This window comes from Cylas formicarius, unplaced genomic scaffold (genome assembly GCF_029955315.1).
Source record: "Cylas formicarius isolate icCylForm1 unplaced genomic scaffold, icCylForm1.1 PGA_scaffold_12__32_contigs__length_19106922, whole genome shotgun sequence".
In the NCBI taxonomy this organism is placed as follows: domain Eukaryota; kingdom Metazoa; phylum Arthropoda; class Insecta; order Coleoptera; family Brentidae; genus Cylas; species Cylas formicarius.
In genome coordinates, this window is record NW_026844225.1 from 19,053,141 (window position 1) to 19,106,952 (window position 53,812).

At 37.7% G+C, this 53,812-nt stretch overlaps 9 protein-coding genes across 18 annotated transcripts; 5 read left to right on the forward strand and 4 right to left on the reverse strand.

Annotated features, from left to right (window-relative positions):
• Window positions 1-5,494: 5,494 nt before the first annotated feature.
• LOC132708828 (lipoyltransferase 1, mitochondrial-like) lies at window positions 5,495-9,430 on the reverse strand. Of its 2 annotated transcripts, none has more exons than XM_060681442.1 (4): window positions 8,728-8,752; window positions 8,556-8,666; window positions 8,191-8,404; window positions 5,495-6,896 (listed from the first exon to the last, which is right to left on the reverse strand). In XM_060681442.1, exons 3-4 carry the CDS (start codon window positions 8,360-8,362, stop codon window positions 6,532-6,534), a joined length of 537 nt encoding a protein of 178 aa, XP_060537425.1. In that variant the 5' UTR covers window positions 8,363-8,404; window positions 8,556-8,666; window positions 8,728-8,752; the 3' UTR covers window positions 5,495-6,531. The 2 variants fall into 2 exon arrangements, with proteins under 2 accessions (XP_060537425.1, XP_060537424.1); XM_060681441.1 differs by lacking the exon at window positions 8,728-8,752 and adding an exon at window positions 8,927-9,430 and having other exon boundaries at window positions 5,497-6,896.
• Window positions 9,431-9,484: 54 nt separating this feature from the next.
• LOC132708829 (uncharacterized) lies at window positions 9,485-10,054 on the reverse strand. The gene has a single exon (XM_060681443.1). The coding sequence runs from the start codon at window positions 9,647-9,649 to the stop codon at window positions 9,485-9,487; it is 165 nt and encodes a 54-aa protein (XP_060537426.1). The 5' UTR covers window positions 9,650-10,054.
• A 2,492-nt stretch (window positions 10,055-12,546) lies between these two features.
• LOC132708624 (myosin-2 heavy chain) lies at window positions 12,547-22,855 on the reverse strand. 6 transcript variants are annotated; one of them, XM_060681064.1, is made up of 21 exons: window positions 22,688-22,855; window positions 21,473-21,591; window positions 21,319-21,414; window positions 21,049-21,266; window positions 20,618-20,811; window positions 19,649-20,193; window positions 19,131-19,593; window positions 18,982-19,072; window positions 18,630-18,925; window positions 18,459-18,580; window positions 18,075-18,390; window positions 16,232-16,604; window positions 15,933-16,177; window positions 15,714-15,872; window positions 15,321-15,654; window positions 15,135-15,261; window positions 14,685-15,083; window positions 14,378-14,621; window positions 13,065-14,327; window positions 12,898-13,004; window positions 12,547-12,833 (listed from the first exon to the last, which is right to left on the reverse strand). In XM_060681064.1, exons 2-21 carry the CDS (start codon window positions 21,568-21,570, stop codon window positions 12,743-12,745), a joined length of 5,781 nt encoding a protein of 1,926 aa, XP_060537047.1. In that variant the 5' UTR covers window positions 21,571-21,591; window positions 22,688-22,855; the 3' UTR covers window positions 12,547-12,742. The 6 variants fall into 6 exon arrangements, with proteins under 6 accessions (XP_060537047.1, XP_060537048.1, XP_060537046.1 ...); XM_060681065.1 differs by having other exon boundaries at window positions 22,130-22,855; XM_060681063.1 differs by having other exon boundaries at window positions 21,759-22,855.
• Window positions 22,856-23,685: 830 nt separating this feature from the next.
• Window positions 23,686-24,638, forward strand: LOC132695844 (Golgi phosphoprotein 3 homolog sauron). Its single transcript, XM_060660371.1, has one exon. The coding sequence runs from the start codon at window positions 23,762-23,764 to the stop codon at window positions 24,620-24,622; it is 861 nt and encodes a 286-aa protein (XP_060516354.1). The 5' UTR covers window positions 23,686-23,761; the 3' UTR covers window positions 24,623-24,638.
• Window positions 24,639-25,117: 479 nt separating this feature from the next.
• Window positions 25,118-25,556, reverse strand: LOC132695846 (COX assembly mitochondrial protein 2 homolog). The gene is made up of 2 exons (XM_060660373.1): window positions 25,353-25,556; window positions 25,118-25,300 (listed from the first exon to the last, which is right to left on the reverse strand). Exons 1-2 carry the CDS (start codon window positions 25,431-25,433, stop codon window positions 25,133-25,135), a joined length of 249 nt encoding a protein of 82 aa, XP_060516356.1. The 5' UTR covers window positions 25,434-25,556; the 3' UTR covers window positions 25,118-25,132.
• A 22-nt stretch (window positions 25,557-25,578) lies between these two features.
• LOC132695842 (solute carrier organic anion transporter family member 3A1-like) lies at window positions 25,579-29,207 on the forward strand. Of its 2 annotated transcripts, none has more exons than XM_060660366.1 (10): window positions 25,579-25,746; window positions 26,040-26,182; window positions 26,242-26,548; window positions 26,604-27,174; window positions 27,233-27,577; window positions 27,635-27,799; window positions 27,870-28,443; window positions 28,509-28,660; window positions 28,720-28,908; window positions 28,966-29,207. In XM_060660366.1, exons 1-10 carry the CDS (start codon window positions 25,720-25,722, stop codon window positions 29,151-29,153), a joined length of 2,661 nt encoding a protein of 886 aa, XP_060516349.1. In that variant the 5' UTR covers window positions 25,579-25,719; the 3' UTR covers window positions 29,154-29,207. The 2 variants fall into 2 exon arrangements, with proteins under 2 accessions (XP_060516349.1, XP_060516350.1); XM_060660367.1 differs by having other exon boundaries at window positions 25,609-25,804.
• A 971-nt stretch (window positions 29,208-30,178) lies between these two features.
• LOC132695845 (PRL-1 phosphatase) lies at window positions 30,179-32,763 on the forward strand. Its single transcript, XM_060660372.1, has 5 exons — window positions 30,179-30,363; window positions 30,491-31,002; window positions 31,064-31,362; window positions 31,421-31,538; window positions 32,447-32,763. Exons 2-4 carry the CDS (start codon window positions 30,880-30,882, stop codon window positions 31,530-31,532), a joined length of 534 nt encoding a protein of 177 aa, XP_060516355.1. The 5' UTR covers window positions 30,179-30,363; window positions 30,491-30,879; the 3' UTR covers window positions 31,533-31,538; window positions 32,447-32,763.
• A 130-nt stretch (window positions 32,764-32,893) lies between these two features.
• Window positions 32,894-37,075, forward strand: LOC132695843 (prolyl 3-hydroxylase 1-like). 2 transcript variants are annotated; one of them, XM_060660368.1, is made up of 9 exons: window positions 32,894-33,631; window positions 33,681-33,824; window positions 33,875-34,055; window positions 34,117-34,242; window positions 34,295-34,431; window positions 34,550-34,654; window positions 36,066-36,432; window positions 36,486-36,679; window positions 36,738-37,075. In XM_060660368.1, the coding sequence occupies exons 1-9, from the start codon at window positions 33,203-33,205 to the stop codon at window positions 36,954-36,956; spliced, it is 1,902 nt and encodes a 633-aa protein (XP_060516351.1). In that variant the 5' UTR covers window positions 32,894-33,202; the 3' UTR covers window positions 36,957-37,075. The 2 variants fall into 2 exon arrangements, with proteins under 2 accessions (XP_060516351.1, XP_060516352.1); XM_060660369.1 differs by having other exon boundaries at window positions 33,977-34,055.
• Window positions 37,076-37,109: 34 nt separating this feature from the next.
• LOC132695841 (uncharacterized) lies at window positions 37,110-43,505 on the forward strand. Of its 2 annotated transcripts, none has more exons than XM_060660364.1 (15): window positions 37,110-37,314; window positions 38,223-38,360; window positions 38,792-39,015; window positions 39,067-39,580; window positions 39,862-40,083; window positions 40,143-40,379; window positions 40,436-40,660; window positions 40,722-40,958; window positions 41,016-41,162; window positions 41,216-41,434; window positions 41,487-41,843; window positions 41,905-42,272; window positions 42,322-42,585; window positions 42,647-42,908; window positions 42,960-43,505. In XM_060660364.1, exons 1-15 carry the CDS (start codon window positions 37,242-37,244, stop codon window positions 43,103-43,105), a joined length of 3,633 nt encoding a protein of 1,210 aa, XP_060516347.1. In that variant the 5' UTR covers window positions 37,110-37,241; the 3' UTR covers window positions 43,106-43,505. The 2 variants fall into 2 exon arrangements, with proteins under 2 accessions (XP_060516347.1, XP_060516348.1); XM_060660365.1 differs by having other exon boundaries at window positions 41,905-42,269.
• The last annotated feature ends 10,307 nt before the right edge of the window (window positions 43,506-53,812 follow it).

Consider the following 53,812-nt stretch of genomic DNA (forward strand, 5'->3'; position numbering starts at 1 on the left):
TCACGGTTGCACAAAACATTCCGATCTAACCAAAACGAAACTAACCAAAAAGTTTCATTTTTGCTCAGCATTCATGATTCACCCTGTATACTTATTAACCAAAATAAATTTGCCATTAACTGATCCAGCATAGTAATTATTGTTGCAGTATTTATGCAATGTAAGCAATTTACAACGAATTGTCTATAGAAAATTAATGCCGATACGAACCTAATTCGAACTGGTAACCATATACTAAAAATCTACTAAAGCTGTCTGGAACATTTCAATGTCAACGTTATCGTCAATTATTATGAATTATTGTAAAACACGTGCCAAATCTCGTACAATATTTACACGTAATTTATATTTTCTATTTACAAAATACTCACGAATTTCTATCATGGGATCGTATTCTGTCGCTTTTCGCTCTAGATAAATATCGTAAAAGCGCAGAGATTTGCAAATTGCCGATGTTTACTTTCATTTTCGCCATTTTCTTATTTTGTAGCACGTAGTCGAATGTCTCCTTTCGAGATCAAATATTTTTCGTCTATATATTTGACAGTATTTGTGTTCTTACATGAAAACATAAATGCATTTAAACAAAAAAATAATAACAAAAAAAAAACAATGCCGCTTGAATTTCATATTTTATTATACATGCTAGTATTGCAAATTGAAATTTTTTTGCAATTTTTTTTATGTTATCAAGAATAATTCAATATCTTTGATATCTTGAATTTGAAAATATATGTATTGAATAGTTTAACAAAAAACTCTTCAATTGTAAAAATTTCTATTTATAGAAACAATTAATTAATATAATGCTGCAGTATCATTAAAAAAAAATCAAACAAAATGTTTCAGTTAATTTGATTAGTTTAGAAACTTTTGGCACTACTTACTATCTTTTTCGAATTGCAAATATTTTACATAAAATTCCGTTTGTTGCACTTTTAGTTTTTTTTCCAGTTTATTCATAACCCAATAGATATATTGCATTCAAAAATGCAAATTTTTAACACGTGTAATGAATAAATAGCAAATATCTTGAAATCGACACAAACATAGGCAAACTTTTATATCTCTTACCGTTTTTGTAAAGAAAATAAGGAAATAGTGAATAATTAACAGCAACCATTTATAGCATAAAATGAACTACAAAAAAATCAACTCCTATAACAAATGTTTAGGCTATGTTATATGCTATAATAAAAAAACAATAAAGAAGCTACCAATAGTGTCGACTTAAGGCTATATATGTTTGGAGAAACTTGCTGACGTTTCGCCAATCATTCTGTTGGTTTCTTCAGAGCTTATCTGAAACTTAACAGTTCCTTCTTAAAAAACAGTTTCTTTCTAAAAAATTAAATTACTTACATACACATGTACATACTTTATTCAGTTAAATAAGTACAGGAGTTAAGTAATACTTTACTTACTTTATGTTCAAAATGAATAAAAACATGTTGTGTTATGTATGAAACGATTTTTCCAAAAATTAAAAACTTCTAAAAACCCAACAAAAAATCCACGAACTAAAAGTTTCAATAGAATTTTCAAATTATAGATACCCGCGTAAAATAAAAAGAAAAAGAACAGGGTTTCTTGACAAAAAAATCTTCAATTAATACAATACATTCTAAGCAGTTTTATTTTGTAAAAAATCAAATCAAGTCAAACGCAATTAGATTAAAGTTTAATAAAAAAAAAAACATTCCAAAATTTAAAAAAAGACGTTCCAAGTGTAACGCAACTTAAAAAAAAACACTAATATACAGGACGAGTAATAAGTATTGGTAGGTATGTCTGGTGTGCACTCGATCACCTTGCATTGACATTGAATATTAAATCTACTCTGTCTGTCTGCTTCACACTCATTCTCTTTCGCTAATGAAGCTTCACTTTATTGCTTGTTACATTGTATGAGATTCTGAAAAATAATAAACAGCACATACGATGACTTTAAATTTTACGTCAGTATGTTGTAGACGAAGCGTTTAATTCATCTTGTCCATACTAAGACTTACTAATAATTTAAATTCTGTCTTTTCTATGAGCGAATCTTAATATATGAAAGGGAAGAAATATGGCAGACGATTATAGTGAGCGATCTGGGAATTCTTCATTATCCCCACTAAGTCCGGAATAGTCTCGTACCATTAGCTGCACATTACTTGCAGCTGAAAACATCCACCATCTCTAATACAATTTTGAGTTGAATATCCACATTTAGTCAGCTTTCGCTTGCCTTCTCCGAGTTTGGGTCTGAATTTTTTTGGAAAAAGTCTCGCTGCTGAAGTTGTGCTTTACAAAAATTATAGCCCAGAATAAGAATATGTATATCGAAATTTGAATTACTAAGTTTAAATTTTATTTGGTATAATGATTCATAAAACTACAAAGTTCTAAGTAAAATAGTTAATAACGATAAAAATAAAGCTTATTACTATAAACCACAAACTATACATGCCAGAGTAAATACAACAATATGCAGAAGGAATGTTCGGCAATGACAAAAAAAGGTGCTGTTGAAGCCAATTAAACCACGCTTCGGTGTCGCGCTTCAAAAAAGACCATATTTTTTAAGAAATTACGGCAAAAAACAAAGGTTAAATTTAACAATAAATTAGATCGCAGCAAAGATTTTGAATATTTATGCAGGTTGGTTGGTTAGTTAGTTGGTTTTTTTATCGATGTTTTCATTAAGGAGACATAAGGCGAAATTAAAAGTTGCGAGCCGATTTCATATAACTTAAACATAAAAGTCCTGCCAGGGTTTACGAGTACACCGAAAATTTGCATGCGTAATTCTTATTTAAATTTCAAAAAATAACGATGCCTTATGTTATTTGCATTTTCCAAAAAATAATAATAACAGGGTATTAAAGACCGAAAAGCAGCTACCTAAAAAAAATCGAGACGCATTAATTCGGCCTTACGGGTAGAGGTGATTTAACGTTTCTACAGAGCGTTCCAAATTTTATTCGCCCTTAAAATGATGGTGTCTTTTAAATTCTATTTTGTGTTCATTAAATAATAGCAGATTCACTACCATGGAAAATAATATCAATATCAGGGTAATTTCGGGAACCAAAATTAATGCCCCCCACCCCGCACACCCGAATTGGTACCAATATTATATATAGAACCGATCGAAGAACACTCTGTAGTGCAATGGAAATAAAACAAAAAATTCTGCAAACCAAACTGAACGGGTTATAATCGTCTCTAATTTTTACTTAATAAACGTATACGTATTGCATGGTAATAATCAGTACGAGTTTACAGTGGTCTGAAGGTGGTTATTCTGCTTTGCCACCATTCAAGGTCAGCTCAAGATCTAAGAATGTCTTTACTGACCATCCCGAGTATCCCAGTGACCTAGTTTGACCACACACGATATCCAGTAGCTTTTCGAACATCGTAAGGATTTTTCGAAATTGAAAATTGACGAAATTAATTTTCAGTCATTCCTGGAGTTTATATAAGTGGATGTTATCAGTGTCATCGACCCACTTTGACCCGAAGAACATCAGCAGACATGCGCAATCGGGTGAATTGTTGGAAACTGTTTTTTTTTATATACAGAAACGTGAAGTTTCCAGAAAATGGCTAAACACGATGGACATCCTTAAATTTTACAGTCTTCATTGTCTCGCCGATGCTTGAAATTTAAGGAAGCAAATTTCTTAACGTTAATAATAGAAACGTGATAGTTTCTGTATAAAACAACTTCACATCCTACAGACGCAAAATTGAATTCAAACGGCATCCACCAAAAGTAGTCGCCACACATGCGAATAAAATTCAAGCAGCATTTTATTAAATTTGTTATAATGATATTTTTTAAATTACAGCAATTCCAAATATTTAAAAGAATTAGTTTTTAACCATATAACTTCTAGTCCTACTGTCATATCCAAATGATGAATGGTCTGCCAATTATTCACTAGATGTTGATCTGTTTTTAGCGCAATAACGACAAAAACTGTTTAGTTTTATTGCTTTCCAACATTATTTCCACGTTCACATTTTCTTTTAGGGCTGTAAATTCCAGTCTATCTCAATGTCACGGGAAAATCAGTAGGACTGCAAAATTCAAGAGCTTTAAGCAGACTTTTGGCCTCCTTGCAATATAGCCCAATACTTCGCTGGAAAATGAGGTGATATTGGAAATTACTATCGCAGCTATCGTTCAGTGCAACATAAACTAATCTAAAATATGCTGAATATTTTTCAAATTCCCCATTTGAGTGGAGGATTTTATTCTAAATGAAAAACTTCTAAAGGCTGGACGAGGGTTTACGAGCAGTAACTTTTACGAGGTATTCAATCTAAAAAAATGAGAACGATTTGAACGGCGATATCCGTTCGATTTCATTAAACAACTAAGTTGAATCGCTAATGATCTAGTTTTAGAAGTACATTAATTTTTCTTTTTCCGTATGGTCTGGATTCCGGTCCGAAACCTATTTCCACGGTTTTTATTGCTGAAATGTTCTAACGACTTCCAACCTCGACCAATTTGATCCTTAATCTAAGCCAGAAAGTCATTTATCTAAATTTATAACGGGTGAGTTGTCGTGTCGTATGCAGTAGGAATATTGTTTAATAGTTTAAACGGATTCCCTTAGAACTCGAACAAAAGTCCTAGATCATACGTTTAGGATTTCAGTAGTCGTTCTACTGGAAATATGAACCGATGAGAATATCTAGTTTTAGCCTGCGAACGAATGAAATAAGTCAAAACTTCCAAAACAAAGTGAAAGGTATGTCAAATGGTTGATAGCGATGTTAAGTACAGTTGAAGGTAAATTACACCACAAGACATTTAAGGAAAAGATTAACTAAGACACTTCGTTTTCGAATCGATAGTGCATACGAAGTATGAAAAAAATTAGAACAACAACAGCAACAAGCTTACCGTCTCATGTTAAACCAGAAAAATTATAATAGATGGCGAGAGCATCGAAAATTATTTAGGGTGCTGAGGGCGTAACAGTTATGCAACCACAAAATCTTCGTTGTCCCAGAAGGAAAAGATTAAGGATGCAAAAAGTCTGTGCTGGTTCCATCTGTCGGCAGTTTTTAAAACACACTAGAATCAATTTATTTCCAAAAAAGAACCCCTCTAAATAAAGCCAAAATGTTTCACTGTGAGAACAATTTAATTAGTAACGAACTCCAAGCTATAAGTATATGGCTTAAATTCAGATTTCTGGAATAATTACTTAATTGAAATGGCGTTTTTTGAAGCTGGAAACAGCAACCGACAATGGATTCAGACCTATACTGCATTTTTTAGTACTTATTTTGCGCTTAATTGGGGACCTCGCTGGACGTCCATACACAAAAAATCAATATTTTAATAAAAACAAAATAATTTTTAAGCATCTTCACTCGAATAATATGGGATATATGTGTATTTTTTCGGTAAAGTGCACAAAATATTTACGGAAAAAAAGCAATGCCTTGATCTGAATGAGTTTGCCCTAGTTTTTGTATCATAAGGAAATGTTTGACTTGTTGTCTGTGACTTTATATTACAATATAGAAACTTCACCTAAACTTTACCGGTAGAGCCAATAAAAATAAACAACAATAAATAAAACTATTTTATTGCTTATAAAAATTACCCATATACCATATATAGGGTAGCTCAGTACTATGAGATTTTGGAATCTCCCAAAGGCATTTTTTTGTTTAAAAAAAAATAAAACAAAACTCATTCCATGAGAGTTCCCTTTGCTGTAAAATCAGCTATTATTTACAGAGTGCCTCAGATAATAGACTTTTAGGTTCTATAATGGTATTTTAACACATTTACTTCAAATTTATTTCATTAGTTCTTATACCCGGAAATATAAGCGTTTCAAATAATGAACACTTTGTTATTATATAACCTCTAAAAGTTATTTAATAATTGCTTTTTCCATTATAGATGACCCAAGTGTCTTATATTTGCAAAATTATCAGAATTACTCCACTTTTATTTGAAAACTGAAAACCCTGAAAGTGAAATGCCATTAGTGACTTATGAAATATAGTAATTAGGGTACTTTCATTGGGTTTATTAGTTTGATAAGTAATATGCTAATGTGAAAACACAAAAATCCCCCAGTAATGAGCTACCATTTATAAACAAAAATATAAGGCACAACAGCTTCAAAACAAAAATGAAAAATATAAATTCAGCATAAACAAAACACAAGCAAATATTTGTATAAAATAAAAGTAATAAAATATAATACATAAAAATTATATCTTTATAATGATATGATGAATTCTTGAATGTCGTAGGTGCCGAGGCAACATGACAAAGTAAATCAAAGTAACAAAATCTTAATAGAAACCTATTGTTAACACTTATAAAGAAAAAAGTAAATTATATATTTTTTTTATATTTTGCAATTAAGCTAATACCACCCAAAGTTAATTAATTACATTGATAGCTGAATAACTTTTAAAAATTAAGCCTGTATAACATTTTCGCTCGTCTCTATTCAAAAAGAGTCCAAGAGCCACAAACGCAAGAAGTAAAGTGATCTAAGCACTTGTCATAACTTGTCGGACGCATTCGGTAACGAATCTTTCCTTTTCGTCCAATAAAGAATCCAAAGAATTTTCCAGCTCGTTGAAAGCGTTAATTGAGAACCTTTTTCCTTTGAGACCTGTAACGACTTTAGCTTCTCCAGTAAAGCCGAAACTAGAGAATCCTTCAGGAACGAAAAGAGTAATATCGGAGATTTTGCCACTCTCTACCGTCATTGTGACCTTTACATCTGCGCATGTGCCGCTAGTATTATGGATGAGGCCTCCTGGTACTGGAAAGGATTGTGTGATGTGGAACTTTGGTGTGTTTCCGTAGCACCAATCCCAACTGGTGTAATAATCCTGAATTTCCTTCAGACCTTTAATATAAAAGTTTTTATCTAGCGTGGAACTTGAGCGAACAAAAGGACTACTACTGGTAATATCTTAACACTGAAGGCGTGTGTACAAAGCATTAGTAAGAAAGCAAGCAAAACAAAATATATGAAATGTTCCAAAGTTTGAAATAAAATTAAGTTAAATACTTCAACTTGTATGCAGCAATTTTATTAAAAGGAGATAACATACTCGAATTTTTTACGTCAACTGATAACACAGTCTGAAGATAAAGGTCACGCAATCAGACAGTGAACAACAGATGATAAAAGTTATTTAACCTGTTTACAATGAAAACGATGTTGCCACAAATAAGACCATTAAAATCGTGCTTAGTCCGATTCATACCAATCGCTATTCTGTTATTTCAAACTCTAGACTTTGGACTATTGACTATAATTGTGCGAACATTACCCAAAAGTTCTTTAAGGATGTATTATTTTCAAAGATAAACTATTCATACACCCGTTGGTGCTTGGTTATTTTACTGCAGAAAATATGGATAAATAACGGTTAATGGGACTGCTTTTTAATTTATTTGCTGGAAACCCTTCTTCAATTTATTTTTGAAAAAAGCGCCGACGTTTCTTGTTTTGGCGTTTCATACGGAAGCCAGTCTCGACGACAGAAAATAACTTTTACCCGAAAAAACGTTATGGCAACTACCAAATTTCATATCTAAAGCAGTTTCAATAAATATAACGAAAAACCCTTTTTTTAACACAACCTTAAGTAACAGCATGTAATTTATGATACGCTCTGTATAATTGTATAAAACTCTGTCCAAAGGGTAGCCTTAAACAAGATAATTGTGGATATTTTAATTAAAAAATAAAAATATTCACATCTAATGCTTAAAAAATGACTTTGATAAAAAATATTTTAATTATTACCTTGACCTTTCTCACGATATAGATAAAACCCCAAAATTTACATAGAATAACTTCTGTTCCTACCATTATTTTTTGTTTATTGAGAATAATTTCAAAAAAATTTTTTACAAACTTTTCCTCCCATATTGTAAAGTAGTAAATAAACATATTTTTATTTATTTAGTTAATCTGTTTATTTGTAAATCTTTATGCTGTTTACCTTGAATATTTGAAACCTATCTTTTTAACAGTGTATTAACTATTTTATAAACAAAACAACATTACCGCCATTTAAAATGCACGCAATTATAGATAAACCAAAGAGTAGACTCAAATGTTATTTTAATGATGTCATTAACCCGCAGATCAAACACCAATGTAATATTTCCAAAACGCAACAATTTACCTGGAAACCAGTTTTCCGTGGGATTAATCATCTGAAAGCCATTTTGTTTATTGGCAAGTTCCTGGCCGCCATCTTTCATAGTTAGGGCTGTAGTCCGCATGAATTCCCAGCCAATCGCTTTCATAACCAAGGGAATTGTTACTTTGGTATTTTCCTCACATAAGTTCATCATCTTCGCCACCCTGGAGAGTGTCGCTTTGGATTGAATGGAAACCTGTTTCATCATTTCAGTTTAAATTGCAAGCCATTTTGTTTTGCCCACAGTACTGTCCATGATGTCAGGGAATGTGCCAAGATAATATTTACACAACCCTCTCCATATCACAAATTTTTTATTGTCAACCAAATGAAATTTAATCTCTTACCTCATGCTTTTGCAGTGCCAAGGTTGCATTAACTTTATTTGTGGAAACTAATAATGAGCAATGATGGTACGAATTGGTTCTCCCCAGCTTTGCTGCTGTACCAGATACTTCCTAAATAATGTTAAGGAAAAAGTATCTACGTATTAGTTTGCAGCAAAGTTGTCAGTTTTACCTTATCACAACCAAAGCCAAACCAGTATTACAGACATTATTTTGAGATGAGGGACTACTGATAACCCCTGCAAACAAAATTTCATAACCTACTGTCATGAGGTTGCTTAAATACATTCTCCCGTTTCTGAGAAACTCAACATTTTTATTAAGAGAAACAAGATGAAAACTAAGTATACCTAAGTTAAATAAAAGGATACTTTATTGCTCCTCAAAACCAATTCATTTGACGAAACTTCAGTCATTAAACCAAATTCTCTAAACAACCCTCTTGATAGGACCTCAAAATTGTACCTGGCATTAAATCTCTCACTAGGAGTGAAAAAGGTCACATTCAAATTGCCCAAATCCTGATAGAGTGCTCCACCTCCACTACTTCTTCTTACCAGCTGCACACCATTGTCCGTGATGTTGTCCAATTCTGTATAATTGGCTTCCGACCAGGGATTCTGATGGCGGCCGATAACAACACACGGATCATTCTGCCATAGCATTAAAACATGATGTTTTGTAAAATCAAAATTTTTGTAAAGCCACTGTTCAATAGCTAAATTAGTGTAAATATCTTTGCTTTGTGAAATGAATACAGACTTTTTAATGTTCTTTTCTAAAGATAGATCAGTCTTTGAGTAATATCTGGGAGTTAGTTTTGCACTTTGTAAAATGCAGCTAAATTTAGTGCATGAACGTTGGAAAAGCGCCATGATTTCTGTTTTGTTCTATTCTGTTTTGTAGTTGCTGTGCCCAAACTAAGCTCCTCAATGCGTCAGGAAGTTTGTTTTACAGGCGTTTTTTGAAGAGGAGGTTAATGAAATGAGATATTCGTGAAGAGTGATAGTTTGATGCAACCACTTCCAAGTTTGATGCAATGAATTCAAGTAACGAACACGTAGTCCAAGACAGTCTTTAGTGGTTCTCAGCATTCCTCTCCCAGCAGCCAGATTGATAAAAAATTGAAGCACACTTATTTGAATGAAAACAACACTTATGCACAATCGCACAGCATATACTACACTCACAATAACCAGACTGGTTTGACTATGGCATATTTATCGCTTTTATACGAGGCCGTGCCGGTGGGGGTCATGAGTATCCCAGGGGGTCACTGATAACAAAACTTATCACGAGACAAAGGAAGCATGACTATCATTCGCTTTGCTCGCCTAATTACTAAAGCGAATTACGAAAAACTATTCCAACGATCTTTTTTGGCATTGAAGCTTGATAGGGTACATTTTTGTAAATTTGGTGCCACAATTCACGATGTCATATTCTTCGATTCCCTTTACATTGAAAATTTTACCTCATCGCCACTTAAAATGAAATTCCTTGGTCCGTAACTGAATGTCACTGACCACAGAAGAGGTTTACAAAGGAAGCGCAATATATAAAAAACCCTATGTGCAGACACGTATCGAAAAAAAACTGTTTTTGTTTTATTGATAGATAGATTTATTGATAGATATTATTTAATATAAAATGCCAATGAAGCCTATATTCCGTTATTAAATTGTTTGAATCGATACCTTCACGAACTAAATATTTGCCAAAGGTTTACGTTTATTTGCTCAGCGCCGCAAAAAAATAATCTCTCGGTCTGCATACGGTCTGTTACTGCGTTTTAAAATTTAACGAAATGTGGTCGGAGATGTTACCAATTACAAGGTTTTTTCGTGTAAAGTTAATTGAAATTTTAGTTAAACCGACGAAGTGGTATCGTAGCGTTCAAAATATTTTGTCATTTTAAACGATTTTCGTTTGGTCAAAGCTCAATGATGATCAAGTTTAGTATTTTGATGTTTTTACCTTCTGTATTATAAATTTCTTATGAAATGCCTGTTTCTGTTACCTAACAAAGTAACTAATAGCAAATCTTTGCATTGAAGGATACAGTGCATTATACTGTCCTTTGCGGACAACCGAGACTGGTGCACTTAAGGAAAGTAATCCTGCGATGGTGGATGCTCATTTTTTTTCGTATTACTGGCGAATGCGCAAGAATTGTTGAATTAGTTAACAATAAAACACTAGAATCCGTAAATTTTATTAACAAGCAGGTTACAATTGTTCTGAAACTATTAAAAGATATGACAATTATTTTTGTCTTATTACTTTCGATAACCCTTATTTTCGTGTTCCGTTCTAGGTAAGAACAATAAACTGTATAATAAAAGTTGCCCGTGATTGTGTTGCCCTATTAAATGAACATTGACAAATAAAAATAAAAGCAACGTTCATAAAAATAATCTATCCCTACATTATGTTTTCATGTTAATCGTTGAATGAAATGTTAGATTGGTTTTGCTCATCATAAAAGTGCATGAAAGATGAAATCGTTAAAAGAATGTTACGTTTAAAAAGCTAGCAATATAGGGAAATTCACATTTCGCATTTGTTGGTGCGTTGTATTGCGATGGCGGATGCGCACTTCTTTTTTTAATTTATGGCGGATGCGTCAGAATTTTAATTTATAAAATTAGTAACAAAGCGGAGTTGGTCAATTTTATATAAAAGCAAGTTACGTGGTAATTGTTCTTCAGTATAAACAAATAAAAATCGCGAGGATATTAAAGATCTGTCAATTAATTAAGTTGCTGGATGCTCCGGTATGGGAAAAAAAAGATTTCATATGATCTTTCTCCTAGGTCAACAAGGTTCATTTGAACTTCCGATTTTTGCCATCAAGTTCTTAGAGTGCAAATAGTTGACATGAAACATGAAGGGGTTAAAAGTATTGTAAGTTTGAGAAACTTTTAAAATCTTGGTATTTAGTCTCAGCTTCCGTGTGCTTGCTGAATTTGAAGTGAATGCGCCAGAATAGTAATTTACAGCAATTTTTAATTACAAAAGAACTGTGTTGATTAATTTTGTATAGAAGCAAGTTACGTAGAAATTGTTCTTTACTAAATACAAGCAAAAATCTCGAAGATAATAAGGGTTTGATACTTTTTTCGTATTCCTTGTTCGGGTTTTTTTGTTGATCAAATGAACTGTATGGCACAATTTTGAAAAGTGGTCAACTATGGAATTACACTATTAAATGGAAATGTTTAAGAAAAATAATTGCTAAGCCTATATGTAGCTTTCTTATTGCACGTGCTTTACTTTTGAAAACATACTTCTTATGCCTTAAGTTTAGAACAGGCATGGTAACATGATACCAATGCAATTACTGTGCATGGAGTGAAGTGTGATTGGCCCATTTTGAGTAAGCTTAGAATATTAATAAAACATATCGACCTATTGCCGTTAGCCAATTTGCCCGCATTACCAAAAGACGAAGAAAACGAAAAAGAAATTGAACTCCTCGAATTAACTATGCACACAAAACTAACCATATTTGATCTAAGCGCCCTCTAAAGCAATATACAAAAACTAAATCAGTATAATCTGGGTTGCCTAACTGCGCTTATATTCGAAAACTGAAAACATGGGACGATATCTTTAATCTTTATTTAAGATTTAAGAGTTTCTTCAAAAAACGAAATTGTTTGTGGGTTGTTTTGTGATAGCCCTTTTATTTAATTTTGACGGATGCGCCAGAATTGTAATTTACAGCGATTTTAAATGAGTAAAATAGCGGTTAATTTTATATAAATGCAAATTACGTTGTAATTGCTCTCTATTTAGAATAAATTAAAATCGCGAAGAGGTTAAAGATCTGATAATTAATTTCAAATTTTCTGTCGTGTTGTTTTGTTTGACAAGCGACTTCAATTATGTTTTTGGTTATCCAATTATCCACAAGGTGGATTTTCACTTTAACTTGATCGGTAATTATTTTAGGGTTGGGAGTAAAAGTAAATAAAGCTACTTGCCGTTTTCGAATCGTCCAACGAGGTGTTTTATTTCACCAAGTTACATTCCCCGCTATGCAATTATTCTTTATCCCATTCCTAAGGGTTGATATTTTACTTTTTTACTGTCGCTATCGGTGCTCTACTAGGAAACTGTTAACTTTGAAAAATAAATAAATAAAAAGGAAATAAATCACAAGTAAATAGAGAGAAACGTAGTTAACTGGCGCCGGAAGGATGAGATCCACCGGTCGCACTGTTCCTTACCAAAGGTCTTTGGGTGGAGCTGGTTTCATGTTTTCTTTCCACACTGAAAAAAGGACATAATTTACGAATTTGTAAATGACATTTTCAAGTAGCGACACTGTCTCTACCTGTTGCTCCTGGACGAGGATCCGCTTCTTTTAAAAATTCCCGTTATTCTATCTTTCAAGTCCTTTTTACTTCCTCGATCTTCCAGGATGTCGGAACCAGAGTTGTTCTGCAACACGTTAAAATACATGAACGACGATCGCGAAGCACATATCGATTCAATTCGAACCTTAGACGACGATAACGCCCTGGTGGGCGAGAAGCTTCCGGGGTCTTGGTCGTCAATACTCCTCGACTTGGTCAAATTCCTGAGTTTGCCCATCAAACTCTTCTTTTTCTTTTTATCTCCGACGTCGCTTTGAGTGGATCCGCCCGACAACCTGCTGTCCAAACTGAAATCGCGTTTGGCCTCTTCCATCGACCGCAAACTGGACAAACTGTCGTTGACGTTCACCTCGTTGGTCCATATTTTCTGGTCTGCTCCCGTGGTGTGCTCCAAGGACAAACTTTTTCTATACAAACTGCCCTGCGAGGTGACGGACGCTTTTCTGACCATGTTTCGATTATATCGGGATTCCGTTTCCGTCGAAGTCGCTCTGCGCATGCCCATCCTCCTCATCCGTTCCTTCTCGTCGTCGTCTTCCGTCACTCTTTGCAGTTTTCTCAGATCTTCGGTGGTGTGCACCAGTCGTTGCATTACCAATTGGATCTTCTGTTTCTTCTCTTCCGGGTCGACGGACAACGAACGCTCCGTTCTATCCAGAGCAGGCGACGTTTCTCTGGATTTGGATTTGGTGCGACGCGGGGGTGTGGGTGTGTAGGGGGCCTCGTCATCTCTGCAGAAAAACAACTCGGGTGCCAACTGCTTGAGCATGTCGACCTGTTCAATAATCGCGTTTACTTTCCTATCGTCTTCCAGATCCACTTTGCGTCTATCCATCTTGAGCACCCGATACTCTTCTCTATCTCTTTCGTAGCGTTCCTTCTCTCTCCGCAATTTCTCATTGGTCGTCCTGAGCTTAGCGTGAGCGTCCCTCAACTCCAGCAAGTCGCATTGCAGTTCTGTCACTTTTCGCTTGGTCTCTTCCTGTTCCTCCTCGACCGACTTTTTAAACTGCTCCTGCTTCCTCTTGGCCTCTAACCTCTCCTTGTCCCTCTCCCGTTCTACTTCGAACAACGTCTGTCGCAAGTCCCGTGCCAAAGTGGCCGTTTCTTGAAGCAGTCGTTGCTGTTCTTCCCGTTCTTTTTGCCATGCCAATTCCATTCTGGTCCGCAAACCCATGATTTTGGTGCGTCCGCTGCTCAACACTTTCTCCTCCTCTAATTCGTTAATTTTCGAATGCAGTTCTGACAATTTCACTTCCCACGTCGATTTTTCCGACACCATTTCCGTCTTCAACCTGGAACTTTCCAGTCTGGCTTCGGACAGTTCATCTTCCATACAACTCACTTGCTGTTCCAGACACAACACTTTCGTTTTCGCATCTTCCAGCTGGAAGATGATCATTGAAAAACCACGTGGTTTTATTAAAACTAACCTACCTCGTCGTAGTACAGTCTTTCTTTGGGATCTTTGGACTTGTTCAGATGTGGAGACTGCTTTAGTTCGCCGATCGTTTTCTGAGCCGACTCCAGCATATGTTTGTAGCTGTCCTTTTCTCTTTTGAATCGTAACACTTGGTTTTGGAGAGACCGGAGTTCCGCGTTTACGACGTTCAACTGACTTTCGTAACGGATTTTGCATTCGGCCAGTTCGCTTTTCTTCGATTTATCGAAATTACTCAGTCTGGAACGAAGCGGGCGCTATCAAAGTGAAAGTGAAAGTGAAATTTCTGAGAAAGGGACTCACTTCAGTCGCAGCTGTTTCATTTCCTTGTCCATCGCTGACGAATCCGCGCTTATGGTTCTTTGTATTTTGTTCACCTTTTCGTAATCGTCCAATTTCTTTTTCAATTCGTCATTCTCTCTTCTCATATATTCCATTTGACTTTGGATAGCGTCGTGCTCTTTCCTTACGTTGTCGATTTCCGATTGCTTCTCCCCCAAAACCGCCTTCAATCTCTGTTTCTCATAATCGTTCCCATTACTAGCGACCGTCGAGTACTGCCTGTTTGACAACTCTTTGATTCTCTGTTCCAATTCGAGTCTATCTTTGATCCACGCATCTTGTTTCGTATTGTACGTCTCTCGCAGCGTCTTCAGTTCGCCTTCCAGCTGCTCGCACTCCTTTCTCAGACTGTTATATTGACTGAAAAAATACTTAATTAGTGTAGGAAACTGATTGATTAGCCGCGTTTACTGGTTAAGCGTTTCATTTTCCATCACTAATTTCGCTTTGGTCACCACATGCTCCTCCTCCAAAATTTCATATTTCGCGGTCAGATCGTTATACTTTTGCTTTTCTTCTGCGACGCTACGCTCCAATTCTACGAAACAATTAGGTCCGTTTAGAAATAAAGTAATCCAACGTCGTCACCTGCCTTACTGTCAATACTGTCTCGGAAATAGTTGACATCGTCGGCTTCCTTTTTGGTTCCGTACCTGGACGTCATTTCCCGATTTTTATGCTCTTTGTCCGCGTTGCTTTTCAACACTTCAACTTTCTTCTTTTCATTCGTTAAATCTATTTCCAGTTCCTTAACTCGTTTCTCATGCACCACTTTGGCGTTTTTCCTTTCCGCCTCCCCTTTCTTCAATTTATCTTCTAAACTTCTCTGATTCTTCACGGCAGCGTCCAATTTGGATTCGAGTTCCGTTAGACGTTGATTTTTCTTCGCTATTTCTTTTCCGTCCGCTGCCGCTTTTAACGCGCATTCTTCCTATACATAAAATATAACACCTCGTAGATAATTAGTGCATCGCACTTCGACGCACTTACCAGTTGCTTGATAGATCTATCTTTGTCTTCGATAGCGTTTTCGAGGCTTTTAATGTTCGAATTGAATTCTTCAATCTGTAGAATGAATTTCTTCTTCTCTTTTTCCCATTTCACTTGCTCCGACTCCAACGTTTTAATTTTCCGTTTTTCATTTTCAATCTGAAAAGCAATCGTGTTAGTTACACATTATAATTCCTTCGTTAAAATGCACAAATTTACCTTCGCTTCAAAACTTTTGCATTTCTTTTCGCATTCCGAATAATTATTCTCCTTTGTGATCAACTCGGATTGTAATTCCGCAATTTTTTTCGCTTTTGCCGCGTTGTCGGCGGCAAACTTTTTACTCTCCCGTAATTCCATCTTGAGATTTTTAATTTCGTCCGTTTTTGAATCGACATTTGATTTCAAAATGTCAAGTTCACTAGTCAACTTGATGATTTCTTCTTTTTTTGTCTCCAGGCTCTCTAAAAGTGTCGCCAAATGGGTTTCTCGACAGAACAAACCGCTTTGAAACTCACTCCAATCACTTTTCAGTTTGCTAATTTCCGCTTCCAAAGCAGCTTTTTCCACGGAAATTTGATTTTTTTCTTCCTTCAGACTGGCAACCTCCTCTTTTAATTCGTTCTTCTCGCCGTTCACCTTCTCCAGCGATTTATTCAATCTTTCAACCTCCACCTCAATCTGTTTCTCCCTCTCCCCCTCCAGCTCCAGCTTTACCGTTTTCTTCATCTCCCGTTCTAATTTGGTCCGTTCGTTCTCGCTCGTTTTCAGACACGTCAACATTTCCCCGATTTCTTTTTCCAAATCGCCGACCATGTTTTTCAATTGCTCCCTAGTGGTGAGGGCGGATACTTTTTTGGGCGCACGTTGGCTAAACTTTCTATAGTCCCCCTAAAGACGCAAAAGAACATATACAGGGTGTTTGGAAATTGAGTTCGGAAACTTGGAGGAAAGATTCGATGCTAGTAAGTCATGTAACAAAAATTCAAATTCGAATTCGTAATATTTTCCGAGTTATAGCTTTAATTATCAACGGAATTTCCTGGTATTTTACACACTGGCTTGATTTAGTAAAAGCCATCGTTGCAAAATACAAGCGTTTCAGAAATCCGTCACTAGAGGGTACTTTACCTAGAACATTTTTTTTTAGTTTCCCTATATTTTATTTATTTAGATTGATGTTGCAAAATAGAACAGATTGCCTTAAGCAGAATCACAATCCCTCAAAAACTGTTACTCTTGTTTTCAGTTGATGAGGGTTATCATTTAGCCACAAATCGACTTTTTTAATCTAGGCCCGAATATCCAACACCTTTAATTTACAGGAAGGTGATACTGGATATCGCGATATGCATTTCTGTTAGGTAAAAGCGAGTGGAAATGCAGCCCGGCATTATTATCCTGCAGGCGATGTGCCCACGGGTCAATTCAAAACATTTTCTCATACAGATTTCGCAACCGTTTATTGCATTAACCACATGTTTTGTCTCCACTACAAAGGTACCTTTTCAGCAAAGGCGGTAGTTCCTTTTGGAGAAATTGCAATTGCCTTAAGCTATCCGTTAAAGAAATGAGGTCCTATAAGATTATCTCCTATAATCGCTGCCCATACATTTAAAGAAAACCGGCGCCGCTGTTTTCCTTCAATTTTTGCAATTTACAATGTCATCACAACTGAATGCAACCTCATCAGTGAACAAAATTACATTTAAGAATTGCTGGGAATTTTGAATTTTTCCTAAAATGTGAGCAGAAACTTTTAACATACTCGTTGACGAGTCAGCCTCCACATTTTGAAGTATTCTTTCTTCTCTTGCAGCGGTCCTTTAATGCCTTGGTCTCCCTTTATTCATATTATCAGGTTTGAATGATCTTTTTTCACCAAGTCTTCTGTGTATGCTGATGAATGTCTTAGCAGATGGAACGCATATCGCGATATTCAGTAGTTGAATATTCCTGATCGTCCGGTTAGGTAAAATGGCATTTACAGGTAAAATTCCAGCCGAGAATAAAAAATCGATCGATTTAAAATAAGAGTAACAATGTTTGAAGATTTGTGATTTTGCTTAAGGCAATCTGTTCTATTTTGCAATATCAGTCTAAATAAATAAAATACAACGAAAATAAAAAAAAATGTTCTAGGTAAAATGCCCTCGAGTGACAGATTTCTGAAACACTTTTACTTTGTAACGATGACTTTTACTAAATCAGGGCTGTGTGTAAAAAGTAGTAAATTTTAAAAAATGAATTTCGAGTTTTTATTACACGAATAACTACCATAATTTTACCATATTGAATCTTTCCTTCAAGTTTCACAACATTATATTGAAGTATATCGAAGCGCGAAGCGAAGCGAGTAACCTTTCGAGTCTCTGCGAAGAGTGAAGAGGAATCTCCGTTAACCCCCGTCGCCGCCGTCGTCAATTGCTCGATGGTTTTCCGCGCTCCTTCCAATTCCACCTCCAATGTCGCAATTTGGTCGATGTACTTGTCGACATTTTTATCCATTTTTTTGCTTTTGGTACCGGCGAGCAAAGCGAGTCTCTTGTTTTCCCCGTTCAACTTATCGTTCTCGCTTTCCAGCGACTGAACTTTATTGCGTAGAACCGACGTTTCCTGTTCCATCGATTGAAGCTGTCGCTTCAGATCCAAAGTCTGTTGGTCCAAATCCAACGATCTGTAACAGAAGCATAGAAGCGACACTCAGCCTGTTTACGTTTGAACGCCTCTCGTTGGGTGGTTTACTTGCTCTTCTGGACGCCCTTTGATCGTTTAGAATTCAAACTGAGCTCCGCGTGCAACCTTTCGCAGTCCCTTTCCTTCTCGATCAATTTCTTCCTTAATTCGTTAGTTTCATCTTCTAAAACCTAGGTGTCACAATAAGAGTTGCGCATCTTCGCTGCCCGCAAACCTTACCTTAATCTTTTGACCGTCCAAGGCCCCGGATCGATTTCCATCGTCTTTCTCGCTGTTAATTAGGCTTCTTCTCATCTGTTTCGACGTCAGTTTGTCGTGAATGTCTTTGGTTTTTGCTTTCAGCTTACGATTCTCGCCTTCCAGCTCTTCGATTTTCTTCCGAAGCACCGACGATTCTTGCTCGCTCAACTCCAACTGCAGTTTCAATTCGTTCGGGTCCTCTTCTTCCGTGACGTCGTTCTTGCTGGCGGCGCCATCGGGACTCAACCTTTGACTCGTCGGACTGTGCTTTCGACCTGCGCAAGAAATACAACTTGGATTTTCCAAATCGAACATGTCGCTTCCACTTTACCTCGAGCCCTTGACGCCATCTTTTTCACTTGTAAAACCAACGATTCGTTGTCGTCTTCGATTCGAGAGACCTTCTTACGTAAATTTTCCGCCTACCGATAAAAATTATTCTCACGAGGAACGTAATAATGGAGCGTGATTAATAGTTACCTCCTCCTCCGCAAATTTCAATTGTTCCCGTAGATCCGCCTCTCTTTCCAACGAGTCTTGAAGGTCCCTCAATAACTGTGCGGGGTCTTCTTGCGAACCACCCCTGGTCAATGATTCTCGCGACATTTTCTCGAGAAGGGGAGCTTTTTTTTTAACGCCCATCGACGAAATTTGCCTTTCCTCCACTATTCTATTCGACTCTTCCAATTCCTTTTGCAGTCTCAACGACACTTCGTTCGACACTTTTAACTCTTGTTCCAATTGTTTGATCCGCTCCACGTGGCTCAATACGGACGACGCGTCCGAAACTTGATTGAGCTTTTTCTCCAATTCCGCTTTTTCCGTTTCCAGTTGCTCCGCTTTCCTCTCGGTTTTCCGCAGCTTAAACGACAATATCCGACAGTTCTTTGTCGTCTGGTCCAATTCCTTTTTAATCGACGTATATTCGACGGCCTGATCCTCCCTGCACCCAAAACAAACACCTAAACATTTCAAATTTGATTGAGTCAAAAACGTACCGAAAATTGTCTTGCATTTCGTCAATCTGTTCCTCCATATCCCTCAGCTCTTTTTTAATATCTTCATTCTCGTCCATCAATTCTTCGCACAACGTTTCGGCGGCCAACAATTTCGACCTTAACTCGTCCACGGTTTTTTGCGCTTCCTGAGCCGTGGGCCGCAGATCCAAATCAACCTCCAACTCTTTCACCCTCAACGTTAAACTCCTTTTCTCGTCGCGGTAATCCTCCAATTGCTGCTGTAAGTCGTTGCACTTTTGCTGCAGCTTCAACACCTCGCTCGCCGTCGTTTTGCTCGTCGTAGTTTCCATGGCCGCCAATCTTCGAAGAAGGATGTCGCTCTTTTCTCGTTCCAACCGCTCGCATTTCGCCTTGGTGGCGTCCAATTCCTTTTTTAGACTTTCCAATTGTTCCATCATCTCGTTGTCCGCACCCACCAGGGTGGTATCCGTCGTTTCGGTCCCCGCATTACTTATCGTGTCTTCGTTTTCCGATCCGGATCCATCAACGTCGACAGACTTCTGCGCTTTTAAATTTCGTTTTACCTGCAATGATGACAGTAATTAAATAACACTATTCTAGTTTTAGTAGATCAGACACGCGTCCATGCTAACAATAAAAATATTCAGTAGTGTAAGTTAAAAGCACACAAAAGCATTAACAAAGATACCGAACGAGCTTAATGAAATTTTTTCCAAACTAAGCCCTGAATTTTTTTTTCAGTTTGGAAAAATAAAATTAGTATCGGGTTTATATTCAGAATGTTAGTTAAGTATAGTCAAGTGAATATAACGTGAAGCTATTTTATTCGGTGTTGTATAGGTTGTCTTGCAATTACCTTCAATAACTGCTTGAACGCGACAGCTTTAAAATATTTCTGCGGGAATGTAACGGGTTACCGTTTAGTAAAAATAAAATAGATATATAGGGGGCAGGTTGAAGTTAAACACACACGCAACATTGAATTACTTGGATGAGGAATTGTACATCGTGATTATTCGGTTCCTGCGATACGCTCTTTACTTCTTGTACTTGAATCCTCTGACTTCCGCGCGTTTCCTGAATTTCTTGCAATTTTTTAGCCCTCGTTGCTAAACTATCCTCCTTGTCATATAATGACTTCTTATTATTTTTATCTCTTATTATCGAAAAGCTATCTGAAACTATCGCGCCAATTTTGATTTGATAAGTATCTGAACACTACGATAATGATTTCCTTATATCCAACGAGAACCACTAAAATTTTCTTTAATTTTATAGGACCTTGGAAATAAATCGAAAAATGCCGGTTCGCATAATCTACTAACAACTTAATTTCAAATTAAATTAAAATCCTCTTGCGTTTCGTAATTACAGAACAACTGGTAAAATCTATCACTCAAATTAAACATAATATTTACCTGTTCTGTGACCCGTCTCTATAAGTTTTTGTCTCCTTTTGGGTAATTTTATACTAACGGTAGTGACTGCTTGAACATCGTCCTGCAAGTTTGCTAAATCCGGAGTAGATGTCCAAGACGAAGGGTTTGAGTATTCATTGTTGTTAGCACTTTTCTGATTACCATTTTCGCTAGTCAAATTTGTACTCGACATCCAACTCCTTCTGTTGTTACCATCGCTACAACGATACGGTAAATAATTGATATAAAAACCGATGCCATATTACTTACTTAGAATTTAAGGATAAACTTGGTGTAGAAGCTGTCGAATTATCGCGTCTCAGTGCCGGTTCGTCCCTCTTTTTGCCTCCATGTTCCTTATAGTCCCTAAAATCGACATTATCCCGTTGAAATGTTGTTCGTTTTTTAGAGTACTTTATCCTACCTAAAACATCTTTTACACCTAGTAGGCCATCGCACTTGGGGATGGAACCCGAGGGGGCAAAGAGGATCTCCCTTGGCCAACGGATACATATGATGCATCTTAAGAAGATTATTGCAACACTATAAAAAGAAAAACGAACAAATTTTAGATAATTAGCTGTATGCGTCCGGTGCGGGTTAGTTGATGCGGGACGTGGGTATCTATATATAGCTCCAGCAATATGTATATTCGCTATGATTTTTGTGCTACGAACTAATACAAACCTTATTACCAGCTTCACACTTACTGCGTATTTTTAGAAAATAGCTCCCACAAAATTGATTATTATTATTTCCATGTGTAAAATAGCACCTAAATAACAAAATTGGGCTTATCTTTAGTTCTATCCCTTTCGAATTACATAACGGGCTGGTTTTCGTTCGATGTTTTCTTTAAGATTCATCGCAGAAAACACTAAGTAAATATAGGGGTAAACGCATCGCGAGAATGCTGGAAATATTAACTACGTATCAAACCGAATAACTATATGAACTTCGTTCCGATTTTTAATGTTGCTCGCACCTCACAACGCGCTTACTTAAATGTGGGAACATTGCCAAAAGTTGCTTAAATTTCCCAAACAAGACTAATATTTTAATATCGATTAAAATTATTTACCAAAAAATCGATGGATAATCAATATCGCAATTATTTTTAATTCATCCTCCGTGTATTTGATTCTTATTTCGCGCGCTAATATTACGATTACGATACGCGAAATAATGGAACCACCAAGGCTAAAATCAGATTTGTTTAAAATATATGTACTCTAGTGATTCTATTTTTAATTCGCTGTTGAAATTTATCACGAAAACCAGGGTGTTTCCAAAAGGATGTTTGATGACGTTTAAATTTAGTGCGTCGAACTATAACTATTTATTTCTATTTTTATGCTGCCCTTGCGCTAAATATTTTAACATTAGCCGATAACATACCTAAAATGCCCTTTTTTTTAATCTTCAGCGAGAAAAAATTGATTTGTTTTTATTTTTAAATTAACTTATATAACTTTTTTATTAACTTATAAATATTCTTTGAGGAATAAGATTAACTAATAATAATGACACGTTAACTTCAACAATTGGCCCCATTTCTTCTCATAATATTCCAAAAATAAAATACAAAGACACAAACCACGCTACAGGTGATCGAAATTAAAAATAAACCTGGGCTAACCCTATCACAGAAGCCGAGATTTCTTTCTCTCTGGTATTTATTTAATTGGGTTAATCAACTAGTCAAATATCCACCCATTTCCCGATGTCCGCCGAGAAAACATTTATTAACGAAAACTCTTTTCACAACACCCAAGGCAGGGAATCGAACGTGCAACCTAAAGCAAGTCGATTTGGCGAGCGGGGAAAATCTAATTCTACTTCTCCGTTTCAGAAACAGTGCCTGTGAATTATTCGCATAAAAACATAAGTTCCTTCTTCTTTACTTCCATAACATTGATTCGGTCATAGAGGTAGGTTCTTCTTCTTTTATTTACCATTAATTATTTCTTCCTCTTTTTTTACCGCTATAAGACCAGGTCAAAGAATCAGAATCATTTGGCCATTTTTCAGGAGGTGGTGACATTACTTAGCAGTGAGACGTAATTCCACTAGAAAATGCAGATGGCGGATTATCTTACCTACATGTCAAGCCATGCCCGAAATCGCTTTCACGTCTTATTCTTCTTACACTTGATAAGTTAGTATTTGTTCTGCGATTGTAAGAAGATTAACAGTTGCCTTTGACAGGGATTCTGTGGTGGAGCATTGCACGCGGCGGTTTAACCTCTGTTCGCTCCCTACAGAATCTCATGTATTCGTCCCAAAAAGTGTGATATCGGTTTCCACGGTGTGGATTTAGTGTTTTGAGTGTTCAGTGTACGTCTTAAATTGATAATCGTCGTCGGCTCCGTCGTTTTTCCCTGTTCACGCCGGTATTGAGGCCGGATGGGCCCGGATGGTCCGCGGTGGAGGCGGGGGAAGCCGATTTTTTTGGAATCGGTCAGAATCGTTTTTTGCTAGTTGAGCAAATTTTTTTCTTCTTCGTACGTGTTGATCTTTGACCAAAAGCGAAAATCCTCGACGGAAGTCGGCAATGGGCAAATGATCCTAGCAGTCGCGCCCAACAGTCTTTGTGAAACGCATAATTAATTATTAATTAGTTGCTTTTGACGTTTGCTATTTCTTATTCCACAGTAGGCGAGACAAATAGTAAACGTCAACATTTGATAATTAGATATGTGCTCTGAAAAAAATGAATCGTAGCGAAGGAATGGTAAAAAGGCGAAACATAACGCGAGAAAACAATACTGACGGCTTGTCGAAAGAGGTAACTGATGAACGTAAAACAAATAGAGACGACGAAGTTGAAGATGGAGATTCAAAAGAAACTAGGCTAACATTGATGGAAGAAGTGCTACTGTTGGGACTCAAAGATAAAGAAGGTTACACTTCATTCTGGAACGATTGTATTTCGAGCGGACTGCGCGGATGTATTCTTATTGAACTAGGCATACGGGGTCGTGTAGAATTAGAAAAGAGCGGTATGAGAAGAAAGGCACTGCTTGCACGCAAATTAATTGTTAAAAACGATACTCCCGTCGGAGACGTGTTACTAGATGAGGCATTAAAGCATTTAAAAGAAACAGACCCTCCTGAAAGTGTTCAAAGTTGGATAGAATACTTAAGCGGTGAAACATGGAATCCGCTAAAATTGAGATATCAACTGAAAAATGTTAGAGAACGCCTAGCCAAAAACTTGGTTGAGAAAGGTGTTCTAACAACAGAAAAGCAAAACTTTTTATTTTTTGATATGACCACACACCCCTTAACTGATAACACCACTAAGAGCAGATTAATTAAAAAAATTCAGGATGCAGTTCTGAGTAAATGGGTGAATAATCCCAATCACATGGAAAAGCGGATGTTGGCATTAATATTTCTGGCTCATGCAAGTGATGTTCTGGAAAATGCCTTTGCGCCTTTGAATGATGATGACTATGAACTCGCTACAAAAAGAGTACGAAAGCTGCTCGATTTAAATTTTGAAGAAGAAGCAAACAAGCCCAACACATGTGAAGTACTGTGGGCAGTGTTTGCAGCTTTCACAAAATAATGAAGGATATTCCTCTGTTCCTTCTGTAGTATGTACATGCATTGCAATCTTTTCGTAATTATTATTTGGGCGGTACATTAATATTGTCCCAAATTATTTGAATTTTAGGTGAAAAACATAAACATGTATTATTATTATTAATATTGTTTATTTGCAATGTGTTGTTTGTTGAATTTTTTACGCCATAACTTAAAAAAAATAATTTTTAATAATCTTTAGTGCAAAATTCTTCAGTAGTTGCGGTCCTTAGTGTAACATAAATATGGTTGTTTTTAATGTGAAAATTTTATTTCAGCAGCGACACTCAAAATTCAGTTTTTACACTGTGATAAATCACTTTAATTCAGATTTACATATTAATTAACTTAATCGAGTGGTTACAAAACAAGTTTTTGTTAGTATTACTATATCTAAATTACTTTTAACTACGTAAATGTCATATTCCGAAATAAATGTTAAAAATCCAGTTTTTTTTTCATTGATCTGAATCCACCAAAAATTCTAGCTAGCCTACGCTGTCTCCTGCTCTTCACACCTAAAACTTTCATTTTGCCTTTCCTTTCGTTTTATAGATTCTTCATAGTTTTTCTTCCTTCGCGCTAATCTTTCTCGCTTCAAGCATATTACTACTCTATGATCTTCAGTGTTACAGTAGCCCATAAACCTTCTAAAAGGATTCTGCAATATTTTAAGACCTAAGGATTCTGTATTGAAGGGGGTACTTACTTACATCTTTGCGACATTGCTGAAGCAATTTAATCAACTCATTACATTCTGCAGTGTGCAAATGATAAGATAGATCGGTGTGCATATTAGGAAATAAACGTTTATATCTCGAAGTATTTATTTCTCGGCAAAATTTCTCTTAAATTTTACATCACATTTGATCAATTTTCTAGATAATTAACACATAAGCAATCACTAATTCTATGCCCTCTCCTTGGTCTTAACTAACCATTTGCTGAACTAGGTTTGAATCATGATGAACAGCGAACAGCTGTGTTTGGAGTTTTTAAAGTTTAATTAGGTACTCTTTCTCGTTTATTATACATTTAAAAAGTAATCCAAAGACAATGCAATCAATGCTGTGATCTCCTATGGGTTGTGATACTACCGAATTTCAGGTATTTAATATTTTTCCTCAAAGGTTAAGAATGAAATGATAATCCATTGACCCCACTGGTAAGTGACACCAACTGCTTTCACAAAATTTGATTGTATTTATATTACAAAGGCAGATGGATATGGAACACCGTAATAGAAACAAAAAAATACACAATATAATAATCGAATCATGTTTAGTTAGGAAAACATTTCTATTAAATAGTATCTAAACAGGCCTTCCACCTAAATGATGATGAATATCTTTAAATTTCGATGTGAAAATTAACTTCAAAATTATATTGTTTCATGGTAGCAAATCATTGCATCGATATTATCGGGAAGGATTAGAACAATGACTGTAAGTACAGATAAAATGGCTTCAGGTGCTACAACAGAAAGCACTCCTCCAACTCAAGGTTCTGGAACAACTAACCAAGGACATTGCAAAGGACACAGGTAATCCAATTATTTGCAGTTCTTCCTGAAGGAAATAATGAAGTTTTTTTTGCATTCAGGAGGCAAGAGTCGATGTATGCAATGACGGGTTTATATTCAGAAAGTATACCGGAAGAGCAATCTGAATCTGGATCAGCAGGTGAAGTTGGATTAAACAAGTGCAATACAAGTTTCTGTCACGGAGGTGACACAATCATTAAATGCCACAGTAGAAACCCATCGGCTAGTTTTGATCGCGACCGGGCTGCTCATTCAGGTGGCACATTAAGTCGTTCTAGCGAGCCACCTTTAATATTACGAGAAACGAAGGATTGCGGAATTTTAGGGTTTAGACCAACATGCATACAACACTTGGCTGGTATCAAGGTAATTTTGCAAAATACTCGCCCTAAAAGGGAAAAGAAAGCTTTTTTTTTTATAGATTTTCGTTATGTTATTGTCTTTCCTTGTAACCTTGCAACAAGCTCTAAGTTCGGGCTATATTAATTCTGTGATAACGACTATTGAAAAACGGTTTGAAATACCGTCAAGCCTGTCAGGTCTTGTAGCGTCTTCTTATGAAATAGGAAACGTGATAACGGTCATATTTGTAAGTTATCTGGGCAGCCGTAGACATATTCCCATCTGGATCGGGGTGGGGGCTGTTATAATGGGAATTGGATCTTTGATTTTTATGGTACCCCATTTTATTGCTGAGGAGCATGTTGGATCAACTGTGGTTAATGATACCGAAGAAAACGTGTGTCGAATAATAACGGTACATGAAGATATGAGCTTGGGGAGACTATCATCTGGTTTGTCTTCTCCACCTTTGGCACCCAACAACTTGAGGGGCGACAACTGTATCCGTGGTTCTCCCTCCACTACCGGACCGGTGCTGCTGTTTGTACTGGCACAACTACTTTTGGGTTGCGGGGGCTCTCCCCTTTTCACTTTGGGTACCACCTACATCGATGATCATGTGCGACCCGAAAGTGCGTCTATTTATATAGGTTAGTACATTATAACAGGATTGTTTTACTTATGTATTTAATGATAAATCCGTTTCAGGCTGCATGTACAGCATGGCGGCATTCGGTCCTGTCCTCGGATTTCTTCTGGGAGCATACTTATTATCTTTCCATATGGATTCATTGTCTAAGATAATATCGATTAGCGTCGGTGATAGCAGATGGGTGGGGATGTGGTGGGGTGGTTTTTTTCTAGCTGGTTTTCTGTTGATAATAGTTTCCCTTCCCTTCTTCTCCTTCCCCAAAGTTCTTGTTCACGAAAAGGAAAAAATAAAACTGGCAGAGAAGCGCCAGCTGCCCAGTAAGGGGCCAAGCGGCAGTGCGAAAGAGCACAGGGACAAATGTGGAGTAAAAGATGACACCTCATATGGTCAAGACATAAAGGGTGGGGGGTGTCTGGAGTAAGAGAGAAGGAAGGATCGTCTCATGTATCATTTTTTAGATATTCCAAGGTCAATGTGGAGGCTGGCAACAAATCCGGTTTATATAATCACTTGCTTGGGGGCGTGTATGGAGCTCATCATAGTATCAGGATTTGTAGTTTTCTTACCCAAATATCTAGAAACTCAATTCAGTTTGGGTAAAAGTCAGGCCAGTGTTTTTACAGGTATATTAAAAGGGGGAACGCCTTTGTATGTGCTTTTTGACAAAAGTGATTCGTTCTGTTTTCCTTTTAGGATCCATCGCCATCCCGGGCGCGTGCATTGGTATATTTATGGGCGGGCTGGTACTTAAAAAAATGGAACTGAGACCGAAAGGTGCGGTACAGTTTGTACTCATTTCAAATACGATTTGTCTAATATGCTACGGACTGCTGTTCCTGTTGGGCTGTGACAATCTAAAAATGGCGGGAACAACAATTCCATACTTTACCAGTAGTCAACCTTTTCAAGTCAATTTGACGTCGTCCTGCAATTTCGGCTGCGAGTGCACTACGAACGACGTCGAACCTGTCTGTGGCAATAACGGACTGACATATTTTAGTCCTTGCCATGCCGGTTGCACGTCCATATTGAGCTCCAACTACACCAATTGTGCCTGTATACATGGGAACATCACTCTAAGAAATAGTTCTTCCATTAATTTCGCTCCGCCCGAGAGCGACTACTCAGAAGTGACTATAGTGCCTGTAGCTACGGCAGGACCATGCAATTCCCAATGCCATACTATATATCCGTTTTTGATATTGTTATTTTTTATGACATTTATTGTGGCAATCACGCAGATGCCTTTACTGATGATAGTCTTAAGGTAATCGGTTTCGACCGTTAAGGTGGCGGGGAAACGGCAAACGCAGAAGATGATCTTGGTTGCAGGTCCGTCAGCGAGGAAGAAAGATCTTTTGCGCTGGGTATGCAGTTCGTCATATTCAGATTATTCGGCTACATTCCGGCCCCGATTCTTTTCGGTAATTTAATCGATTCCACGTGCCTTTTATGGAAAAGCACCTGCGGAGGATCGAAAGGAGGTGAGAGAGAGGAGGCGACAATCGGGCTGTCTCGTAAAATTCGATTTTCTTTGTTGCAGGACGATGCCTCCTGTATGATATCGAGCAGTTTCGATATCGATATGTCGGATTGTGCGCCGCCATCAAAATTTTGGCATTGGGAATATTTTTAACAGATTGGTGGCTGGTGTGCAAAAGGAAGCAATTGGACGAAGAAAATGTTATGTCTGCGAGTGAAATTGTCGGTTCCATTATAAGTTTGGATAAACGTGAGTATATGGTGGCCTACAAAATTGCCAAGTAGGGCAACGTATGTTTTGTTGCAGTATTCGCCGAGGGGCCCCAGAGTAGGGGCCACTCTCGCAATCCTAGTTCCGCGACGACTCACAATTTTGTCGATCCCGCGTCTCCTAACGCTCCGCAAAGGCTTAAAGAATCTCCGGAAACTAAAAAAGAAGCGTGCACTCAACAGGCGAATGGCGAAGAGGATCAAGAAAAAACGGAAAATCTTTAGCAAAAATTTGTCGATATGATTTTAATGAAACCCCTATTGTAATTTTACTCAAGTTTGTTTACTTGACAGACAGACGACTTGCGTGCACTTTTGTCCTCGTAGAAACTGCCACATCTGCTCTACTTTCTCTCTCTCTCTCTCTCTCTCTCTCTCTCTCTCATTAGTATAGTTTAAATAATTATTGCAATTCGTTATTCGTTAGTTAAAAACTGAATTTACCTCAGGAATGAACGGGATTATGTAAAAGCAGTGATTAGAGCAATGTAAACCCTAATAATACTCATTTGAACAATTTAATAATAGTTTTTCTAGTAGTTTAGCTTGCAAAGTGTTTATTACCTCAAAGAAAAGGATTAAAAGTTACGGCTATTCGAATCGTGTTAAAAGTTACTTTAAATACAATATGATCGATCCCGTTGACACCAGCACGTTAGTTCCCACGCGTAACTTAGAAACGACGGCGACTGTTTTTAATTGTTAACTTACGACCATGTACGGTGTGTCCCATTAACGGCGCCGTTAATGGGATACCCTTTTTATTATTAATTAGACGCACTAGATCGAGCATTTTTAATTGTAACAAATTGATTTTAACAGATGGCGCATATCTATTTTTACAGTTAAAAGACTGTTATTTGCATATCATCGAGGGCCACAAAAAATGCGGCCTAATATACCAATCTCAATCCGGTGGAAACATTATGTTCTCCTTTTTACAAGTCTATGTTAATTGAACATTCCATCTATTTAGTAATTACCCTTAACTGTAGTAATAGCAAGAAAACTGTTGTGTACTTACTAAAGTTGAGCTAGCCGATCACCAATAAAATGCACATTATTTACCGTTTACGGATTTCATTTAATTTAATTTAATACAAATCCCAAATTTACCCAAGCACGGGGTGTCGGAACAAACTGAAATCCGACTCTCTCGGAACAAACCTCGAGCGACGTTTCTAATGACGTCATCGTGAAGGTCGTAATTTATAGAGATTAAATGGGCGGAGCTTAAGCACTGACGTCAGCCACAAATTTGTTCCAAGAACCATCTTGGAGGCCCATCCTGTGTGCCAAGGGAACGGTTGACGTCGCGTTCGTGACCATATTTACCTTTTCGAGGTATTAGTGCTCCGTATTTTGTGTTGTGCCGCAAAGGGCCACATTGTCGTGGAATCAGAATATTGTATTTTCAATGTGTATGGCTATTGTGGTGAGTAGGAGAAATTAATTCGAGTTTTAGAGTTTGACTCAAGTCGCGTATCAGCGATAGCGTGCAAACTCGCATTTTGAGCAATCAAACAACCGAATATTTATATACGAATGTGGTTTGTTTCTAGTATTTCGGTGAACCGGTTCTCGCATACATGGAGTTCCATTTGGACAGTGCAGAATATTGCCAAGCTCAACACAAATAAACATCTTTAAACAACACGTTTAATTGTTTAGCATCATTGTCATAACATACCTAGTTTATCGGAATTAACTCACCGTAAAGCGAAACTAACTGTTCATTTCAGTTTCATTTGTTCCATAGAAAGATGGTCTGTTTTCCAGCTGTTGATCATATTTTAGTTACAATTAATTAGGACGGTAATAGTTGCTTACTGTAATCGACAAGAAGTTTCCTTCGATAGACTGAAGCATAAATCTGCCATTTTAAGGCTGTTAGTTTAAAAATCAAAAGCTAAACTACAAAATTACTCAGCGATATTACACATCTTGGGTTATGACCAGCGCAATTATGAGGCAAAAAGATATCAGACCATCTGCAGCGGAGATTGAATATAAGGGTTTTAAGTTCCTTATCACAGATAGGCCTTCTGATCAAAACATTGTTGCCTATATTCAGGTTTGCTATAATACAAATTTGTCGCTTGCCATAAGTTTCATTACTTTGATTTTTGAACTAGGAACTCCAAAAGCACCAGGTGAAGACGGTCGTCAGGGTATGCGAGCCATCTTATAAAACGGACGAGTTAAAGCAAGTAAACATAGAGGTGTTCGATCTGATGTTTGACGATGGCACTTTTCCCCCCAATGAGGTTGTAGAGAAATGGTTTAAGGTGCTGAAAAAACTGTTTCACGAAGATCCCGATGGATGCGTTGCAGTGCATTGCGTCGCCGGATTGGGCCGCGCCCCGGTGATGGTAGCTCTTGCACTAATCGAACTAGGATTGAAGTACGAAGAGGCTGTCGAATTAATTAGAGAGTAAGGGGATGTTGTTAACTTTAGTTTTTTGTTTCTTCAAAGTTAGTTTGAATTTCAGAAAGAGGAGAGGTGCAATCAATGCGAAGCAGTTGGCGTTTTTGGAGAAATACCGTCCGAAATCACGTTTGAAGGCAAAAAATGGACATAAGAACTCCTGCTGTATTCAGTAATTTCTCGTAAGTTATTATTTATATGTGTTCAGCCTAAAATATACATATAATGACGTTAGTGTATGGCACTTGAAAATAAGTTTCCAAAATATTTTATTTGAAACATTGGGCTACTGAACGAAAGATTGTTAACAAGTCGTCGCGGAATACTCTTGAAAATTTAAGTTTCCATCAACTAACTATAAATTGATTCCATTTCTTCCTCTCTAGATGTTTTACACATGGCTCTTTAAATAATATATCTCTGTATGTTGTAAAATTAAAATCTGGCGTATGTATATACATATATATGTTCTTCATTTCTTATGATTTATTCGAGTCCTTTTTTAAGGCAAATTTGACCCGTGTCTCCTAGTTCTTTTATATTATTATTGTTATTATCATTATTATATATATATACATATATAACAGGAAACTGGATGACCGTAGTAAAGGGAGCAATAAAAGATGTTCGAGCTTAAAGTAAATCGGAAATTTATTGTTCAATCAAGCAATCATATATGTATATATGTATATATATATATATATATATATATATATATATATATATATATATATATATATATATATATATATATATATATATATATATATATATATATATATATATATATATATATATATATATATATATATATATATATATATATATATAAATATATATATATATATATATATATATATATATATATAAATATATATATATATATATATATATATATATATATATATATATAAATATATATATATATATATAAATATATATATATATATATATATATATATATATATATATATATATATATATATATATATATATTGTACATTCATGTCTATTGTTTGTTTAATATATTATCGAGGGTCTGTAGTCTCGGTAATTTTTGTAATAATGCCAGTCACCATTATTATTTTAGAGGGATATATCCACCAGCCCGAAAAATTGTTGTATGGCTGCATCATATTTGGAATTATTTACGCGTAGGTTTCTGAAAAAGTATCTTCTTTATATAATCAGTGCTAGTTACCTTTAAATGATTGGTTCTTAGTGTTTAAAAATCTGTCTGTTGGTATATTAAAGGCCGTTTGTTTGATATGATAAGTCGACGTTACTGTAGTTTTGACGTTAAATTTGTTGTTTTAAGCTGTCTGTTTTCATATTATGCTCTCATTTGTGACTCTGGTTTTGAATGAATTGTATTTTTTTTAATGTAATATAGGCTATGTCTAATTATCACTTGTTCTTGTTTTACCCCAAAATCTCGATAACAAATTTTTTTTATCGTCCCCAATTCATTTGAAAATACTGATTTATTGCGATTGCTGCCCAAACTAAGCTCTATTATTTATCGTAATTTTATTTATCGAATTGTTTATTTGTTCGTACATACGAATAATAATTAATAATAAATAAATGCCTAACGATCGAATGAAATGCACCGATAAACCGCTAGTTTGAAGAAAAATATATAAATATAAAAAATATCCATAATCTCAAGAGTTTTTGAGACGCTCTATAAATGCGCCGACTAGGACGCTACTAAAATTAACTAGAGAGTCGTTCGAGTTCGTGATCGGCACGCGAGTCGAAATCACGTCGGGTGGCGCTCGTTTAGGTTGTGTGGGTCGGCGAAATGTAAACCACGATCTGAGCATCTGTTTATTCGTTTGAGATGCGTGAAACGTACGTGAAATACGCGCTCTTAACTGCATTGGTCGCCTTGGTAACGCACGTTCGGACGACTGTACGAGCCGATTCTTTTGCCCGGTTTTACGAAAAGGGCGTAGAAGCCTACTTGGAAGAGAGATATGCACAATGCGTCGAATATCTCGAAAACGCCGTAGAAGCTTTTCGAATACAGAAGAAAAGAATTCAAAATTGCAGACTGAATTGCAAACACGAATCCGACGAATCCATACCTCTCTTTCCTATCGATATAGAAGATCTACGGTTTTTTGAGAAAACCGTACGAAACACGCTGTGTATTTTACGATGCCAAAAGAGGAATATGGGCGGCATCGTATATCATGTCGACTCGGAAATAGGGAATATTTTCGACAAACGGAAACCGTACGAATATCTACATCTGTGTTATTATAAGGTAGTGTTCATATTTTCTCGCGGCAGAATTGTAGACGACTGTTTCCTAGATAAACGATAAACAGAAGGCGGCTGGTAGTGCGTTCACTTTTCTAGTAGCAAATCCGGAACACAGTCTCATGAAACGGAATTTTCAACATTATTCGGAAATGCCGGAAGTTGACCCGAGCGAAATCATTAATTACGAAGCTGAGGTATTGAAAATTGTTATTTTTTGTCGTGCTTATACGCAGAAAATTCACAGGATTACGTTTACATGTACGTTCACGGAGCCCAAGCCTACGAAAATAAAGACTGGGACGGCACCGTATCCAATATGGAAGAGAGTTTAATAGCTTACTTGCAGGCCGAAGATGAATGCAGAGCACAATGCGAAGGACCGTTCGACCCCGGCTGGTATCCCGATTTCGTCATGTCCATTTCAAGTAAAGTCTAACCAAGTTAACTAATCAAATCGAAAATTAAACCCCGTTAATGTCTCCCTAGATCATTTCACGTTTGTTTTGAAATGTAAGAGAAATTGCAGTAAAATATTAGGAAATGTCAACGGTCAAGTGTACGACGACTTATTCGCGAGTCACTACAATTATCTGCAATACGCTTATTTCAAAAGTGAGTTGACTCAGGCGTGTCGTTTCAAACGATGATCTTCGAAATTTTTCAGAGGGAAATTTAATGGCGGCATGTCATGCCGTCGCAAGTTTCCTTCTACTTTTCCCAGCGGACGAGAGCATGCTAAGCAACATGAAATATTATCGAAGCTTGCCGAAAACGCAGGATAATTACTTCACTCCCAGAGAGGTTTTTGCCAAATCCGATCAAGCCCCATATTCGTGCAATTTACCGACCCATAGTGACTTGGGAAAATTGCACGGACGGGGCGTTTATTTACATATCCGGTAAATGTTTTACGTTATAGGAAGTTATACGTTATGCAGACAGAGATAAGTACGAAAGGCAAATAATCGAGTTCGTTCAAGCCGAATTCGTGTCTATTGCCGCAGTAGTCGCCAATTCTGATCAGGTAACCGATTGCCCCTTGGTGAAAGTGTATTTTTGTTTTACCTCTCTTACCTTGATTCCTTTTTATCGTTTTTATTGTAAATACGTCACGCTTATTATTAACTGCCGTAACAATTTAACTTGCAGGACAATTATTCCAAAGAAAACGAAAACAGCAACTGACGCTTCCAGCTTTATTGCCGTCGGGAACCGATGTGTTATAAATTCTTTCTATACTTAGTTAACACATTAATTTTTATCTCTTGTACAATATTTTATATTTACAGTTTGAATATTCACAATAAAATCTCTTTGTATTTTGGAGTTTGTTTCTTATTAATAACACTAACTAACCAGAACTAATATTTCAGACCAACGTTGGCCTGAGCTCAGTTAATAAAATTAATTTTAATAATTTGGCGGCGTTGGAACCGTACGGAGGGTAAAAAGCTTCTATCGATAACTTAACCAGAATTATACTTGAACCAGAAATATATTGCTTTTACAACCGAGCCCGTGATTAACTTTGCCTACCGTTTATTACTCTAAAACCGCAGCTCCTCATAGAACATCCCGGCGAACAGACTCTTGCCTGTAACCATTCCAGAACCGTCTTAGGAATAAGTATGTTTTCAGTCTTTTTTGCCGCTCAATTATTGAAACATACTTACATAAAAAAAATTAGTTCAAAGTAACAATTTATTACGTCCCATTTCATTACATTTCTCGATTAATTAATTAACTATTAATATACAAAATATTAAATATAATAATAATAAAGTATCAGTCACTTAAAAAACGCCACTATCGCTGTTGTCGTCACCTAGTTCAATGATCAACTCCGCCACTTATCGTTCTCGTTAAATATTTTCTTCTTTTATTACTCGTTTTTCGCAGTTTTTTCCCAGAGAGGTATTTGGCAAATCCGATCAAGCCATATATTCGTGCAATTTACGGAACCGTAGTGATTTGGGCAAATTGCACGGACTGTTTTACATAATAGACCAGCCTTGTACTGGTATTTTAGCTACCTCTTGCCGAATCACGTTTATGGTACTATCACTAAATTTTGACCAACCAACCTATCGGGTTAAATATACAATGATACGGGGTAATTCCAAGATTACATATCCGCTTTGTTGTGCTAGTCTTTATTAAAATGTTTTATTTTTAATCATTCCAGAAGTTGTTTTTTCGTGCAGCTCTCTTCAAAATATAAATCATGCTTAATCAAATTTAAAACGGTCCATTTAGGTTTTAAATAAAAATTTCAACTTTCTACAAATAATTCGTTAAGGACCATCTCAGGCAAGACTTCCTTAATGCAGAATAAACGTCTGCGATTAAGTTACCGCAAAATACTTAAAACGTCAAAGCAATAAATGCACTATATTTTTGGTCGTATTATAACATCAAATTAATTCCTTCGACAGGCTCGAGATCGTAAATCTCATGAACTGACGAACAACGGTTACCTAAGAGCTTCTTGGGACGATGTGGCCTCTAGTAAAGAGTGTCAGTTACTGATAAACATTGCAGATACGTTCGCCAGCGTCAACGAAGGTTACACCGGTATTAACACAACATTTTTGTCACCCCACACGGAACACGAAAAATTCGCGGGAGTTTCTTTGGCTAGAATTCAATTTTTGGTATATATAGGCATTTTAAAGGCGGAATATTTGAATTCCCTGTTAGATTTAACGGATCGAATTCGAGAGATCGTAGCGCTACAATTTAACATAGCAAAGACGCTGTATTTCTCTTATACCCATTTAGTATGTAGATCAGCGCTTCCAGGTAAACGTTTAATGACAAAATTTTAAAAATCGGAGTAAATGCCGCGGTTTTAGCATCGCCAGTCAATAGAGACGATTGGAGCCACCAAATACACGCCGACAATTGTAATTTAATTCGCGACGGCAAGTGCGAGAAGAAGGAACCCGCATTCTATTGGAGAGACTATAGCGCGATTTTGTATTTAAATGACGATTTTCAGGGCGGCGAATTTGTATTCGCCGAAGACGCGAACGGGATCAACGTGCAGGTATCTAATGTTCGTAAGGTCGAAAAAGATTACTATACGAGTAATACATTTTTTTTAGGCTACGATAAATCCAAAATGTGGGAGAATGGTTGCCTTTTCTTCGGGAATAGAAAATTTACACGGCGTGCGGCCAGTGAGTAAGGGTAAACGATGCGCTTTGGCTATATGGTTTACTTTCGACCCTCGACAACGCGAATCGGACAGAGACATCGCGTCCTACATAATAAATAACCACATTAGACTTGACGATTTTATTGAAAAAAACTTAAACAACTAATAAATAAAAAATATTTCTGCGCTAACCTGTCTTTTACTCGTCGTGGGCAAACATATTTGTGAAAAACTGAAAGCTCGCGGTCGCCGTAAGATATAATTAAATGGTCCCGTGGGATACGTGTCGGGTCGCTGTCGTAGTACGTACGAGAGAAAGCATCGCATCAGACTATATCGGCATAGAGCATCGCTATACGTCGCGATGCCAGAGTCCATCGAAACCTGGACCCGACGATAATCCTGTGTCAGTGCGGGACTTTTATGTGATCGGTGTAACAAGAAGAAAACCATGAAGGTTTCATTAAATTCCTCATGGTTTTTGCCACTTCTTGGATTTGTTCTCATCGGTGTTGCCGCGCAGGGTACGTTGCAAGACACTTTTTCCGATCATCGATAACGGAATGTTCGACCGCTAGATTAGCGGCCGCTGCCGTGACCATCGCCGTAACGACTCCCGATGGGCGATGGTAAAAAAAATTACCCGAGCGATCGCGCTTAGAAATTTCGATTTAACAGAAAAGTGTCAGTTATGTAATAAGCGGTCGCCATCGTTTTTCGCAATGCTATAAAGATGATATTATTTTATTTTTGGATCGGCAGGTTTCTAATAATAAAATTTACTGCAAATAAAACAATTTTCACTAACTATATATAACCCCGTTCAATAGTTGAGGTCGTAAAAAAAATTATCTACGCACACGGTTTTTATTTTATTTATTTCGCTCCAGACGGCATTGTTATTATCGCTTGTCTTATTATTCTTTTTTACCTCACCTCCCGGTCCTATCGAAATATTCTCGATTTAAGATCGGCGAATTTAAATAGATTTTGCTGAGAGGTAGATTAAGTTACGGATTAATTTTCGCGTGTCTTCAAATTCTTTTTTCTTACAATTATCAAGCGTTTATAATTAGTATGCCGGCCAATTCGGATACGTGTTAAAAATAGAAATAATTCAAGAGCCTTAGAAATTAAAAAAAAATTACGTGGCCGGTTACTTTTAGAATCCTGTTCATTTGCTCCTCGGGTCCGATAAAAATTCATCTTTCCAATTGCTACGTCAACACTTTCACGTAATATTAATATATCAGATTAGTTTCTTCCGCGATTTCTCTATTCTGTAGTAAGTGATAATGACGAATTCTTGGACATTAGTCAAGAAATGCATCGTGCCGGTTTTTCCGAATTATGTTTAGATACCTACCGCGAAAAATGTAAATTTCCATTTTTTTTAATAAACTGCTTTATACAAATTTAGGGTCAATTTCAGAAAGCGGCGAGTGCCCGACAACTGACCAAGTTTCTTGTACCGCTGGAACCAAATGCAACTCCGATCTAGATTGTCAAGACAAGGAATTGTGTTGCGCCAATCCGTGCTATACGAAGCGTTGCGTACAAAATCCGAGAGGTAGGTTTTTGCGAACATTGCCACCTTCTATCTATATCCATATCTATCCAAACGACGGTGCATGTTCAGACAATATTCTACCGACATTCTACAAATCAGGACAGTATTTAGCGTCATATCGTAATATCCTACGAAAGTTGCTTTCCCAAAATTCTTAATATTCCAATAAATATTATTTTCAAAAGATACAGGAATGCACTTGGTAAAATAACATACTTTTCATTCAATAGTAAATTGCAGTATTTTCACTCTTACAATTTAAAACGATTCTCTGACTATATAAAACGCTAAGACCGTAAAGACTGACGGACGGATTTTCTTGGACCGTTCGGCAATGCTACTTCTGCTGTTACATTGGCTTTTTTAGAATGCCCCCAAAACGAAACAAATAACAATAATAATAATAATAATAATAATAATAATGTTTTCAGGTGGTGACGACGTTGATGGACCGTCCGAATCCGAGTGCAGGCCTTACATCGAGAAAGCTCTTAAAGAGCTCGAGACTGGTGAGGCACGCAAGGAACCTTCAGACGAAAACGAAAGCGCTGAAGAGCTTCCTACTGTTGAAATAAGCGATGACGACGAAGGAGGAAGCAGCAAGGGAAACGTAGAAGACATCGAAACCGAAGCGCCGCCAGAAAACGAATTCAAGGTTTACAAATGTGTTTTATCGGCTTTTTCATTTTTTTTTTCATTTGCACAGGACGTGGAAGGTGAGAGCGAAGCGATAAAGACTTCAGAAGAGACCAAGAGTCAGGAAAACCTGCTCGATAGTGGTGGCGAAGATGAAACGCCGGAAGGCGCGGAGCCTATTGGAGATGAAATACAAGGTGTTAAAGAGAGCAGCGAAGAAAATATCGAAGACGACAACGTAAAACTAAACGTGGAAACTGATGACGAAATTGACAATAACGAACGAGTATTAGATAGCGTTGCGAAAGAATTTCAAAAAAGTGACGACCTTAGCAAGGAAATAACCGAGCCCAGCACTAATGATGATTCTTCGGCAAAATCGGAAGAAACAACTAGTGATGAAGATGAAAGGCACAAACGAGAAACTACACAGAACGAACAGTTATTGGAAATTAACGATAACGTAGATGGAGAGGAAGCAAAAAGTGACGAGGTCCCAGTAGAAGCTGTTGATTCGTTAGAAAGCAATTACGACGCCCCTGCGCCACAGGAAGAGTCCAAAGAATCAATAGAAAATCAACAAGGTACGATAATTTTGGTAATCCTGCATTTTACCTATATAGAAAATGGGACGATAGATAATTGAATTGTCAGCAGATCTAACGTTAGTTCCAAATTATTTGAAAAAAGTTTTGTGAACAAAACTCACCGCGAAACTTTATGAACAAACCCATTTTAAGTTCCATTGTGGAAAAGTTTCGCACTATTCTGCTACAAAATTTCCCCAACCCCTATTAAAGTAAAGTGCAGGATTAAGATGATTTTAAATTTGTTTCCCCAATAAACAAAAATATCTAATTTTTAGGCAACGGTTGTCCAACTGTAGACCGAGTGTCTTGTACAGATGGAGAACTATGTACCAAACACAAGGCGTGTGGAGAAAATCGAATATGTTGCCCTAATAAATGTTACAGAAAACGCTGCGTGACAGGCAAGGTAGATGAACGTGAGTTGCAAGCGGAACAATCGGAAGGAATCGAAAGTAGTAAACAACAGATCGTCATCAACGACAGTGAAGAAATACCAGGTGAAAATCAAGTTTGTTAGTCTCCTTCTGTAATTACTTTTGTCTGGGTTTGGCTGCAGGTACTGGCTGTCCTTCCAGTGATCAGGTTTCCTGTGTCAAGGGCGATCTATGCAGTAAACACAAACATTGTGGCGATGGCGAAATTTGCTGTCCAAACAAATGTTACAGAAAACGCTGCGTTGCGGGACTCGTAACTTCAGAGGAATTGGCACAGGAAGAATCTGAGGAAGATTCGAAAGAAATGGAACAAGCAAAATCAAGTAAAGAAGAGAACCTACAAGTTAAAGATGATGAGGGTAGGTTCGTAAAGAGTACATTTTAAATTAAACAAAACCTGGTTTTGGCTTTGCAGGACTCGGCTGTCCGTCGGTAGATAAAACTTCTTGTAAAGAAGGCGACTTGTGCAGCAAACACAAACATTGTCGACGAGGTGAAATATGTTGTCCGAATAAGTGCTACAGGATGCGTTGCGTTACCGGTACAGTTTCTTCTGCAGAATTAGAAGAAGAAGAATTGTCAGAAGAGAAGTCTATTGAAGAATTGACAAAAGACAAAATTGTTTCCGGGAAACGGGAAGGTTATAATGAAAAGTACTCCTTGCACGTGTTTCCTCACTTACTACCATTCATTGGTTGCAGTGGTGGGTTGTCCTCTACGAGAAAACATTCCCTGTAAGGGTGGACAGGGTTGTTTGAAGAACAAGGAATGCGATTCTGGCGAAATCTGCTGCGCGAACAAATGTTATCGAAAGATGTGTGTGCCCGGAACACCCGCTGAAGATGATAGTGAGGAGGATGATGATCCTGGACAAGTAAACGAGGAAGAGCACGAAAGTACAGGAGGAGTTAACAAAGAGAATGCCGAGAAGCTGGAGGGTAAGCGGATTGATTTTGTACTCCTAACTGACCTATCTTTATTCAAACGTGCACTAGATGAAGACTTGCCCCGTTGTCCATCCAAGGATGAAGTTCCTTGTAGAATTGGCCAACGGTGCGACGACGATAACGACTGCACCCCTAATGAGTTCTGCTGTCCCAACAAATGTTACAACAAACGATGCGTCGTGAAACCACTCGCAGGTTCATTTATTTCTTTACTTGAGTACAGTTTTATCGTAAATAGTGTCATCTAGGTATGGGAGTCCCTGAGAGCAAACTTAAACTGCCGAAACAAGTAGAAAAACCTGTGACGAAATTCAAGGTCGAAATTAAAAGAGAAGTAAAAATAAAGGTTTTGCCCTCCGAACCGAAAAAGGAAACCAGAAAACTCGAAGTGAAGCAGCCCGGCAAACCCAGCAAAGTGGTGGTTATCGAGGAAATGGATGAAGACGAAGACGCCAGTCTAGAAAAAGGTAAATATTTGATCTGGAGGGAGGTTAATTTCTTCCTGGGCATTATCGACAGGAGGGGAAGTCCCGGCGGTGGAAGAACTTTCTCTCGATACGGACATTCCGACGGAATTGAGGCCCAGAGATCACGTGGAACATTTACTAAAATTAGACAAAGACTCTTCAGATGTGGAGCAGATTCAGAACAGGGTGTACGAGGAGACGTTGAAAGAGTTAAAGCGATTGTACGAATCGGCAATTAAACCTCTAGAGACGTTGTACAAGTACAGGGATTTGAGCAACAGACATTTCGGCGATGCCGAGATATTCTCCAAGCCGTTGGTGCTGTTCATGGGGCCCTGGAGCGGAGGCAAATCGTCCATTATCAATTACTTGGTGAATAACGAATACAACGAAACTTCCCTAAGAACGGGTGCGTATATGGAGTTGCATACTTTCAGGAGAGTTTCGGTTCTCTGACATTTCGGTTGCAGGCGCCGAGCCATCACCGGCATATTTCAATATTCTCATGTATGGCGAAGAGGCGGAGATCATTGACGGGACCGAACTGGCCGCCGATTTCACCTTTTCCGGATTGCAGAAATTCGGTCAAGGCCTGGAGGAACGATTGAAAGGTATCAAGCTGCCGTCAAAAATTTTGCGAAAAGTCAACGTTGTGGAAATCCCGGGAATTCTGGAAGTTCGGAAACAAGTGTCCAGACTGTTTCCGTTCAACGATGCGTGTCAGTGGTTCATCGACAGGGCCGACATCATATTTTTGGTATACGATCCTTCGAAACTGGACGTCGGCCCCGAAACAGAAGCCATCCTGGATCAGCTGAAGGGAAGAGAGCACCAGGTGGCGTGATACCCTTGCCCTTTGATTCCCCATAACGCCGTTCCGATTGTAGACTAGAATCATTTTGAACAAAGCGGATCAAGTGAAGCCGGAAGAATTGATGAGGGTGCAGAGCGCCCTTATTTGGAATATATCGCCCTTAATGTCATCCCCTCAGCCTCCGATTATGTACACCGCTTCCCTTTGGTCTAGACCGTTCGAGCCGTGGGCCCCCGTTCGGCTTCTCCAGGCCCAGGAAAGGGCATTTTTGAGAGATTTGAGGGGGGCGGTCGACAAACGAGTCGAAAACAAAATTGCCAGCGCCCGAAGATTTGCAGTAAGTCGTGGTCATTAAAGCACTAACTGAAAAGGTGTTTGAATGGAATTCATGACCGTAGGTGCGGGTTAGAAATCACGCCAAAATGGTCGACTGTTATTTGACCACTTACTATAACCACAAATCGGTATTCGGCAATCGGAAACAAGTGGCCAACGAGATCATCGAACATCCTCAAGACTACCACATCTACGAGGGTCTGTCCACGTTGACCAACATCTCACGATACGACTTGCCCGACCCCGAAGTCTATAAAGATTTCTTCAAACTGAATCCGTTGTACGAGTTTCAACAATTATCCGCCACTTGTACATATTTTAGAGGTAAGAGATGGAGTGTGGTTTAGTTGTCGTTAACATTTTCACTCCTTTTAGGATGCCCCATTAATAGGCTAGACATTGCTATAGCCTACGATCTACCAGAACTCGTGGGCACCTACAAAAAGAATTTAGAGGAAGCCTTGGCTTCGCCGTCCGATGTGAAGAAAAAGGCATCAAGGAAAGCGGCTCCGGGAAGTTGAAAAATCCTTTCGGGCTTCGACCTCGTGCCTTATCTGTGAAAAACTGTCGGAAATTCTTCGTTAGAGAACCAAAAAAAGTGCATTATATAACCATGCTTAACTAGTTCTGCCGTATTTTGTGTGTGCTCGCATTTATAGGTTTTTAGAATTCGGAGTGTTCACGTCGTGGGAAAATGTGGCGATTTTCGTGTGGGAAAAAGGTACTATCTGATTTCGAAATGGCAGGGGAATTTCGATACTCGAATCGGTTTAACTCGATCGGCGACGACGACGCGACGTCCGTTTTCGACCAATCGCAATCGAGTATCGAATCACGTGAACCCGCCTTGGGTTTGTCTTCACAGTAATTTATTCCTTATGTTATTCAAGTATGTACGTGTTAAGCTCTCTTATTTCGAACATAAGTATATATATATATATATATATATATATATATATATATATATATATATATATATATATATATATGTATATATTAAGGGATAGGTTAAGCAAAATATATGTATATATATATTGCAAATAAAATAAAAGAATTTCAACTTAGGTAATCCAATTTTACTCGAAACAATTTGCAAGTCAAATAGTCACGAGGGTCCATAACAATATATTGTTTAAACATTTTGTATTAAATACTTTTCTCTAACCTTTTCAGCGTTTAATTTTTTCTCTTTGCATTAACCAAAATAACAAAGCGTTTAAAAACAATAATCTAGATTCCAATTATGCTACACCCATAAACACAGAAAAACACTTTTTTGACGACACTTTTGATATTTTACATACAGCCACAAAAAGAAAATTAAATTTATTGGAAGCCAAGGAGATTAACAAAATGAGACATTCTGCTTAACTATCAATTAAATTTAAATACCTCTCCATTATTAAACTTAAATTCTCATAACAACATTAATTAAGGTTTTATTGTCATTTTTCGGTATATATAGTAGCAGGTAGTTTGTAAATATTACATTTGATACAGACACGGTGTTGGCGAAACAATTGTCACGTGAATATATATAATTTCATGAATATCTGAACTTTTAGTTCTTATTTATTTTATTTTACGGAATAAGAAGCTATTTCGTTTGGGATTTTTGTCGTTCTTGGTGGGAGTCTGTGATGTTTATATACATCCAAATAGGCAAGAGATTCAGAATTTTAGCCAAGAATAATTACCATTTAACTTGCCCACTCTAAAAACTTACAAATTTTTAAGTAAATTAAAATTACATTGAACTGAAATTCTAGAAAATTCACAGAAATTATACTTAGAACGTCGAACAAGCAACCGCAAGCTGAGAAAAAATCGCACGATTTTACAAAAGTTTCTCAAACTTACAATGCTTTTGACCCATTCACGTTTCATGTCGACTCTTTGCACTCTAAGAATTTGATGATAAAAATCGAGAGATTCAAATGACCTTCTTGACCTAGCGAAAAGATCATATGAAATATGTCACTGAAAATTTACTCACTTTTTTTTACCCATACCCGAGCGTCCAAGGAATTCTTCAATCTGCTTAAGACTACTTCAAAGATTGATCAACTGCAACGCGCACATTTAAAGATATCATCATATGGTTTTTCAATATTTGCAATGCGGCATACCATACTTTCAAGCTCCTAAAACATTGCGTGGACAATCAATTTCATTGCAAAATTACGTCATTTGAAGGTCTTTAATAACTCGTCTATATCAACAGCTAACAATGCCTTGTAAGTCTGCGCACATTATATGGTTGTCAAAGGCTCAACCAGACCAACAAAAAAAACTGAGGGAGGTACCAGAGCTAGTGCGGAATTTTAGAGCTCAGTTATATTAAATGATATTTATTACATCGCCATAACAGACTCCCAAATTCATGAAAATAGTTAATTTGAGGCACTGAAAATTTTCACTATCTTAGCTTTTTCCAAAGGTGGGCAATTTAGCTAAGAGCATTCGCCCATTACGGATTTCGGTCATGATTTTTGTTAAAATTCAAGCGCATCCAAACTGGATAATCATACTTCATTCCATGCCAGTAAAATCATTGGATCCATGTTACCTAGCTTAGCCTAAACTTTACGCAAAAGAAGTATGTTCACAAAAGTAAAGCACGTGCAATAATTGTTGAAGAAAATTATTTTTCTTCAACAATTTTCATTTAATGACTGACCATCATAGTTAACCACTTTTCAAAATTGTGCTATCCAGTTAATTGTTTTTGAATACGAACTCAACTATAGTTCGTATTGAAGGGAATGCAACTTTACTTGATAATCGACATGAGGAAGTTTACCGGGCAGACCGAGGGGAAATCAATAGTCACTAAACATGATGTGCGACAAATCTATTCTCCTAACACATGCCCAACACTCAGATGTACATCAACAAAATCTAACGACACCTTGAAAAGTTGCTGTCAAAATTCACGAAACTACTAAAATTAGTTTGAACCCAACCTTGCACAGTATAGAAGAACAGAGGAAGAACGACGATTTAAATAAAAATAAAGGATATATGCTCGGATATATCGGCACTATAAATACAAAATTATTACCGGAATCAAACAATGCAGATTGAAATTAATAATACTGACATAAATCGATCATCGCCACTCGCCTCGTCGGTCTGAGAAGTCAAGCTGTTAGGCAAAACGAGCGAATTTCTCAATTGACGACTGCTAGGTGGCGCGTACCGTGCAGGGTTTAGCGAAAAAACAAGAATAAAAATATAACAATGAGTCGTCGCACACTGAGATGGTTGGTGTGAGATTGTAACAAAAACTCCTCGCCAACGTATTTAATATATCAAAACAAAGTCCGTTGACAAGGTCCTTCCACTCGCACTCGCACGCCTACTACGTTCGTTATCTATCTTTCTGCCTTCGAAGTGCTCATCTAGTGCTACGGACAGGATTATTATCGCAACAACGTAACACCAATAGGATAAGTCACCTTAAGTACATTGTATCAAGTAAAGTCTCAACAAAACTGTGAAAAAAGGGCGAACACGAAAGCTTTCCTTTTAACGTTCGCAATGTATTTTTCGGTCTTTAATCGCAGCAACGGGACACCAACAGGGTGAGACACCTTAAGTACAGTGAGGGTGCTAACGACGGTGACAAAAATCAAGTAAGGTCTCAAGAAAAATTAAAAAAAAGGGCGAACGCAAAAGTTTTCCTTTTACGTTCGCCATACATTTTTCTGTCTTCGAAATGCGAATCCTCTAGTACTAAGGGCAGGATTATTATCGGAACAAAGGGACAGCAATGGGATGAGTACTAGTAAGTAAGGTCTCAAAAAAACTGTTTTAAAAAAAAAGGGCGAACGCAAAAGTTTTCCTTTTACGTTCGCCATGTACCTTTGTGTCTTTTTTCCCTGCAACAGGGGTCTCGTCACACTGACAAGAATCCACTAGGAATGGTGCGACCACCGGCGCACATTATTTTAAGCCTTTTTGGCTTAGTTCGGGAGTGCGGTTTTTCTCGTATTATATAGGACTTTTTTACTGAAGAGCACCCCCATTCGCTTTCGACGTAAAATTTTTCTGACCAGGGCCGGTCTATCCAAACGAAGTTTGGTGTTCGGACGACCTGCGCCTTTTATTTTCAACTTGCATTTCTAAGGAAGAGCAGAGTTGTCTTCGAAGTCAAACTTTTAATTTTTAGGGCCGGTCTGTCCGAAAGAACTTTTATTTGAAGACGACCCGCGCCTAACTTTTAACGTATATGTATATACGTTCTCGGGCGAAAATCCTTCACACCTTGTCGACGGTAAGCGCAAAACTAGGTCTCGCGCTTTTAGCTCGCCCAGGTACCCGAAATTTCTTCGCTTCCACCGACTTCGTACGTATAAACGTCCGCGTCTGGTGCGAAAAATTATCGACTCAGCGAGTACAAAGTACAAGTTATTTATTTTAGTTATTTTTTTAACACTACAACGATCCTAATGGAAGTTCACCTACGGGAGGGAACCTCGTGACATTTACTTCTTCTAAATGATTAAGTACGGTCAACTTTCCGAACACATCGACGACGTCGGAACGTATCGGCGGTTCGGTTCGAAGACCTCGTTAAATCATTCAATCGGTGGTAACGACGGGCGGTGTGTACAAAGGGCAGGGACGTAATCAACGCGAGCTTATGACTCGCGCTTACTGGGAATTCCTCTTTTTTGGGGAACAATTAGGAACCCCAATCCCTAGCACGAAGGATTTTCCGCGGGTTATCCGGGCCTCTCACCCAGAGACTGCGCGCTGATTCCTTCAGAGTAGCGCGCGTGCGGCCCAGAACATCCAAAGGCATCACAGATCTGTTATTGCTCAATCTCGTGCAGCCAAAGGCCGCTTTGTCGCTCTAAGAAATGTTGGTCCGCAGACGGTACAAATTAGCAGGCTAGAGTCTCGTTCGTTATAGAAATTAATCGCTCGATTAACTAAAAACGGCCATGCACCACCACCCACCGAATCAAGAATGAGCTCTAATCTGTCCATTCATTCGGAGTCCGGGAAAGGCGGGGTTTTCCCCTTTCGAATCAAATTTGCTGCAGGCTCCACTCCTGGTGTTGCCCCTCCATCGATTCCTTTAAGTTTCAGCTTCGCTCCCATACTTCTCGCGGAACCCAAAACCTTTGGTTTCCCGGAAGCGTCCCGCCGAGTCAACATCGGCGGATCGCTGGCTGGCATATTTACAGTTAGAACTTGGGCGGTATCTCATCGCCTTCGAGCCTCTAACTTTTGTTCTTGATCAACGAAAACGTTTTTGGCAAATGCTTTCGCTTCCGTCCGTCTTGCGACGATCCAAGAATTTCACCTCTAACGTCGCAATACGAATGCCCCCATCCGCTCCTATTAATCATTACCATGCGAAAACCAACGAAACGGACACGAGGTCTTGTTCCATAATTCCATGCATACTGTATTCAGACAAAATTTTAGCCTGCTTTAAGCATTATAATTTGTTCAAAGTAAACGACCGGCCCACCTCGATACTCCGTGAAGAGCACCACGGCAGGATTGAGTCGGACCGAGTCAAGTCCACCGGCAGGAAGTCTCGCGACGCGCCAGTTGAAACCGCGAATGGTGAACCGGCGGCGCGAGACACAATTCGACTACGAACTTTTTAAACGCAACAACTTTAATATACGCTATTGGACTTGCCCTCCAATTGATCCTCGTTAAAGGGATTAGAGTGTACTCATTCCGATTACGGGGCCTCGAGCGAGTTCCGTATCGTTATTTTTCGTCACTACCTTCCCCGTGCCGGGAGTGGGTAATTTGCATACCTGCTGCCCTCCTTGGATATGGTAGCCGTTTATCAGGCTGCCTCTCTGGAATCGAACCCTGATTCCCTGTTAGCAGTTACGACCATGGTAAGCTCGGAACATACCATCGACAGTTGATAAGGCAGATATTTGAAATATGCGTAGCCGGTGCGAGACCGTGCGATCAGCTTCAAGTTATTTAGTTTTACCCAGTTTTGATCTAATAAAAGCGGTCCTTTCGTTACCGGTAAGACTTCTGCTGCTTGTATTAGCTCTAGAATTACCACATTTATCCAAGTAATTGTGGGTACAATCTAAGGAACCATAACTGATTAATGAGCCTCTCGCGGTTTCACTTTAATTCGGCTGAAAACATGCAATCTTTGAGACAAGCATATGACAACAGGCAGGATCAACCAGCTGTTCTTATTATCATGCGCCCCGCCGCCGCCACGCATGGCGACGATCGGGCAAACGCGTTAAATATTTTTAAATAGAACCAGACTTGGTGGTTAGAGCGTGCGAGTACGGAAAGGAACCCTTCCCGACACCATACATATATTATTCATTCGTTATTAAAGTTTTAATATGCGGCGCGTCGAATCGATGTGACTCGCAACGTACGTCGATCGACGGAAGTTTTCGGACATTCTCTCGATCACTCTTCGCTAGATTGTAAGCGACACGAGATTTCTCGAAAGAAACGTTCCGGATTTGTATATAAACTCGCTCGGTGAGAGGAGAGTTATCGCAAATTTTTCAAAAGAAAAATAATCTGGCGATTGCTTTTGAACCGCGAAGTGCCAAATCTTACTTTCAAACACCCGCTAAGTTCGCGATCTAGCTGTATAAGGTGCGGAGCCTTAAAATGATTCCGAACGCTCGAGCAATCGCTGCTACGAAGACGATCCGCCGGCAAACGAAAAACGGTCTACTTTCTCGTACCGACCAAGGAAACCAATTTTTCTTCAAAAATGGAACCAACGATACGAAAATGTTAAGCGAGCCAATTAATCGCGCTAAACGGTCGACTCGAAGGCGATCTAACGATCGGAAAAGCACTTTGCTCTGCGAAGGGAGAAGTGTCTATATGCACGACGCGGCGGTCGCGCTCGAGACCATCTCACCTATTATAGGTAACGGACCATTCCTTAGTCTTCCGAACGGTTTACGTAAAACACGCCTAATAACGGCGGCCGCCAACGTCGTAGAAATCTGAAATTCGAGTGAAGCTTTCGCTTTGATTCCGCTAAATTAAAAATATTTTTGAAAGTTTTTTTTATTTGTTGGTTTTTTTAGCTGACCATCGGTGCCAAGTAACCAAAATAAACCAAAACTATCAATTGAAATAAACAGTAGTGTTCTTGTTATTTGTTTCGAAAAGCGCTATAACCTAACGTACCGCACTAGCCGTACGCGCGTGAGAGTGCGCGTACGAGTAGGCGTGAGAGTGGTCGTGCGAGTAGGCGTGCGAGTTGTCGTGCGAGTAAGCGTGCGAGTGCGCGTGCGAATGCTCGTGCGAGTTGTCGTGCGAGGAGGCGTGCGAGTGGTTGTGCCAGTACTCGTGCGAGTGCTTGTACGAGTGTTTGTGCGAGTTGTCGCACGAGCACTCGCGAGAATCAAATCGAAAGCTTCACCCCAATTTCCGACTTCTATGACGCTCGCGGCTGCCGTTATTACGCGGGTTTTACATGAAACGTTCGGAGGATTAAGGAATGGTCCATTACCTATAATAGGTGAGATGGTCTCGAGCGCGACTGCCTTGTCGCCTGTGTAGACTCACTTCTCCCTGCCATAGGAAAATTTTTCTTATCTATATATCGCCGTCGATTCAAGCTGACTTGACGGAGCGAATGTTAGGAAAATTTTCGTCGATCGACGTTGGTCGCGAGACATCGGTGGGCACGCTGCATGCACGCGCCATTTCGATTGTTCGCACTTGCGTGGTGTAAATAGACATCTCCATCGAGAGGCAACTTTTTCCTTCGAGTCAAGCTGACGGTCCGAGCTTTAACTCGGAGCCCGTCTTTAAAGTCTTCGACGCAGCGGTTGCTCGAGGAAGGAAAATAGCCGAGGATCAATGTCGGTTGCGAGACACCGTCGGGCATGTTGCCGGCACGTGCCCTTCCTGTTGTCCGCACCTTCAGGTATCCGACAGATGGGTGATGGCTTAGAACTTTATCACATCGATGTGTAAATAGTCATCTCCACAGAGAGGCAACTTTTTCCTGATCGTTAGATCGCCTTCGAGTCAAGCTGACGGTCCGAACTTTAACTCGGAGCCCGTCTTTAAAGTCTTCGACGCAGCGGTTGCTCGAGGAAGGAAAATGGCCGAGGATCAAAGTCGGTTGCGAGACACCGTCGGGCATGTTGCCGGCACGTGCCCTTCCGGTTGTCCGCACCTTCAGGTATCCGATAGATGGGATAGTTTTGGTTAGTTTTGGTTAGTTTTGGTTAGTTTTGGTTAGTTTTGGTTAGTTTTGGTTAGTTTTGGTTAGTTTTGGTTAGTTTTGGTTAGTTTTGGTTAGTTTTGGTTAGTTTTGGTTAGTTTTGGTTAGTTTTGGTTAGTTTTGGTTAGTTTTGGTTAGTTTTGGTTAGTTTTGGTTAGTTTTGGTTAGTTTTGGTTAGTTTTGGTTAGTTTTGGTTAGTTTTGGTTAGTTTTGGTTAGTTTTGGTTAGTTTTGGTTAGTTTTGGTTAGTTTTGGTTAGTTTTGGTTAGTTTTGGTTAGTTTTGGTTAGTTTTGGTTAGTTTTGGTTAGTTTTGGTTAGTTTTGGTTAGTTTTGGTTAGTTTTGGTTAGTTTTGGTTAGTTTTGGTTAGTTTTGGTTAGTTTTGGTTAGTTTTTGGTTAGTTTTGGTTAGTTTTGGTTAGTTTTGGTTAGTTTTGGTTAGTTTTGGTTAGTTTTGGTTAGTTTTGGTTAGTTTTGGTTAGTTTTGGTTAGTTTTGGTTAGTTTTGGTTAGTTTTGGTTAGTTTTGGTTAGTTTTGGTTAGTTTTGGTTAGTTTTGGTTAGTTTTGGTTAGTTTTGGTTAGTTTTGGTTAGTTTTGGTTAGTTTTGGTTAGTTTTGGTTAGTTTTGGTTAGTTTTGGTTAGTTTTGGTTAGTTTTGGTTAGTTTTGGTTAGTTTTGGTTAGTTTTGGTTAGTTTTGGTTAGTTTTGGTTAGTTTTGGTTAGTTTTGGTTAGTTTTGGTTAGTTTTGGTTAGTTTTGGTTAGTTTTGGTTAGTTTTGGTTAGTTTTGGTTAGTTTTGGTTAGTTTTGGTTAGTTTTGGTTAGTTTTGGTTAGTTTTGGTTAGTTTTGGTTAGTTTTGGTTAGTTTTGGTTAGTTTTGGTTAGTTTTGGTTAGTTTGGTAGTTGGTTAGTTTTGGTTAGTTTTGGTTAGTTTTGGTTAGTTTTGGTTAGTTTTGGTTAGTTTTGGTTAGTTTTGGTTAGTTTTGGTTAGTTTTGGTTAGTTTTGGTTAGTTTTGGTTAGTTTTGGTTAGTTTTGGTTAGTTTTGGTAGTTTGGTTTTGGTTAGTTTTGGTTAGTTTTGGTTAGTTTTGGTTAGTTTTGGTTAGTTTTGGTTAGTTTTGGTTAGTTTTTGGTTAGTTTTGGTTAGTTTTGGTTAGTTTGGTTGTGGTTAGTTTTGGTTAGTTTTGGTTAGTTTTGGTTAGTTTTGGTTAGTTTTGGTTAGTTTTGGTTAGTTTTGGTTAGTTTTGGTTAGTTTTGGTTAGTTTTGGTTAGTTTTGGTTAGTTTTGGTTAGTTTTGGTTAGTTTTGGTTAGTTTTGGTTAGTTTTGGTTAGTTTTGGTTAGTTTTGGTTAGTTTTGGTTAGTTTTGGTTAGTTTTGGTTAGTTTTGGTTAGTTTTGGTTAGTTTTGGTTAGTTTTGGTTAGTTTTGGTTTGGTAGTTTTGGTTAGTTTTGGTTAGTTTTGGTTAGTTTTGGTTAGTTTTGGTTAGTTTTGGTTAGTTTTGGTTAGTTTTGGTTAGTTTTGGTTAGTTTTGGTTAGTTTTGGTTAGTTTTGGTTAGTTTGGTTGGTTAGGTTTTGGTTAGTTTTGGTTAGTTTTGGTTAGTTTTGGTTAGTTTTGGTTAGTTTTTGGTTAGTTTTGGTTAGTTTTGGTTAGTTAGTTTTGGTTAGTTTTGGTTAGTTTTGGTTAGTTTTGGTAGTTTTGGTTAGTTTTGGTTAGTTTTGGTTAGTTTTTGGTTTGTGTTTGGTTAGTTTTGGTTAGTTTTGGTTAGTTTTGGTTAGTTTTGGTTAGTTTTGGTTAGTTTTGGGTTAGTTTTGGTTGTAGTTTTGGTTAGTTTTGGTTAGTTTTGGTTAGTTGGTTAGTTTTGGTTAGTTTTGGTTAGTTTTGGTTAGTTTTGGTTAGTTTTGGTTAGTTTTGGTTAGTTTTGGTTAGTTTGGTTGTTTGGTTAGTTTTGGTTAGTTTTGGTTAGTTTTGGTTAGTTTTGGTTAGTTTTGGTTAGTTTTGGTTAGTTTTGGTTAGTTTTGGTTAGTTTTGGTTAGTTTTGGTTAGTTTTGGTTAGTTTTGGTTAGTTTGGTTGTTTGGTTAGTTTGGTTAGTTTTGGTTGGTTGGTAGTTTGGTTGGTTAGTTTTGGTTAGTTTTGGTTTGGTTAGTTTTGGTTAGTTTTGGTTAGTTTTGGTTAGTTTTGGTGTTAGGTTTTGGTTGTTTTGGTTAGTTTTGGTTAGTTTTGGTTAGTTTTGGTTAGTTTGGTTAGTTTTGGTTAGTTTTGGGTTAGTTTTGGTTAGTTTTGGTTAGTTTTGGTTAGTTTTGGTTAGTGGTTAGTTTTGGTTAGTTTTGGTTAGTTTTGGTTAGTTTTGGTTAGTTTTGGTTAGTTTTGGTTAGTTTTGGTTAGTTTTGGTTAGTTTGGTAGTTTGGTTAGTGGTTTTGGTTAGTTTTGGTTAGTTTTGGTGTTGTGTTTGGTTAGTTTGGTTAGTTTTGGTAGTTTTGGTTAGTTTTGGTTAGTTTTGGTTAGTTTTGGTTAGTTTTGGTTAGTTTTGGTTAGTTTTGGTTAGTTTGGTTAGTTTTGGTTAGTTTTGGTTAGTTTTGGTTAGTTTTGGTTAGTTTTGGTTAGTTTTGGTTAGTTTTGGTTAGTTTTGGTTAGTTTTGGTTAGTTTTGGTTAGTTTTGGTTAGTTTTGGTTAGTTTTGGTTAGTTAGTTTTGGTTAGTTTTGGTTAGTTTTGGTTAGTTTTGGTTAGTTTTGGTTAGTTTTGGTTAGTTTTGGTTAGTTTTGGTTAGTTTTGGTTAGTTTTGGTTAGTTTTGGTTAGTTTTGGTTAGTTTGGTTGGTTAGTTTTGGTTAGTTTTGGTTAGTTTTGGTTAGTTTTGGTTAGTTTTGGTTAGTTTTGGTTAGTTTTGGTTAGTTTTGGTTAGTTTTTGGTTAGTTTTGGTTAGTTTTGGTTAGTTTTGGTTAGTTTTGGTTAGTTTTGGTTAGTTTTGGTTAGTTTTGGTTAGTTTTGGTTAGTTTTGGTTAGTTTTGGTTAGTTTTGG

Excerpts from the sequence above, each read along its gene's own strand:
- LOC132708828 (XM_060681441.1), bottom strand. The coding sequence starts at position 9,430 with ATGGCGCTTTTCCAACGTTCATGCACTAAATTTAGCTGCATTTTACAA. Across the intron at positions 8,405-8,555 it reads TGGCACTGCAAAAGCATGAG|GTTTCCATTCAATCCAAAGC; the intron begins GTAAGAGATTAA and ends ATGATGAAACAG. Across the intron at positions 6,897-8,190 it reads CACGGAAAACTGGTTTCCAG|GTCTGAAGGAAATTCAGGAT; the intron begins GTAAATTGTTGC and ends TTTATATTAAAG.
- LOC132708829 (XM_060681443.1), bottom strand. The coding sequence starts at position 9,649 with ATGCTGAGAACCACTAAAGACTGTCTTGGACTACGTGTTCGTTACTTG.
- LOC132708624 (XM_060681064.1), bottom strand. The coding sequence starts at position 21,570 with ATGCATCATATGTATCCGTTGGCCAAGGGAGATCCTCTTTGCCCCCTC. Across the intron at positions 15,873-15,932 it reads GCAAAAGTTTTGAAGCGAAG|ATTGAAAATGAAAAACGGAA; the intron begins GTAAATTTGTGC and ends ATTGCTTTTCAG. Across the intron at positions 14,622-14,684 it reads ATGAAACAGCTGCGACTGAA|ACTGAGTAATTTCGATAAAT; the intron begins GTGAGTCCCTTT and ends GCTTCGTTCCAG.
- LOC132695844 (XM_060660371.1), top strand. The coding sequence starts at position 23,762 with ATGAATCGTAGCGAAGGAATGGTAAAAAGGCGAAACATAACGCGAGAA.
- LOC132695846 (XM_060660373.1), bottom strand. The coding sequence starts at position 25,433 with ATGCACACCGATCTATCTTATCATTTGCACACTGCAGAATGTAATGAG. Across the intron at positions 25,301-25,352 it reads TTCAGCAATGTCGCAAAGAT|AATCCTTTTAGAAGGTTTAT; the intron begins GTAAGTAAGTAC and ends AAAATATTGCAG.
- LOC132695842 (XM_060660366.1), top strand. The coding sequence starts at position 25,720 with ATGGGTTGTGATACTACCGAATTTCAG. Across the intron at positions 27,800-27,869 it reads TCAGGCCAGTGTTTTTACAG|GATCCATCGCCATCCCGGGC; the intron begins GTATATTAAAAG and ends TTTTCCTTTTAG. Across the intron at positions 28,444-28,508 it reads TTACTGATGATAGTCTTAAG|GTCCGTCAGCGAGGAAGAAA; the intron begins GTAATCGGTTTC and ends TCTTGGTTGCAG.
- LOC132695845 (XM_060660372.1), top strand. The coding sequence starts at position 30,880 with ATGACCAGCGCAATTATGAGGCAAAAAGATATCAGACCATCTGCAGCG. Across the intron at positions 31,003-31,063 it reads ACATTGTTGCCTATATTCAG|GAACTCCAAAAGCACCAGGT; the intron begins GTTTGCTATAAT and ends TTTTTGAACTAG. Across the intron at positions 31,363-31,420 it reads GCTGTCGAATTAATTAGAGA|AAAGAGGAGAGGTGCAATCA; the intron begins GTAAGGGGATGT and ends TTTGAATTTCAG.
- LOC132695843 (XM_060660368.1), top strand. The coding sequence starts at position 33,203 with ATGCGTGAAACGTACGTGAAATACGCGCTCTTAACTGCATTGGTCGCC. Across the intron at positions 36,433-36,485 it reads ATGTAGATCAGCGCTTCCAG|CATCGCCAGTCAATAGAGAC; the intron begins GTAAACGTTTAA and ends CCGCGGTTTTAG. Across the intron at positions 36,680-36,737 it reads CGAACGGGATCAACGTGCAG|GCTACGATAAATCCAAAATG; the intron begins GTATCTAATGTT and ends CATTTTTTTTAG.
- LOC132695841 (XM_060660364.1), top strand. The coding sequence starts at position 37,242 with ATGAAGGTTTCATTAAATTCCTCATGGTTTTTGCCACTTCTTGGATTT. Across the intron at positions 38,361-38,791 it reads TTGCGTACAAAATCCGAGAG|GTGGTGACGACGTTGATGGA; the intron begins GTAGGTTTTTGC and ends TAATGTTTTCAG. Across the intron at positions 40,661-40,721 it reads TGTTTCCGGGAAACGGGAAG|TGGTGGGTTGTCCTCTACGA; the intron begins GTTATAATGAAA and ends CATTGGTTGCAG.